Source organism: Lampetra planeri, chromosome 45, assembly GCF_965212315.1.
Source record: "Lampetra planeri chromosome 45, kcLamPlan1.2.h2, whole genome shotgun sequence".
In the NCBI taxonomy this organism is placed as follows: domain Eukaryota; kingdom Metazoa; phylum Chordata; class Hyperoartia; order Petromyzontiformes; family Petromyzontidae; genus Lampetra; species Lampetra planeri.
The window spans coordinates 5,037,938-5,110,026 of NC_136151.1; the positions used below are offsets into that span (position 1 = coordinate 5,037,938).

Here is a 72,089-nt window from a genome sequence, read left to right on the forward strand (position 1 = left end):
TAAAATAATGGCAATGATAGAGACGACATTCTTTTTTTACTTTCTTTAATAAGAATGATTTACAAGTTAGGGTTTGTTGCTGAAACCGACAGAGCCTCACCATAGCCGACAAAATTAGGGCAAGGGATAAACCATCACCATTTGCCTGGCCACTCTGAGTTTTGTATAAATCGCGACCCGTAAACCCCAACACCGTGGTGTGAATGTGTCATCAAAGACTCCGACAGGCGATGCTGGTCTCTGTTTGTCTTTTATTCAGGTTCTTTTCCACACCCCCACTGGCCTCCTCGGACCAGTGTCGTCTCGCGCGCACCCCACACATGCTCTCTCTCTCGCGTACTACGCACGCTCTCTCTCGCGTACTACGCACGCTCTCTCTCGCGTGCCACGCACGCTCCTCCGTTAGCTCCTCTACTCCCACACTCCGCACACCGCTGGCCGACGGCGTGCTGAGGTCCTTCGGCCACGTGGCCGATGGCGCGGATCTCTCTCACCACCCAACGTGGCTCAGACTCTTAACTTCCCCGACTGCCCCGATCTCTTCAGGGCTCCCACTTATATCCATTCCCCCCACGTGACCCTGACTCCCGCCTCCCGGATCGTTAGATCCGGCCTTCCCATACTACCCTGCTGGCTCCGCCCCCATTCACCTCGCCTCCCATTGGAGCCGAGGTGAACGGTGGCCCCTCCCACACGCCATGCAGACCAGGCTCCGCCCCCCAATGCCCCGGGCCGCGTGATTGGACCAGAGGCCAGCAACAACCCCATTTACGCTCGCATTACAAATGCAACGCTCCTGTCTACGTAGGTGAGTCGATTCGTGTCTTAGTTCGTCGCTGCCGTGTGGGCTCCAGGGACAGCGTCTCTCAGCCACAGCGAGCAGCTATCGGTGAGAAGCCACGAGTCATGGCGAGCGCAGCTCCCACTGAGAGCGTAGCGAGTGGATCTGGCTCCCGGCTGGAACTGGTCAAAGCCGACCGTGTAACGTGTCTCACGGTGCGTCTCGACAGCTGCGTGCGATCTTGACCACCTGAGCACATTTCCACCGAGTGTCTCGTGAGGTTTGTAACCTCGTGCTAAGTAATGTTCGCTTTCTTGTTCATTTCCGATGCTGTGAGATCCCAGGATGTTGATGGTTAAAAAAATGTACCTGGAAAGTCCCTCGATTGAACTTCTCATAGAAGAGTGTCCAAGGTATCAAGTGACACATAAAACGTTTTATTATATACTACATTTTTATTATATTGTCTTAGTTAAGGCCCACTGAGCAATGTAACTCTTTAACAGGAACTACCTATCCATAAATGAAAGCTCAACGAAGTGTCTTAACATCATGTGGAAAAATATAGCAGCCAAATACTCTAAACGCGTGATGTTAATTATAAAGGTGGAGGGAAAACCGGTGGACCCGGAGAAAACCCACATGACCACGGGAAGAGAGACACCAAAATCTCCAAATATGCAGCAGGTGTCGGGTTGGGGATAGAATCCACGACCCCCTGCATACCAGACGAGGGAGTTAACATCTAATAACACCAAAATAAAAAAATTTAAAATCTACATCTTACACGGTTTATATACAACGTGAAACACATTGATACAGAGCCAAGAACAGAGGCAAGGCATCGCACCCACGAGTCAAACGCACGAATGCGCGGTGCGCACTGCCATTTCATGTGGTACGTTCACTCGCTGTTAAAATAACTCCACGCGTTCGTCAAATACTGCGTAGAGCTTAAAAGTAACATTAATCGACCTTTCAGGCAACGGCCCTACTTCATAGGACATAATTGAGAGTTAAGCAGGACTGCGATTATGAATGAGTGCGTGCGTGTTTGGATTTGACTGATGATCGTTGCTTGAGTTAATGTAAGGATTTGGAATTGGTTCCCACGCACGCGTTTCTCTCTGTGTGCACGTGGCAGAGTTTAGCGGAGCAACAGCGAATTAATAAATAAATACCAACGCCAGCTTCTGTATCGCCGTAGCATGGCGAGCCGTTCTCAAATCACCAAAATGTTTTGGCGACGCTTCGTTTGGCAGTGGCGCACAAATAACAACAACAACAACAAAACAATCTCAGCACATTCGGAGAGTCGCTCCACAACTTCTCCGGGCTCACGATGTGCTATGAAGAGGGGCCTTTGCTCGACACGCCGCCTGTTGTATACAGTACTGCCTTTTAAGGCCACAGAGTGTCATGAATCAACTGGAGTTTTCATTGTTAAAAATACGAGTGTATTTGCACGTGTATATATTTGTGTGCATTTCAGTTTCTCCGTGTGTCTATGACAGTGTAACTCACATCACTGAGAAGCTATGCCAGTGTGTTTATATTTACTACCCAGACCCAAGCGATGAGGTTGTCTATAACATGACACATCACACTATCTACTACGTACAGCTCAGATACAGTACACGTATGTGTAATGCTGTTACCCTCACCATGTACTATAGCTGAGTTATATACAGTGCATAGTGTGTTGTATAGTGTGTTGTGTAATGTTGTTACATACCCTCACCATGTACTATAGCTGAGTTATAGACAATGCATAGTGTGCTGTAGTGTGATGTGCAATGTTGTTACATACCCTCACCATGTACTATAGATGAGTTACAGACAGTGCATAGTGTGCTGTATAGTGTGATGTGTAATGTTGTTACATACCCTCACCATGTACTATAGCTGAGTTATATACAGTGCATAGTGTGATGTAGAGTGTGATGCGTAATGGTGTTACATACCCTCACCATGCATTATAGCTGAGTTACATACAGTGCATAGTGTGCTGTATAGTGTGATGTGTAATGCTGTTACATACCCTCACCATGTACTTACTATAGCTGAGTTATAGATAGTGCATAGTGTGCTGTATAGTGTGATGTGTAATGTTGTTACATACCCTCACCATGTACTATAGCTGAGTTATAGACAGTGCATAGTGTGCTGAAGTGTGTAATGTGTAATGTTGTTACATACCCTCACCATGTACTAATGTACTATAGCTGAGTTATATAGAGTGCATAGTGTTCTGTATAGTGTGATGTGTAATGATGTTACATACCTCTTCTTGGTTCTTTCGGTAAAGTCACGTAGAAGGGAAGTAATAAAATAATTAAAATAAAACATAATAAAACAATTCTCACGACGTTTCGGCCACAACGCAAGTATCCGTCCTCAGGTGAAAACCAGGTCTGTCGAGGCGACAGCGTCTGAATGAAACAGCACACGTGCTTGGAGCATGTATATAAGCTGGGTTGGAAGGGGGGAAGAAAGGGGGAGCCTTGACAAAAGAATATGCATATCAAGAGGAATTTAGCATATTTATGGGAAATGCAGGTATGTGATTAGTACTACTTATGCCCGTGCATTATGCAGGATTAGTAGCATCAAAGGGAGGGGATATGGGAAATGCAGGTATTTGATATGGGAAATGCAGGTATGTGAATAGTACTATTTATGCCCGTGCATTATGCAGGATTAACAGCATCAAAGGGAGGGGATAGGGGTAGCATTAATGAAGGGAAGGAGTGTTAATAGTATGTAGCCGCAGTAACTAAAACCACTACGCAAATAACTAAAGTATAAACTACATATTATCATCAGTATACTAAATATACTCTACAATAAGCTGAGTTACAATTCTACGTCATAAAAATATATATATAATATGCTTCCATCTAAACTTTATTCTCTTACATCACACGAGTCTACACCGTACTATATACTGCCATAGACAAACCCAACATTAAATTATATACTGTATTGCTATAAACTACCCTATACCTTATACATTGTAATATTACACTATGTATTATTCTACCCACCCTAATGTATATCACACTGCTGTATATTCACTATACAATTACGATACTATATATTACTTTGTACATTGTATTATGCATATAAATGTTATACTATTTGTTATTATACACTGTACCATTGACCGTCGTGTGAAAGATACTAAGAGGAAGCAACGAAATATGTCAATGGGAGAGTAGTGGTAGGAAACTTGCAGCGGAGCAAAGAATCCATTCCCTGCGGAGAATACAATGCTGGTGAGTGGAACGCGGTCTGAAAGTCACCGTAAACGTGAACACAATCAGTTAAGATCTGAAATGGTTAAGTATGTCCATCCAATGATTGCTAAGCCGGAATCCATCTTCTCGGTTGAAATTGTCTGTGTGTTTGTATATGTGGATCGCCTCATGAACGAATCTCTCATGGTAGCCAGATGGCTTGCAGAGAACCTCTGTCTTGGAGAAGTGAATATCATGTGAGCCCACTGAATTGTAACAGTGACCAAATGTAAGGACAACTTGATTTCCAAATTCAACCGCCTTTCAAACAAGAGACCGGACCCACACATTGAATAAGCTAGACGTTAACAAAGTCGTAATTAATCGCAGTAACAGTTTTATTTCTGAAGGTCTGAAATCCGTTTTAGTTAAAGGACTAAACTTTGCAGTCACACCTAGACACATGCCAGTTAATGATATAATTGCTAGAGTAGATGTAGCTCTCAAGGGCCTGAGTCACATCGCTGCAGACGTAGCAAGATCTGAAATCTGTGCAACCCTCAAAAACGCTAAGATGCCAGCCAGCAACATCAGCAAAGATGAGCGTTTTGAATTAGCTCAATTAAAAAAGAGGGATGACATTGTCATCCTCTCAGCTGACAAAGGCAATGCCACTGTTATCATGGATAAAATAGAATACAACAACTAAATTCAAGAACTACTCAACGATGGCAGTTATACAAAAATAAAAGAGACCCCACCAACAGCCTCGTCTCTAAAACCGACAGAATAATTTCTGATTCAACCGCATTAATTGATCAGACCAAACAGTTCTCGTTGAAACCTTCTGCAGCCAGGCCACCAAGATAATACGGCTTGCCAAAGATACATAAAGAAGATACACCTCTTCGTCCCATTGTCTTTACTATCAACTCCCCCACCTACAAACTGGCTCGTTTTTTGTCTGAAATCCTACGGCCTTTCACTGGAAAAACCACCTCTGCGGTACTAAACTCTACTGACCTGGTATCGACAATCAAGGGGTTTTCCCTGTACCCCAGACGACCTGCTTGTCAGTTTTGATGTGGTTTCCTTATTTACCAAAGTTCCTGTACCTGACACCATCGCAATCATTGAAGACTTGGTTCATCAAGGACTGAATGCTGGGGTACCCCCCCTAGTGAGACACTGCTTAACCAATACATACTTCACCTGGAACGGAACTTTTTACAAGCAAAATGAGGGAACCCTAATGGGCTCCCCCTATCTCCGGTTGTAGCCAACGTTTTCATGGAGAAATTTGAGACTGACGCCATCCAGACTACCACTCTACGCCCGACCCTATGGAACAGGTACGTAGATGACACTTTTGTCATCTGGCCACATGGCTGGCCTGCTCTAGACCAATTTCTAGACCACATCAATTCCATACATCCAGCTATCAGATTCACCATGGAAGTCGACAAAGATGGCAAGCTACCCTTTTTGGATGTCCTAATTTAAAGGAGACCTGATGGTTCAATGAGCCACTCTGTCTACAGGAAAGCCACCCATACGGATGCTTACCTAAAACCGGATTCCCACCACCATCCATCCCAGAATAATTCCCTCATCAAGACTCTATGCCATAGAGCCCAATGCATATCCGACCAGGAACACATTGCCAGTGAACTCAAACACGTACGCCAAGCTCTTAAGACTAATGATTACTCCGACTACACACTCCGCAAAGCCATCACTCCAACCATCAAGAAGGATCCTGTTGAGGAGCCTTTCAAGACCATCACCTTACCCTATACTGCTGGGGTCACAAAAAAGATCTCCAAAATCCTGATAAAACACAAGATCCAGGTCCGATTCAACACAGTACATAAAATCCGTGATCTGGTCCCGTCTGTAAAAGATGTGGTTCCAGACATACAATACCCTGGCGTCTAGAAACTAAGTTGCCTCTGTGGTAGCAGTTACATTGGAGAAACCAAACGACATGTCTCGGACCGCATCCGTGAACATAAAGCAGACTTGAAACACGGTAGGACAAACACATCAGCCGTAGCAGATCACTGTTACAATTCAGTGGGCTGACATGATATTCACTTCTCCAAGACAGAGGTTCTCTGCAAGCTATCTGGCTACCATGAGAGATTCGTTCATGAGGCGATCCACATATACAAACACACAGACAATTTCAACCGAGAAGATGGATTCCGGCTTAGCAATCATTGGAAGGACGTAATTAACCATTTCAGATCTTAACTGATTGTGTTCACGTTTACGGTGACTTTCAGACCGCGTTCCACTCACCGGCATTGTATTATCCGCAGGGAATGGATTCTTTGCTCCGCTGCAAGTTTCCTCCCACTACTCTCCCATTGACATTTTGTTGCTTCCTCTTAGTATCTTTCACACGACGGTCAATGGTACAGTGTATCTTCTTGGTTCTTTCGGTAAAGTCACGTAGAAGGGAAGTAATAAAATAATAAAAATAAAACATAATAAAATAATTCTCACGAAGTTTCGGCCACAACACAAGCAGCCATCCTCAGCTGAAGACCAGGTCTGTCGAGGCGACAGCGTCTAAAAGAAAACACCACCACGCTTGGAGCATCTATTTAAGCTGGGTTGGAAGGGGGGGGGGGAATGCTATTAACACTCCTTCCCTTCATTAATGCTACCCCTATCCCCTCCCTTTGATGCTGCTAATCCTGCATATTGCACGGGCATAAATAGTACTATTCACATACCTGCATTTCCCATATCACATACCTGCATTTCCCATATCCCCTCCCTTTGATGCTGCTAATCCTGCATAATGCACGGGCATAAGTAGTACTACTCACATACCTGCATTTCCCATAAATATGCTAAATTTCTCTTGATATGCATATTCTTTTGTCAAGGCTCCCCCTTTCTTCCCTCTTTCCAACCCAGCTTATATACATGGTCCAAGCACGTGTGCTGTTTCATTTCGACGCTGTCGCCTCGACAGACCTGGTTTTCACCTGAGAACGGCTACTTGCGTTGTGGCCGAAACGTCGTGAGAATTGTTTTATTATGTTTCATTTTTATTATTTTATTACTTCCCTTCTACGTGACTTTACCAAAAGAACCAAGAAGATGAATCCCTGCAGTCACGAAAGCTTTAAATCGAAAAAATGTTACATACCCTCATCATGTACTATAGCTGAGTTATAGACAGTGCATAGTGTGCTGTATAGTGTGATGTGTAATGTTGCTATATACCCTCACCATGTACTATAGCTGAGTTATAGACAGTGCATAGTGTGCTGTATAGGGGTAGCATTAATGAAGGGAAGGATTGTTAATAGTATGTAGCCGCAGTAACTAAAACCACCACGTAAACAACTAAAGTATAAACTACATATTATCATCAGTATACTAAATATACTCTACAATAAGCTGTTACTTACAGTAAGTAATACATTACAATTCTACGTCGTAAAAAAATATATAATATGCTTCCATCTAAACTTTATTCTCTTACATCACACGAGTTTACACTGTACTATATACTGCCATAGAAAAACCCAACATTAAATTATATACTGTATTACTATAAACCACCCTTATACATTGTAATGTTTCTGTAAGGCAGAAAATGTCTGGGTGCAGATTTGCCACTTCTAGTTTTAGTTGACTTAATTTAATCACAAGCCCTCTGATGTTGACGTGTAGAACACTAACACCTTTTCTGCCAGAAAAATCTACAGAATACCTCCCAGAAATAAGAAAAGTAGATTTAATAGTTTGCACAAGTATTTTCTGTGAAAGGATGAAGAGCGACGAACCTTGGACGAATAGCAGCTGCTTACGTATGGTGACATTTTAAAGAGCATAATGAAGTTAGAAAGGAGTGCTGGTGAAGTAATAGGACAGAGGTAGGGTTTAAAAGGATACAATGATGCAGTGTAGAAGTGGCTATAAGCTGTTTCACTAGCAGGTGTAGTGGCAAATAGAGCATCAAGTATGGACGAGAAATAACGAGGGCTGCCAGTGGTGGAGTTGTGATTGGCACTAGATATGGCCGGGAGGGACAGCAGTAGAATACACAGCAGAACTGCCATCTATAAAATAACAAAGAACCACAACAGTTAAACACACACGTGAAAACGTACAGGTAGGCCGAGCGCGAGCTGGGGGGCCCGTAACCTTGACCCAATCGATGAGGTTGTCCATAACATTACACATCACACTACCTACTGTGTACAGCTCAGATATAGTACACGTGTGCGTTTCATACTCTCACCGCATACTATAGATTAGTTGTATACAGTGCATAGTGTGTTGTATAGTGTGATGTGTAATGTTGTTTCATACCCATGACTGTCAACCCATACGGTTTACCCGTATTCTTGACTAAAGATATATTTTCGTCTATTTGTTTGTGTTTCTCCCTTGTGATTGGACTTTGTAGGATGAACGTTGAGATTTATAAGGGTGGGGTGACCAATAAGGTCTGAATTGGTCTGTAATAAGGGGTTGACAGCTATGCATATCCACACCATATGCTATATCTGAGCTTTTTTGCAGTATATGGTGAGGGTATTTTGATAAAATAATCAGAAGTGTCTGTCGTCAAAGAAAAGTCACACCGGTGATAAATCGTACATAGTGAAATAAAAGAGACATCGGTGACGTGTCAACCATCAATGTTGTGCAACAAAAGCAGCTGTGTATCAACATTGTGTATATTCGTACGCCGTTTGTCACACCACTGGTAACATGGAGCCATGTAGAATAAATCGCTGGATTCCGAAAAAAAACGGTTTATAAAGCTGGCACTTTCTTGCAATCTCGGAATGTAAACAGACGCACGGAACTACTAACTTTCATTTTTATACTGTAGATGTGTTATGGTGATTTCTTAACTTTCCTTGTACTTGCTACTATCATATTTGTGTACTGTTTGTTGTTGTAACGTTCTTCCCCCGTGCCCCTACTGGACATCTGTTTTATAGAGCGTTACAGGTTATCGCATTTCTCCTACAGTATAAATATTCCGATTTTGATGTACGTCAGTCCAAAGATGCCAAATTAACATCAATGTTCGACGCACGGCGGTCAAAGCACGACTCTACAATGCTCACAGATGGACTTTGGACAAACTCTGTATGCGTTTGTGTTCATGCCTGGCATTGGTAATGGGGCTTAAACCATCAACTCGTTTCACCGGAGAACCGCGTTTAATCACAGGCGACTGATTGGAATCTAAAGCCCGCATCTCAGGATGTGTTATTTTTACGATTGTGATCATGTGCTTACAAAGTCCGTTGTTGGCACTGGTTAAAGCCAACGGCGCGAATCTACAGGTACATCTAGACAGGTTTGTGTGATGCGGGGCTTGTTTTTACATTCCTTAAACATCTGATCACATTTCATGGGGTGCCTCGTGAGGTTTGTAACCCCGTGTAAAGTAATTTAACATCCACGTTTCTTGTCTGTGAGCCTTGATTAAACATATTCATGACTCACTATCTACTCACTACTCACCACCCCATATCCACACTACTCAGCATCTGATATACACACACTACTCACCATCCACACACTACTCACCATCCAATATCTACACACACTACGCACCACCCCATATCCACACACACTACTCACCACTCACCATCCATCTACACACTACTCACCATCTATATGTAGTGGTGATACGCGCTGGTAGTAAGGATCGTGGGGTAGCGCGTGGTGATTGGCTGTGTGTTGGTGACGCGCGCTGACGGTGAGGGATCGTAGGTCAGCGCGGGGTCATGGGTTATGTGATGGTGATTGGCTGTGTGTTGGTGACGCGCGCTGACAGTGATGGATCGTGTGGCAGCGCGTGGGGATTGGTTATGTGCGCTGGCACAAGAAGGGATCGTGTGGCAGCGAGTGATGATTGGTCGGTTAGGGTGGGTGCTCGCATCGCGGTCCGCATAGGCTCCGTCTCCTTGGAGCGGAGGGCTATATAAGGCGGTGCGCGCGGGCGCTCGAGGAGAAGTTGGTGACCAGTGAAGACGGAAGACGGAGGAGGAAGAGATAGGGCCCTGAGACACCTAGTCCCGCTGTCCTTGTAAGGACCGGGGCCCTGTGTGGCTCAGAGGCGGGACCTTGGGACCCGGGGGCCGGACGTCCGTGTGAGGACCGGGCCACGGGACCCAGTGGTCGTGATCCGTACCCAAGCTGGGGTGGGTCTAGAGGTTCCCCCGGATGCTACGGGGCTGGAATGCCCGTGTGTGTGTAGCCGGGTGGAACGTGTAGCGTGAGCAGTAGTTACCACCCGTGTCAGGTGGAACGTGTAGCGTGAGCTGTAGTGACAACACGTGTTATTATGACAACCCAAGTGTGAATAAAGTGTGCTACCCGTCAAGTGGTTTCCCGCCGTAGTTTACTATACTTCATATACACTACTCACCATCCACACACTACTCACCATCCACACACTACTCACCATCCACACAAACACTACCCACCATCCACACACACTACTTACCATCCACACACACCACGCACCTGCTGTCATGCACCAGGTACATCTCCCCCAGGAATAAACCCGTTTCGCAGATTTTCAGAAGGAGAGAATGAGACCAAGAAATAACTGCAAAGTGTAAACACAGATCCTCGCAGAAGGAAGAGGCAATGACACAAACGAGAAAAAGGCAGCGCCAACCGACTCGCCCTCGCATTGAATGGGCTTGCTCCTTCCTACATTCATGACCTCCTTCAGCCACGAATATTCCATCAAGATCGTCAAGATCCTCAGCTTGTACATTCCTCACCGTTCCACGGTGTCTAGGCTACACACGTGGGGGGTGACGGTGCCTTGGCAATCACGGCACCTAAACTCTGGAACTCGTTGCCCATCGAGGTCAAGGGGACTTCCGAGACACTGCTCATCTTCACATCTCCACTAAAGCTGTCTGTTTAAAATGGCTTTCTCTCTTTAGTGATGTTCAAATCTCCTTCTAACTTCTTTTTTTGGGTGATGTTCACTATTTTCTGCATTACCATGCATAGTACCCCGAGAGCGATTGTTTAAGGGCGCTTTGTAAATGTTTATTATTATTATATTACCTTTACTGAATGATTATGTAATCAGTAGAAAATATAATTTAATTATTAAAATACCATTATTAGCGTCAAAGTATTATAGCACAAACAGTAATTTAATTATTATTTAGGTATCAGTATTAAACCGTTATTTAATTATAATTAAGTTAGTAATACGTAAAAAATTGCTCAACCATTATTTTATTTTTATCCATTTCCAATTACATAATAATGAGATTATTATTACTTGACGGTCACGCCAATTGGTTCAGGGCACAGGGTCGGCAACCTGTGGCTCCAGAGCGGCGTCTCTCGTACTCACCACGTTTTTATTTATGAAGGACCACCACCACTGTGTCTAGTACTCACACCACGTTCTTGTTTATCAAGGATCACCACCACCGTCTCTCGTACTCGCACCACGTTGCATTGCGGCTCTTGAAATATTGAGTTGTTTGGTTTCTGTTTTACTTACGGTTTATAGGAATCGTTTTTTTTTTTAAACCTTGAATACGAACTAACAGCTGTGTGGTTTGCTGGGCAAAACGCACAGCGTCACTCATTGGTTGTGTCGGGTGGTGGCGAGTTTAACGACACTTTTATATTCACGCGATCTAACACAAAAACACCTTTAATGAATAATAGTGGTCGCGAAAACCTACTTATAATTTTAAAGCTTAAATAAGAATTTACACGGTGCGGTTTACAGTAAAAACCCCAGCCTCACCCAATCCGGTGTAACCAGTCTGTAAGACAAACCATCACTGTTTTCATGTTTACCGTTGGGTTTTTGCAAAAATATATCAATTGCGACTCTTTAACCTTGACACTGTGTGTGTGAATGTGACGCCACGTATACACAGGTGAGTGCGGGCTACCACGTGCAACATTCCAGGACGCGTCTCATGTTTATACTTTAGCTGCAGGTGAAGTCAGTTCGTTTCCTTGTTCGTTGTCGCTGCTTTGATCTTTAAAATTAATCTTGCCGTGTTGGCTAGGAGATGTTAACTACCTCGCCTGGTATACAGAAGGCCGTGGGTTTGATTCCGACCCTGACGACTGTACATGCACTTGGAGTTTGCATGTCTCTCTCCCCGTGGTCGTGCGAATTTGTCTCCGGGTCCTCCGATGTTTCCCTCCACACTTAGAAACGTGCTTTTATAGTGTTTGGCTGCGAGAACTGCCCACGTAATTAGCCACGTCGCTGAGCTATCATTTATAGCTAGGTCGCTTCTGAAAAGAGCAACATACCTCAGGGGGCATTACCTGGCAAAATAAAAAGGTTTTTTTATAGAATCGGCCAAATTCAGCGAGTCCAGGTGGTAAAATATGAACATTAACAGTAGGTGATGAATATATGTTTGTTAGGTTGCAAATTTTTAAAACCTCTATTTTTTTACGATTAATAGGAAAACGTACAGTGAAAGTCATATCGATAATAAGTTTAAACAAAATATGATGTTTGTTAAGCTAGGGGCTGTTCGCTGTGGTAATGTGTGAGACCATCCACCCGAAAACCCAACCACTCAACCGCACGCCCTCCAGGCCACCCTTTCTCCCTCCCTCACCGCCTGCTCACCCACCCATCAAGCCATCATCCTGCCCATCTGTCTCCCCTCTCACCAAATGACCCCCCCACTCACTCAACCACCACCACCCACTCACTCGCACCTTCGATTAGCACGAGTGGCTACGTACGCTGCGAAATAAGTTCAACATTCATACTCACCCACTCACCCACACACCCACTCGCCCAACCACTCATCCACACATGAACCCACTCACCCATCTACACACTCACCTACTCACCCACACACCTCCGATTAGCACAGTTGACTACGTACGGTGTGAAAGAAGTTCAACATACATACAACCACCGTCCACCCAGAATAAAACGGTGTCGTAGGAATAAAAAACAAAAACATATTGGGCAGATTAACAGAGGACGCATAAAGCCAGTAGTTAAATATTAGCTGGTAAAGGTGGAAGACGATTACAGATTGCGAAGCTTAAACAAACATGCCTTGCAAGAAAAAAATGGATAAAGACACAGATAGAAAAAAGTTAACATTTAAATCTGAATGTTTGTACAGTATGCGGTTCCACTATGGCAATGCACACAACCTGACTCTAGCGGGTCAATGAGCCTGTGGGACAAACCATCATCGCTGTGTCCAAAGCTGCTGCTACTGCTTGTTTTTTTGTACAATATGATTGCACTTGAGACCATTAAAAGCAATGTGTGTTGAACTTCTTCCACACCGTACGTAGCCAACCGTGCTAATCGGAAGTGCAGGGGAAGGACAACAAACTAAACACAAAAATAATTTTAGCTAACACAGTGCGTGACTGTAACCCCATGTCTACACAGGTGAGCCCAGCCGCCGTGTGGAACATTCCAGGGCGTGTCTCGAGGTATTTTTTCCTTACCTGAAGGTGAAGTCAAGTTCATTTCCTTGCTCGTCTCCTCTGTGTGAGCTGCTCACACAGCGTCTCCTGAACAGAACACACTTCGTCAATGGTAATCAACATCTCACGATATTATAAACATAAAGTATTTTTGTTGAAATATATTCTCTGAGGCACAGTGAGGAGCTATTTTGGTTGCATCCTCGGGTCATGGCGAGCACAGCTCCATCTGAGAACGTGGACCGTGAGTTGATCTGCTCCATCTGCCTGGACACGTTTGACTGCCCCTCCACGCTGAGCTGTGGCCACTCGTTCTGCCTCCAGTGCTTGGAGGACGCCTGGAAGGAGACAGACTCCTACTGCTGCCCGCAGTGCCGCAAGACCTTCCCTCGACGACCCCAGCTGACCAGGAACGTGACGATCGCCAACCTCATAGAGCAGCTGCGAGTGACTGAGGCCATGGCTGCTGCTGTTGCTGCTGGTGTTGTTTTCTGTGATCACTGCTCAGAAGGAAATACGCCTGCAGTGAAGACTTGCCTCAAGTGTGACACGTCCTTCTGCACAGAGCACCTCACGCCTCACCTGGAGAAGATGAAGTTTAATGATCACGTCCTGGTTTCACCAGATGTGAAACCTGAAGAACGCAAGTGCAAGAGGCACAAAGAGGAGCTCAAGTTCTACTGCAAGCAAGACGTGAGCCTCGTGTGCACAGTCTGTGCCATCACTGGAGAACACAGAGGACATGATGTCGACACGCTGGAGGACCAGCATCAGACACGGAAGGTAAAGCCCGAATGCCGATAGTGAGAACCACTGAGGTGCACAAAAATACATGCATTGAGATTATTCGGCTGCTATACATTTCCACATGATAAGCTGCTTTGTTGAGTTATCATTTGTGGCCAGGTCGCTTCTGAAAAATAAATTGATACCTCGGTGGGTTTTGCCTGATATGATGGGTTTGGCTTAGTTGTATTTTATTGGGTGATTTGTTTACCTTTCTTGTACTTTGCACTACTATCTGTTTTTTTGTATAGTTTGTTGTTTTAACGTTCTTACCCACCCCTACTGGACATTTGTGAAAAAGAGCTTTATAACTCATCGGATTCCTCCAGTATAAATACATATACTGATTTTGATACCTCTACATGAGCTGATAAAAACTGTCACCTGGGAATAATATAAACATCTCATACAACAAACATCAACGTGGGTTGATTCTCTGTCCACAGGCCCCTTGCCTTTTAGACTTTTTCTCATCAGTCCAGGCTGACTTCCTGACCACGCTTCTGGTGGGAAATTCAGAGTGGTCATTGTGGAGGGCTCCAGATGGAGTGGAGTCTCCTCTGATGACTTTGTCTCTTGCAGAGTGGAGTCAGTGAGGAGATGCGAGCGGTGGAGGAGGGGAGGCTGGAGGCGGAGGCGTCCGTGGGACGGATGGAGGCCGCTCGCAAGGACGTCCAGGTACCACGCGTGAGCTCTGTGACCCTTTGACTTCCACCCTGCGTGGAGTCTTTGACTCTCGCTGTGAAGACAACTCCATATATTCAAGTGAACTTTGCTGGGCTTGAGTCAGTGTGTAATAACTGTTAAAGATATTGCATTATTAAGGTTATGGGTGATTGAAATGTATTTTTTTTTAAATGCAACGTTTTAAGTAAAAAAGTTGATATCTCGTGAGACTGCACATAATTTAGCAGGATAACTCGAATTACTTGCCATGGGTGATATAAAATAACGCAGTAGGGAGCATCGATTGTATTGAATTAGAAACTAGAAATAAAACGAGTGAAGATGACGATAAAATACGACGGGAAACCTGGCTGTTAAATGCTACAATAAACACAAGAGAAGAAACTTCAAGAAAATACACGGAATTCAGAAAACACTTTTGCTCTCATGACATGCACCTACCTCTAAAGCAGACACAAGGTAGAGCCAATTAGTATTAAAAACGTTCTAAATTGAATATGCACGAATCATGATGTATTAGTGTTTAACTCTTTTCATGTAGTACATTTTAATGGTTCAGATAATTAAATAATTGAATCTACTTTTGATATGTCTTCAACGATATTACTATGAGCCAGTTTGCATTGTCGCATGCATGAGTTCGTTCGTTTTTCAATCCACTTGTCCTGGTGAGGGTCGCTGCGGCAGAATGTTGAGTAGCGCGGTCCAGACCTCCCTTTCCCTGGTGACAGACTCTAGCACTTCCTGGGGGAATTCCCAGGTGTTCCCAGGCCAGCCGAGTGACATAGTCCCGCCAGCGTGTCCTGGGTCAGCCCTGGGGTCTTTGCCCAGTGGAACGTTCCCATGACAGTTCCAGGAGCAGTATACCGGTGGGCATTTTTACCAGGTGCCCAAACCACCTTAACTGGCTCCTCTCGATCCGGAGGAGCAGCGGCCCCACTCTGAGGCTTTCCCGGATTACCGAGCTCCTCACCCAATCACGGAACGTGAGCCCGGCAACCCTGCAGAGAAACCACATTTCGGTCACTTGTACCCGGGATCTCATCCTTTCAGTCATTAGGAGGGAACGTATATCGACTTGTAAACCGAGAGCTTTGTTCTAGAACTCACCTACCGCTTCAATACCACGGAACGGTACAGTGCCTGCAACACTGCAAACTCCACACTGATCCGCCGGCAGATCTCCTGCTCCCGCTTACCATCACTTGGGAAAAAAACCCCGAGGTACTTGAACTCTTCCACTAAGGGCATATTTTCCCCCCTCACCGGGAGAGAACAATTCAACATCTCCTAGGAGTGAGCCATGACCTAAGATTTTGTGGCACTGATCCTCATCCCAGCTGCTTGACACTCGGCATCAAAAAGTTAAAGTGAAATCTGGACTGATGAGGAAAAGAGGACAACGTTGTCTGCAAAAAGCAGCGATGCCACCTCCATGCCCCCATACTGGATATTCTCCAGCAATGATGGATCTAATCCCCTCAGCTGTTTTCAGGGTTGCCTTCTGAGAGGAGGGCATGTCAACCGGGTTGAGGAGCTCCTCAAAGTGTTCCTTCCACCTCTCGACTATCTCCTTAGTTAAGTTAAATGTTACTGAGAACAGCCTGAGCTGGTAGTCTTTTCCATGGCCTCTCCAAGTGCCTCCCATGCCCGGGCTTTCGCTTCAGCGATTGCTATCACTGCCACCCTCTTGGCAAGCCGTTACCTCTCAATCGAGTCGGGAGACCTTTTTCTGAGCATAGCTAGGAAAAATCCTCCTTATTCAATTTGACAGCGTCCCTCACCACTGGTGTCCACCAGAGGGACCTAGGTTTGTCACTTTCACAGGCACTAGCTGCCTTCCAACAACAGCTTTTCGTCCACTCAGACTTAAAATCCATCACCTTCTTTGGATCTTTGGAATGCAGGAAATTTTTTCCCAGAGGTGGAAGTTGAAATATTACTGCACTGGGTCTTCCGCCAGACGTTCCCAGAAAAGACTATTAGTTTGGGCCTTACACGTCTTTAGTTGATTGAACTGAGTCGCAGACGCACTTCTTGGAGGCAACACATTTATTTGTACCAACACATTAACACAAGGGGTAACTGCCCCTTTACTAGATACCAACCTATGGTGGTGGACCAGGCTAAACTACACTAAACACACTGGGAGTTAGCTATAACCGACCCAACCCCGGCTTGTGTCCCGGTCCATGCTTTAGTGACTTCTTCTCGGACGTAGAACGTAGATCTTCAGATGACGGTAGCAATGCTGAACTTCGGTCCCTGTGGGGACCCCGGTTTATATGCTCCCGGGTGATGGCTGGCTCCACCCCTGGCCACGACCACCTTCGAGAAACCTCTTGGGGTTTCTCAATCCTTCCCGTAGGATCTTTCCCCCGACACGTGACCACCTCCTCGCCCCCACCCAGGGCCCTGTGTAGACTTTTCTCGTCACGTGTCCTTCGGAGTCAACCAGAGTGCCATGGCCCACAGTAACCTCGTTCCCGTGGCCTGCACTCTCACACCCTACCCTGTAGGGGTCAGCATTACACGCAGAGCGTGGTGCCACTCAGCGCTGTCACTCTAGGGCTGGTACTACACCCACATATATACGGGGTGTCCACGATGGCAATGCATCGCATGCCGTGCTTCACTAGAGCCGGCATTACCCAGTGACATCCATGATGTCGCTACATACGTGATGTCTGTGATGTGAGTATGCCATGCCTCTCTAGAGCCAGCACCACACAGTGACTTGCGCGATGTCACAACATCACCCCTCCCCTTCGTAGCATCCCGCCGTCCCGGCTGACAACTCCCCCGTTAAAACGAACCAAGTGAGTAAGGTGATAAAAAGTGAGTAAACGAGTATAGAAACGCTATGTGTGCCTCAACAATAACAATCACCAATTAAATACCCAAGCCCACCTATACAATATATACACTATTTTACAAATGTACATAACCAGTAGGGGAGAGAAGAAAAGAGGTAAAAAAACGCAAGCACAGAACAACAACACGAGAGAAAAACAGTAACACGCTATCTCTTGGAATCCCCTCCAACACCAACATCTCCCATCGTCAACATGTAAAAACACCCGTAAGCACAATAAAGGCTAGGTTCAGCCAATAGCCGATACGGCCTACTGAATGCGACAACCAAATGACGGTGTGGGAGTGTGTGTGCATGGGGATCACGAAAACCGAGTCTATGATCGAGTCCTTGTGGCCGGGCTCCAGGGGAGGTGGGCTTGCTCACCCTGGAGGTCCCGGGGGGAATATGCAAATGTCCCGTCGAACCCGGCTCCTCAAGGAGAGCAGTAGGCTGGGTTGTCGGGTTCTCCTCTCCTGAATCTAGTGGAGACGGAGCAGGTGGCTGCTCGGGGGACGTCAAGTGCGCGGCACCTGAGGACGGAATCAGATCAATCCGCTGAAGACCAACCTCAGCGGGCACACACCCCAGCTCGCCGGACACATCTGACACTCGGCCCCTGGGGTGTGGAGATGGTACAAACTCGCGCAGAGCAATGAATGGCTTAAGACAAGAGGGATGAACAAACCAACTCCGCCACCCCAAACTGATCTGGACACACTGTGGCCGAACGATCCGAATCACATCAATCGGCCCTCTCCAGGGTTTGAACAATTTGGGCGTCGTACCCACCAATACTTGTGGACAGTGCAACCAGGCCCTGTCCCCCATTACCCACTAATGTGTAGAAGCACGGACACCCCTCAGCTGCTCATTGGCCAATTGGCGAGAATTGGAATTTGCCCTTTAAGCTTCCCGTGCCTTGGAAAGCTTTTGAAGGGTGAATCGCACAGCGTCAGAAATTTTAGATTTAACCTTTTTGGGCGTGGCTTGTAACTGCACATAAATTGAGGGATCGTGTTCACTTCCATATATAACAAAACGGCGAGTAGCCGGTGGATGCATGAGGGGCCATCCCATATGCAGCTAGGACTCCGGGAATGTGCAAGTCCCAATCGAGTTGGGACTGACCTGATGGCTTAACATGGAGGTCAGAGTCCTGTGCAGCCGCTCAACCATGCCATCCGTCTGCGGGTGGTACGGTGACATGCGTACCTTTTTTATTCCCAACAATTGCAGACCTCACGTAACAATTTCGAAGAAAACATTTTGCCCTGATCAGTCAAAAGACGTTCGGGAGCACCCTTGTCCATTACATGACCATTCAGCAATGCCTCATTGATCGTGGCTGCCAACTGGTTGGGGAGCGGCCAGGCCACAGACCATCGTGAAAAATACTCGACTCCCACCAGCAAATACTTTTTCCCACGAGGGGTAGTAGGGAATGGACCAAGGATGTCCAGGGCAACTGTTCATTTACGCGGAAAACCTGGATCGATTGCAACGGTGAACACCAAGGTTTCGCTGGTGGCTTCCGTCGCGCACACTGCACACATTATTTGAGAAAATTAGCGACATCTTCAGCCATGCCAGGTCAGAAGAAGTCTAAATCGAGTGTGGCCAGCATCTGCTGCACACCCAGGTGCAAGAGGCGCTCGTGCACAACCCAAACAATCCTGCCTCGCAGGGCAGAGGGCACAACAATGTTATAACGGCACAACCCTCCGTCCCAATGCATGAGTAAGCTGCCTCTAAGAATGACAGAGGCGACACCCCATCGATCCACTCCCATATCAGTCTGTCTGACATAGCGTCATAATTTAAGCAGGGACGCACCCTTGGCCTGGAGGCGCCCCCATTCCTCGTGGTCCAACCCATTGACAGCATCACGTGCCCCCAGACCACCGGCCGCCTCAGATGTTACAGCCTCGGCCAACGCCACAAGGGGAGGGGGCGAGGGCACGTTGGCTGGTTTACAGCGCCCCGAGCCCGAAAAGCACGCGCACCCATCGCTCGTTGGCAATTGCAACAGGGTGTCAGCGTTCATGTGACGGGAGCCCTTGCGATAAGTAACTCTAAAGGAGTAGTCCTGGAGGACTCCCAACCAGCGTGAAAGTTGGCCCAATGGTTGATCAACACGCAGCACGTACTGTAGCACTGCTTGGTCAGACCACACCTAAAAGTGTCTACCGTACAAATAGGGGCAATACTGTTACATGTGACACAATACCAGTGTTCGGCCAGAGACAACACTCTGCTTCCATATGTGACAACACTCTGGATGCCATTGACAACCTGGGACAAAACAGTTCCAATTCCAGTATTACTAGCATCCGTATCAAGAATGAATGGCAAAGAGAAGTCGGGGTAGCACAGGGGAGGGGCAGTCACAAGCTATCCCGGATCACAATACATGCGGCCTCCTCCTCCTCCCCCCAATGGCAGTTATGACCTTTAGCTGCCAAGGCGTGGAGAGGTTAGCAATGGAAGTGAACCCGGTGACAAAATTACGTTAATAAGATGCAAATCCTATGAAACTGCGTACCTCCCCCACTAACGTGGGGGACGCCAAGTTCGAACACACGCGGTTTTGTCTGGGTCAGTCGCAATACTTGATTCGCTAACTACGTGGCCAAGATACTGAACCAATTCCTGGAGGAAGTGACATTTCTGCAGATAAAATTTTATGTTGGCCGTACACATTTTGAGAAAGACAGCACATAGTTGTTCTAGGTGTTCGTCGAACGTATGGCTAAAAACGATAACATTGTCGAGTCCCACTGGAGGCCAGCCAGAACAAGTTCCATTAATCGCTGGAACGTGGCCAGCGTGGAATGAAGACCCATCGGAAGCCAATTGAATTCGAACAAGCCTTGTGGTGTACAAAAGGCAGTCTTAGGTTTAGAGGCTTTGTCAAGCGGCAACTGCTAGAACCCGGATAGAAGTTCAAGAGTAGAAAAGAACCGCACTCCTGCCAAAGTGTCCAGCGAGTCATCCATCCGAGGTAGAGGGTACGCATCAGCGACAGAGACCTTATTGAGCTTGCAAAAGTCAACACGGAAATGTAAGTTACCATTGTGCTTTTTAACAAGTACAATTCGGGGGGAATTTTCACTGTCCTACGCGCAAGTGCTTGCACGGTAGCATTAGCCGTGCATAAGCCATTTGCGGCGAAGCATGGAGCTTCGACAGTGCATAGGAACCGACATTTATGAGGCAAATGATATTGTTAATAAATTCTGAAATTATGGTCGCTGATGCACCGGTATCAACGAGCATCCTAATTTCCACCCCTTCTATAAAACCCACAAAAGTGGACGAACCTGCGTCCACGGCCACCACTCGATGGGCCAGCTCCAACCACTGACCAGGTCGGAGCGGCCGGTCTTCATGATCATAAACAGAATCCCCCCACACCGACGCGCGACCGGAACGTGATCCGAATGTACTAGATGGGTGAGGTGGATTCAGGGGCCGAGTGTAGAATGTGTCACGACTCGCCTTCGGGTGCATTGAAGCGAAGGACGGTCGGGCGGATGAAGGTGATGGTCCAGGGAGGCCTCATTGTGGTACGCGGCAGCCCAATGAGACATACCTCAGCAGGCCGCAGCTGTAGCACATGACGTGACTGCCCCCCGGACGAGGCGATGTCTTTGGCCATCGCTGGTTGTCCGCTCATCGCACCATGCTGACCTCTCGCGTGCCTCCGCTCTTGGTCGATGTACAAGCTGGAATGGGCTCCACGTCTTCAGGTGCATCCAGCCCTTCACAGGGCGTGGTACATGCAGCCGCCAACCCCTTGTGTCGTTGCAAGAGCTGCTGAGCCTGAATGCATCTTGCAATCTTGATGGACGAAAGAGATCGTCGTCTATGGCTGGCAGAATGTTGTTGAAGTCCTTGGCCAAAGCCAGCAGTCTCTCGAGGACTAACGAGTCAATTTCATCATAGTCCATCTTCTGAAAGGCAGCCTTCACCAGCGCCAAAAGCGTGCTATGGAAGGTAAAGGGCATCTCGGTTTCCCCTTTCCTCCACGTAGCGAACTTGTGGCACACGTTCAGTGGCGGCTCATAAATTGCCGCCATTTGGTCGAAGGCCTGAGTCAGCGTGGCCCTCTCCAACGGCGGGATGATAAGGAAAGCCACCAGGGTGTCATTATCAAGGGCGCGGGCAGCGCTCTCAGCGCCTCCGCTTCCATCCACCCTTCCAAGTCGGCATTCATCAGGAACCACCGTTTGAAGGGCACCCAGTCGCCTCTGGCGGCTGAATAATTATTTCACGAAGGGAAGCCGTCGCCGGAAAGATGAAATGTCCACCGGCGATGTTGACGCCGCTTTGGATTTGGCGGACTCTGCGCCCTGCTCCTTCAAGAAGATAGCGGCCGCGAGCCTGGGCTGCGCCACAGAGGTACCCGCCTGGCGGGAAATGGTGGCGGAAACGTCGTCCCCGCGCAGCTCCACTGCTCCGTCTGCCACCGCCGGCTCTGCTGGGTGGGGCTCCGCAAGGATGGACGCTTGCGGCTTGGAGGAGCTCTGCGAGGCAATCGTGTGCCACCTGAAGCTCCATCCCCATCAGCAGTGAGCTGTTGCGTGCCCGGGTGGTGCTCTGCTAAGCCAGCATCGCCTCGCCTCCATCCTGCGGGGCTGTTTGTGGAATGAGATCTTCCTCCTCGTCATCTGACGTGCTGGTATGTAGTCTGCGGCGTGTAGACATGGTATATAGCTAAATAAAATAGCGTATTGGCCACTTCCGATACAAGTTGTAGTGGATTCAACTGAGTCGCAGATGTACTTCTTGGAAGCAACACATTTATTTGTACCAACACATTAACACAAGGGGTAACTGCCCCTTTACCAGATAACATCCTATGGTGGTGGACCACCAGGTTAAACTACACTAATCACATTATGTTTCTAAGGTTTTTTGGGTTTGCGTCTCCCATCTTCTTGCTGTATTTTCCTCCATGCAGTTTGCCGTTCTCTGTGTGCTCTGTGTGTGATGTTCCTCTGTGTGTTCCCTCGCTATGTGTTTTGAGCAATTTCCACCTGATGATGAGCGCTTGTGTTGCGTTCGAAACGTGTGCAATTTATTTAAATGTCATTTTATTTGTGATTTATTTAAAATCCGATTTTCTTTCTACATACATGACTTTAGCGAAAGAACCAGGGAGTATAGTAATTTCTGCAGTCACGAAAGCTTCAATTATAGATTTATCCACCTCTACGGGGAGGTTGTCCTTAAAATTCTGTCCAAAACATATTTCCCGTGTTGTCTTCTCTGTGTATGTACCTCTGCTTGTTGTAATTTTCTTAGTTTTCGTTTACCGTGGTTGGTGTCTCCGTTTTCGTTTTCCCATGTGCTTTCTCCGTTTTTGTTTCTAGATTATTTCCCACGATTTGTTGCCTGCATTGGTCCTTCTCTCCGCGCCTTCCCTTCCCCCACCTCTACAGCCTATATAAGTCCCTGTACGTTTTTCCTCCGGGCGTCTTTCTGTGTGTGCCTCTCCATGTGTGTATGTCTCTTGGTGTGGTGTTGCTCTGGTTGTCCCTCTGTGCTGCCCAACACATCCGTAATGTGAGGTTACACCTGGATGATAATGATAGGCTCTGCTGGCCTTAGCCCACAACCAATGGGGAGTCGAGCCCGGAGCGTGGCCCTGGAGCCGTACAGTATCTTCGGGAAAGTTCCAGGGGTGTTGCTGAGGATTGGCTGTGTGGTATCACGTGGGCTAGGGATTAAAAGGGGCGAAGGAAGACAGCACGTGGTCAGTGTGTGGAGGAACGAAGGGGGAAGCAACGCTGGTGCCATGGTCCGGAGCCTGCCACGTGGTGGGCCGTGGCAGTCTCTCTCTCTCTCATGCTGTCAGCCAACAGCGTGAAGGAGCAAGGGAACTGAAGGAACGAATGTCGTGGAAGCTGTGAACGAAACCGCATAAAGAATTCCCAAGTCACGACGTCGTCTGAATGGGGTTTATTACATTGGAGTCAGAAGTAAATTTTGAGACCACTTGGACCATCATCCACGATGTCTAAGCACCTAAAAAAGAAGAACCCACCGGACCCGCCGTCGGACGACGATGCCAATGAGGACGAGCTTCTGGGTGCGACGGAACCGCTGCCGCCGACTGCTGCTCTCCCCGATGCCGCGCCAAAACGACATGCCGGCGCGGAGGCGACTCCAGCTACGGACGAAGGGTGGCGACGAGTGGCGGAACAAATTGAGTCTCTCCGCGCGGCGATGCTGAATCTCGTCACGGTGGTCGCGTCGTCTGCCGCCCTGGGTCGGCCTCGTGAGACGCGTCAGAGTGCGGATGACCTTGGCCTCCAACGGGGGGCCATGACCGAGACGGCCGCCATTACACCTGCTGTGGGGGAGGAGGCCACCATCTTGGGTGCGGTCGCTGCCATGCTGCCTGCGGCCGCCATCTTGGCTGAGCTGCGTGCTGCGCGGGTGGCGGGAACGAGCGCGCCCATGGACAACGACCGCAGCCATCGCCTCCCTAATATTAAAAAATTTGTCGCCGGGGGCGACTGGAACGCTTTTACGTGGCGATTTGAATCCGCCTTTCGATCGGTGCGGTGGACGGAGTCCGAGGCACTGGAGGCTCTACCTACGCTGCTGGATGACGTGTCCCTGGCCGTTTTCTGCTCCATCCCGGCGAGTAGAAAGAAGACGCTGAGGGACGCCTTCGCTGAAATGGCGGAGTTTTACGAGCCGCCATCGGCTGCCCACAGGAAATTCATGCAGCGACGTTGGGGGCCTGAAGAAACGCCTCTGGCATACCGTGGTGCGCTATTAGCGCTTGCTATGGTCGCCTACCCCGAGTCCTCCGCCGACCTTCTGGACCCTCTCATTCTTACAAGAATGATCGAGTTGTCACAAGAGTTGGGCATCTCACTGCCGGTGTGTGGCCATAAGCCGTTAATGTCTCGCTGGGCGGCGCGATGTTTGGACGCCAAATTCAATTTGCGCGTTGGGACCAAATGGCAACATGGACGGGGGACCCCAAAAAGGATGGTGAACCTCTGGGATGGGCCCCGCGTCGCGTCGTGCATATTCCGGACGAGTCCAGTGACGACGACTTGGTGGCTGCTGCTCCTCGCTGGACCCTGCAACGCCTGCAGGACACAGTGCGACGGGGCCGGACAGTCCCGAGTGGGGGCCGAGGCGACCGACCGTTGGGCGGCCGCCACACGGAAGCTGGTTCCGACCTCCACAGCTTCCGTCGGCCCTTCCTCCATCTTCTCCACCGAACGCGGATCGACATCCTTCTCGGGCAAGTCAGCACGCATCGGGCACCCGGCAGGTCCCAACACCTCAGGCATCCGCTCACACCCCCGTAGGCTTATTGGATGTTAATTTTCGGCATGCTGATTCGGTACCACACACTATTACTCAGTGGAAGAAATTGGCTCGGAGGGTGGTTGCAGCCACGTCGGGGTCTTCTACGGTGCCGGGCACTATTCAAGGGGTAGACGTGCGTGTTTTCGTAGACACCGGTGCGTCGGCAACCATAATTTCGGATGTAATTTTTCACCTATTATCCATCCCTGCGTCGCGGGTCCAGCCGGCTATCGATGCATGCATTGCCACTAATGGGGGTGGCATGAGTATCATAGGACAGGTAGATGTCCACATTGCCATAGGGAATGTTGCCGCGTAGGGATCGGTTCTCATCTCCCGATCGTTGGCAGTTCCATGTCTGTTGGGCACCGATTTTCTTCGTCAGCTGCCTGTTAAAATCCTTGTGGATCAGGGCTGTTTAGAAAGGCCAGGGGGCTGTAGGATGTCTTTCCTGCCGTCCTTGTGGGGCCGCCAACCTCCGGGAAACGCCATTCATGCACTAGCCGATGTCACTGTGGAGATAGTTCCTGGTCCACAGATGCTCATCCCATTGCATTATCGAAAGCGGTTGGAGGTCGCGGATAGGGTGGTGGGTGTTGCTGTCCCTGTCAAACTCCTTGGCTAAAGCTTTCTCTCTTGTCGTGGCTCAAACTATCATTCGGGCTGTACAAGCCCCGTTCTTACAAGTGTTGAATGGGGGCCCGGAACGAGTAGTCATTCTGGCGGGTGCGGTATTGGCCCATGCCGGGGGCTAATTTTTTCTCTACCCTCGACCTCTCATCGGGTTTTTGGCAACTTTTTTCGGAACTCAGATTGGTTTCGATGTAAGAGATTGTTGTCGGACAGGAAACTGCTAATTTGGTAGTTCAATCATTTTTCAAAAAATTTCATCAACGGGGACAAAATTTAGATAGGTCGGTAGTTATTTGGATCATCTTTAGGGCCCCCTTTGTGAAGTGGACAAACATAGGAATGTTTCCATTCTAGAGGTACTGATGCATCTTTGATGGACAGGTTGAAAATATGGGCTATAGGTTTGTAAATTAGGTGACCAACAGTTAGCAAAGCAAAGACAGGAATGCTATCCGCTCCGGTAGAAGAGGACCCTTTGAGGTAGGAAAGTTGTTTCAGAACATTACTTTCGTGGATAGGCTGGAAACTAAATTCGTTGAATGTTTGGACAGGCGTGTAGGAAATTGCATGAGCAGGGGTTACTTCCAATACATTATTAAAAATGTCACCAGCTTCAGAAAAATGAAGGTTAAAATTGTCGAGTACTTTTTGGGGCTCTGAAAAATAGTCCCCTTTTCGGTTAAGCGCAAGGGGAAGATAATCTGTGTTAGATGCCCTTTCGATACATTTGACTGTTTTGCAGAAGATTCTTGCGTTGCCATGCGATTCCAGGAGAGTGGAGGAAAAGTATGAATTTTTTGCATGCCGTATTTTTTTGACACATCTATTCCTTAAAATCCTGTTTCTAGCCAGTCTTTGACCAAATTACTTTTCTGAGCACATGCCCAAGCCTTGTCCCTAGTTTTCATGAGCTTTGTAATCAAAGGATCAAACCATGGTGGGCAGTTGCCTTTAATTTTCAATCTCACCAACGGAGCATGTTTATTAAGATTTTGGAGAAACGTATACCTGAAGGTTTCCCAAGCCATAGTCAGGTTGGGGATATCACAGACCTTATCAATATCCGAGTGAAGCACATCATTAGTAAATGCCTGTATGCTGAAGTGTCTCATGGAGTGCTTTTCAAACAATTTTGAGGATGCTTTGGGTTTGGCTGACGATCCCACCCCAAATATGATGGAGTGATCACGAAGGTTATTACCCAGAACACCAGTAAGTGGGAAATTGTGAGGGGCATTAGTCAATAGGACGTCAAGCAGAGATGACTGTCCCGGATTTTTTAGGTTGGTTCTTGTGGGGATATTTATTAATCGAAATAGCGCTGACACTCTTTATCTTGGCTGTGCTAGTCAGGCTCTCTCCACAGCTCCGTGTTCTCTCCCTTGGCTGCACCTGTCAGCTTCACGCGGGCACCCTGGGGTGCCTCTCCCGCCCTTCCTCCAGGAGGGCTCAATGTAGAATAAAACTTTCAGCGATACTCTGTCGGTCAGTGCGAAACTCAGCACTTAACAATATATCGCCCCTCTCCTCTGCGAGACAAGACACCCATGGTTGATTCCGAGGCCATACCCTGGAGTCTGCCACTCGCAGTACTTATTTGCGTGTTATGTGTTCTTGCTTATATCTGAAATTCTCCCACCTCTGCGCGACTTCTCACAAAGGACCGGAATTCTTTTAGATTTCGCTCTCAGCCAGTGGGAACAGCTGCTTAGTTACCCCTCAAAGTGTTTGACTAGTTTTACAACTTTCCGGGGGGGGGGAGCGGGGGGGGGTTCCTTGTACCTTTTTGTCCGGCTGTCTTTATTAACGCCATGTTTACATTCCCGTCCTGGGCTGCGATTTCCCCCCTCTTCCCTCACGGTTAGAGGTGTGACATCTTTTTTTTCGCCTCAGACTTGCAGTCTCTCACAAAGAGGGGCGCTGTGGCCTTTGAAGTCTGACCTCTTGTGCACGGGTTGGAAGTAAAAAAATAAATAATTTTACACCTCTTATAGCTTGGTACCGTACCACTTTCCACAGTTTTGACTCTGCAAGCGACTCAAAGTACGTTTTGAGCAGTGTTTACCGCCCTCACGTCGCGGTGTGGAATCCTTGCGTGATATTTGATATATTAAGGGGAGGCACCCCCCTGCATACATACTTTACTGCTACCATGTGCTTTGTTAGCTGCTGGAAAATAAAGGCGGTTGATGAGGCTCTGAGCCTATGGAATACATATTATCTTAGTCGTGTGTGATTGACCTATTTCGCATTGTATCTCTTCTTAATGACCCTAGGTCTAATACTTACACAATTATTATTTGGTTAATGCTTAACCAAGATTTGTGGCATACCATAGTTGTTACCAAAGGTATTTCGAGGGTTTTATTAACCTCCGTTCCCCATCTGTATCGCCAGGGATCCGTGCTTCTTATTCTCGAGTTATATTTTGATATCCTGAGGTTGAAGATATAGCTAAGCTTCGAACTTTTACTGTTGTATTTTTAAAACCACGGCCAGTTCGCAATGCCCAACCGCCCCTGGCTGGCTCTTGCTGTCTGGGCCTTTCCCTAATTACATTAATGACTTCCTCCAGCTGTCGCTTGTGTGGCGAGGCAAGAGGAGTGACGGGTGAGACCCCGCTCCGCACCCCCGTGCTACATCCTGATTAAACTTAAAAAAATATTCAGAATCACTCTTAATATATATCTTTTTTAAAGGCATATATACAACATCCTGCCTTTACTGCCATGCGTGGTGACAGGGCCCTTGTTACACAAAAAATCCCATTTAGCCAGTTACCCAGTTATTTTGCAAGGGAAATCCTTAATGTATCAGCATAGAACAAAAACAACTTGAAGTTGATATTTGGGGAGGGACGGGCAACATCAGAAAAGAATGCTTCAGAGCTACAGGAATAAAAAATATCATAAAGAACAAAATTTTACAATATTAACAAAATAAACACGGGCGTATTGCACCGATAAAGGGTAATTAATGGTTAGATGTGTGCGAGGTGAAGTGAACATGATCGTATGTATGCCAATTGTGCTAATCGGAGGTGCGGTGGAAAGACAACAAACTGAACACAAAAAGCAGTTCTACAGAAATAAGTTTTCAATCGAGATGATGTAAAAGTGCACAGCTCAAGTGGCTTCCTAATATTGGAAGGAATAGCGTTCCAGATGGCCACAGAAGTGCACCTGAAAGTGTGCGATGCCGTGGCCATCTTTATTCGATCGAATGAATAAAAAACCCATCATGGAAATGTAAAAAGTAACATCAAAAAGGTTGGGTCCAGGTGTAAAGACTGTGTCAGTAAGTCTCGAAGGTGAAGACAGGGTGTCAGCGAGGCTGGATGCAAAGACAAGGTGCCAGCAAGTCTGGAGGTTCTTGGTTGGGAAATTCTCCAGTGTCCAAAAGAGACAGCTGGGGAAATTCCCCTGGAGAATCCACGAGGATAAAAGTAGGGCAAGAAGGGATGTTCAGGGTCTGTGGAGAGGGACTCGGGCCATCATCGCTGTCTTCACGTCGTCGCTGTCTTCACGTCATCACTGTCTTCAAGTCATCGCTGTCTGCTCGGTCATACGATTTCTACGTCGCCATTATCTCATGACGACGTGGTCCTAAGCTACGCTACGTGCAAAAAAATAAACCTCTAACGTTCGAGTCCAGAGTCATTATACAGGTGTAATGCGGGCGTAAGCGACCTTCCGGAGGTGACGTCACGGGGGGTGGAGTCATGTGACGTGGGGGGAAGGTTCGGGGCTTTAAGCGGGTAAACCGGAAGGGGAAGGCAGTCGGGGTGTGAGCGGAAAAGAGTGAGGCCACGCGGGCAAGTGTGGAGAGGGGGGGGCGCCGACGGCCATCGGGAGCCAACCCCGAAGATAAGAGGAAGCTGCGGAGTGGTGTGCAGCTGGGGAGGAGACAGCCAGGAGGGCTGCGTGTTAGAGGCAGCGGTGTGGCTGCCAGGAGGAGCTGCGGAGAGAGAGAGAGAGAGCAAGAAGCTGTGAGAGCTGCGGAGGGAAAAGAGCAGCAGAGAGTACAGCCAAGGGGGGCTGAGTGAGAGAAACAGCAGCGGAGCTGCTGTTGTGGATCGGGCCGACATTGGAGTAAAGACAGCCGTGTGGGTGTACAGCACGAACCGAATAATAAAGGACACTGAGACAGACATCGTGGTCCAGTCGTTTATTACACTGGTGTCAGAAGTGAAACGGCTTGTCAAGACGGCTCGGAAGAAAGAATATTCCTGTGCCATCATCTGCTACATCATCCGACTTACGATTGAGACAGATGGCGCAGCTGGAGACCTGGAAAATCGTGCTGGCGAAACCGTGTGAGCTCACCACGCCGACGACGGCAGTGGGGAGAGCCGATGGTGGTCTGCAGGCCGACGCCTTGCCTGCGCTGCCAGCGCCATCTGCCACGCGGCACGAAGACGCCATCTTGGGCGTGGCAGGGGAGAAACGGCGGGAAGCCGCCATCTTGTCTTCACCGCGGCGGGGAGACGCCGCCATCTTCAACATCGCGGCGGAGAGGCAGCCTTGCGCTGCCATCTGGAGGTGCCGCGGGGAGAGCAGCCTGCTGTGAGCTGCTATTTTGCGAGGGGGAGCTGCGAGGAGAGGACGACGACGCTACAGCTGCTGGGGTGGGAGCTTTCCCGTCCTGGCTCGGGTGCGTGACAACGGAGCAGTCAAGTCGCCGAACGAGTTCTGCGAGACGACTCAAGTTGCCGCCCTGCCGTCCTCTTCTTGCTGCAGCCCCGGGAGGGTCGTAACGATACGCAACCGGCCTTTACACACACCTCACCCATCTTTCGAGGGCCGGGTGGGGGCGATTTTGTTTTCTCTCATGACTCGATTGTGCGGAGCGCGGTTCGGACTGTGGGTATGTGTGTGTAATAACGATGAACGCGCTATCTGCTTGTTGCTCGGTGTCAATTAAAGTGTGTACGTGTGTTGAGAATGGACGGAGAGTATGCTGTGCTTGCTGAGTGTTAAATTGTGTGTGTGCGCTGCAGTGTGGAGTTGTTATATTGATGGCGAAGTTAATTATTAACTCGGGAGCGTCGGGTATCTTGCGCTGTATCATCTCGTGGGTTACCTTGTGCGATGGGCTTAATTGGAAAAAATATATTTTTTTTTTGGTGTATTGTGCTGCGAGGTGCTATGTGCGATGTGGTTGTTGCAAGAGAGAGAATATTTGTGTTGTTGCTGCAATGTTACGACTGGATTAATGGTGTGTTGGTTACCTGCAGATCGGCTTGCTATTGTGCTTAAATGTGCGCGTGTGATCGCGATATGCTGACTGTATGTGCTGTTACACCGTTCTGTACGGTTATGGGGTGCGATGCATTGATTGACTATTGGGGTTGGGATGTTATTAATTGTGCGTACCTGTTTGGAAATTGGTAACAAATTCGAGGGGGACCCTATTATTTGGTCGTATGGATGTTATGTACACGCGATTTTGTGTATATTATGGGTAACGGCGCTTTGTGAGAGAAAGAGCGCGCTTTGGGGGTGCGTGATGACGCCGTTGTGGGTGTCTCAAAGGTTAATGCTAAGGGGACCGTAAATTGGCGCCAAGTTGCGGCGCGTATTCGGTTGGTCGCATGCAGCCACGAGTTGCTTTGCGAGTTGGGTTGTGTAACCAATGTGGTTGGTAAAATATTGGTTAAAAATTCCCCGATATGACTGCTGCGCGCAGCAGGCTGGGGCTGTGCGTCTATCGTTGTTGGGATTGTTACAATAAGACGGGGGAAGCAATTTGTGACCCCCAGCAAAGGGAAGCTGGGGTGCACGAATGGAGAAAACTGGCCACGTGTTCGCACGTTGGGCCGCCATTTTGCGCACACGCGGGGTATGGCGACGATGCGCTTTGCGGAAAGGGCCGCCATTTTGAGTGCGCGCGAGATATTGCGCGAACGCGCTGGGCGAAGGGGGCCGCCATTTTGAGCGCGCGGGAAAAACCTCGGTGGGGCAAATATTCCATCTGTTATGCCTGCCATTGTTGATTGGGTGATGCACGAGTGGTGGTCACGTCGGCCTATGGCTGATGGCTGACCTGACAGCCGGGAGGCGAAACCTCCGTGGTATGTCTTAAACTAATGGGCCGTGTGCTCATATGGCTCGGGGAGTCATGGTTCAGTTGTGCGGTGGCAGACTGAACCTGGTGTGCCGGGGGCTCACGGGATTTGGGTTAGGGCGTTATTGTCTCTATAAGAGAACATTACCCCATGGGGGGGGTCGTTGATATCTGGCCTTGCCGAGGGATTGATCTTCCCTTGGCTATAAAGCGTCAGACTATAAGAGGCTGGTGTGTGTCCATCGCTGATGGGATAGTAAGGGAGGAGCATGGCCGAGTGCTGCTCATCCCCGAAATGGCACTAGCCGAGAGTATGGTAAATGGATGTTGCTGTGGGTTGACGACCACGGTGAGGGTTACGGCGAGTTTAACGTTACCGCTGGGGAGCGTGGCTCTCCACGCGAGGGTGTGCGATTAGGGGTTGTTGGTTTGTTGAGAGTGACTGTGGGTACATGCTGTGTACGTCTGGGGTCTGTGCTGGTCCTCAAGGGAGGACTGCTGGTGGGTAAGAGCAGAAATTTTTTTGTTGTTGTTGTTTCACGTGTAAATAATATTGTTGTTAAAATGTAAATACTGGGGCGTCCATCGCGGTTATTTGGGTAATTATTGGGGTTTTCTTAAGCGGCCCGGAATTACATCATCTCCACTATCCTGGGGCCGGGTGGCTGTCGTGTACGACATGCGGATGTACGTTCGTTGATGTTAATTGCGTTGTTGTTGTTTTTGTTGTTACATTATATGCTTAGTGTCCTTTAGGGGGGGAAGCTCGGTTCGCCGCATTACGATTTGCTATTAGTCAGCCGAGGTCGGCTGGGATTTTTCTACGGGGGAGGGTGGTGTAATGCGGGCGTAAGCGACCTTCCGGAGGTGACGTCACGGGGGGTGGAGTCATGTGACGTGGGGGGAAGGTTCGGGGCTTTAAGCGGGTAAACCGGAAGGGGAAGGCAGTCGGGGTGTGAGCGGAAAAGAGTGAGGCCACGCGGGCAAGTGTGGAGAGGGGGGGGCGCCGACGGCCATCGGGAGCCAACCCCGAAGATAAGAGGAAGCTGCGGAGTAGTGTGCAGCTGGGGAGGAGACAGCCAGGAGGGCTGCGTGTTAGAGGCAGCGGTGTGGCTGCCAGGAGGAGCTGCGGAGAGAGAGAGAGAGAGCAAGAAGCTGTGAGAGCTGCGGAGGGAAAAGAGCAGCAGAGAGTACAGCCAAGGGGGGCTGAGTGAGAGAAACAGCAGCGGAGCTGCTGTTGTGGATCGGGCCGACATTGGAGTAAAGACAGCCGTGTGGGTGTACAGCACGAACCGAATAATAAAGGACACTGAGACAGACATCGTGGTCCAGTCGTTTATTACACAGGTACAGCAGCTGAAGTGTGAAATCTGAGCGAGGAGTGCATTGAAACGGTGGAGGGAGGGGAGAGAGCCCAGCCTATACTGAGAGGCATGAACATTCCAGTAACAAGAGATAGTTTTAATAACAGGTGATTTTAGTAAGTTATTAGTCGTTATTTTTCTCCACATTTGTGCATAAAATATATCAGTTGTATAGAACGATTTTTTTTGTATGTTTTGGGTCAGTACATTTGTTTTAGCAATGTATCTTGGGTCATATAATGGTACCGTATAGAAAATTATGTTTCGATTAACAATTTTATCGTTTCACTTTATGTTGTATTTATTTCCGCAGAGGAATCCAATTTTACTTTTTATCTTACTAACCATGTAATGGACGTAAAATATCTACATATTTAAAAGTTTTGGACCCGGTCAATGAGATGTGAGTGCAGAGACATAATATGGAGGCAGGGAAAACTAGGTTTGGAGTAGCCAGAAAACAATGTGACTGGTATTAATAGCATTGAATATGAATTGATAGCATCCATCGCACACCCTTGCAGGATTGCATGGTCCAGGCCAAGGCTCGCATCTCAGGCGAGTTCACCCGGATGAGGGCGACGCTGGATGAGGACGAGAGGGCAACTCTGGATCGCGTGGACGTGAAGGGGCGTGAGTTGCTATCTCAGATCGAGGAGAACATCGCTCATTACGAGCGCGAGATCAGCAACCTCCAGGCAGCAGCCACGCGCCTGCGCGCTCTGCAGGAGGAGAGGGACTCGCTCACGTTCCTGCAGGTAGGGCGCTCGTGGGGCCAGGGGAGTACTCTACTTACGAACACAACTCGTTCCCAGGCCTGTTCGTAAGTCGACCCGTTCATAAGTCGGAACACAACAATGCACTCAATTTAAATGCCCATACAGTCGGTGTCACGGAATGTGTTATGGTTCATCAAAAATTGGAAGCATTGTTAAACTCATGAATAAGAATAAATACTTAGCATTCAGTTACACTGTAAAATAATTGTATAGTAAAAAAAAATACCATAACATAAATAGAAAGAAAGAAAAAAATCACTAACCTTGAGTCCTAAATCTGTCTTGCTTGTTGAAAGAGGCCCAATCAATCACTACAATTGAACACACACACGGGGCAAAGACCAAGATCCCACGTATAGCCTGAACAGACTGTTGGGGCAAGTGCTGTTAACGAGTACCTATGAAGGCCGGACCAGCACATGATGGGGTGAGTGGCCAACACCACGCCCGGCCGCCTTTGTTTCCACAGTAGATATTTACACACCAAACGAGGTAATACGTTGAAGCTAAGTCGACCTAGGGGAGGCCCACGACGAATTTAGATAATCGTCACTGGTTTGGTCGTGAGCGAGAATCTAACTCGGGTCGCCATTGCACTACCACTCCCTACACATGAACTTATACATGCACGCACATACACTGACTGCCAGCACGAGGCTGACTCATTACACCTTGCGGAGGATCGCTCCGATTAACAAAATTGTTACGTGATTAAGTTCGCGTTTTCCGTCGATGTAAAAAAATATGTAATTCATGGAAGCTAGTTTGTAAGTATGGTGTTCGTAAGTCGAGAACTGCCTGTACATTTATGCAGATGGCACATGCGAGGCATCGCACAGAACAGAATAACGCACCTTGCATTGTCAATACAATCTATGGCCCATGTGTCCTGAAATTAAAGGTAGAAACAAGTCCACCAACGTGTATTTGTATATTCTAGTAATAATATGAATTACCACTAAATTTCCAAATAATAAATAAACGATTAACGCACAAATCCTTCGAGTTAATAATCGGTTGGTAATTTATATAGACGTTGGCACTACAACATCTAACAACATTTAAGCTACTTACTGCTAGATTTTGTTAATTCTAGTAGTCAAATGTCGACCAACCAAAAGTAATGCTAAAAACACAAGTTTTTTTTAACATTAGGAAAGAAAACCTAAGAGTATTAGGAAAGCCACAGGAATTAGTTTTTTGATCAGTCTTGAAAAGTTTTTACCAACACTGTGATTGTCTGCTTCAACAAGTGGTCACCCTGAATAGAGTTTTTTTTTGTTAGATCGTGTAAATATGAATGTGTCATTGAACCCGCCACCACCCGACACAGCCTATTAGGTTTGTCACGTAGTGATAGCATGCCAATTAGTTACTAGTTCAGCACGCCGGTGTGTTAGAGAGTAAACCCATAATATTTACAATTGGAGTACGACGTAATCACAACCAGCCTCATCAGGTGACAGTCAGAATTGTCGAGAAATTCTCCTGTTTTGGTCTTAGAGAAATAAATGTGATCTCATCACTGAGAGCCAATCAGGTGCGAAGCCCAGAGTGGGACAGGTGGATTAATATATGCATATAAATGACAATATTATTTGTTGGGTTATTCACAGTTAATCAAGATACATAATGTACGTGCGTTATGTATGTACATTACCGACTTTTGAGCCAAAATATCGTATCAAAGGTGGGCTTCTCTGCCATTTTTGGGCCCAAAAATCGTATAAAAAATTCTAAACTACTGACAAAGGTAACGCGATGCTCTGAGTGTAATTCGCAGTGGATAATTATTTCCAATGTTGGTTCACAATCACTGCCACTCGATGTCGAGTGCCACGTACGCCTATTGCCCGTGGCAACAGTTTGAGAGGCCACACCTTGCTGATAAGAACCATCGAGTCCAAACGAGTCCACGGCTTTGTCTTGATTACAACCAACAACACTGGGGTAGGCGAATGGTTGAGTGCAGCCTCATCGCGTCTACCAATCACCGTGTGGTTAATGTGGCTCGAGGTGAACTGACTCGTGCCCCCTGTGTCTGACTCCTGCAGGTTCACCTGAAGGAGACAGATTGGTATGGACTCGTGAATTTGCACAGATTCACACACTGGGTGATGCTGTGTTTGAGACGTGTGCTGCGTGATTATACTGTGTGTAATGATGCTGCGTGTGATGATGATGCTATGTGTAATGATGCTGTGTGTGATGCTGCTTTGTGTGATGATGCTCTGTACCACGATGAAGTATGATGATTCTGTGTGTGATAATGCTGTGTACCACGTTGATGTGTGATGATGTTGTGTGATGATGCTGTGTGTAATGATGCTGTGTAAGACACGGGCTGTCTGAGTCACTACTGGTTCTGGTGTCATAGGAGAGACGCTCAGAAGGAAGCTCCACACTCATCTCCCAGCAAAGAAGATATTGCCACGATCAGCGCACAGCAGGGAGCTCTGATCAAACTGATGTTGTTCATGTGTGAGTAACACGGACTCTTGGCACGTATGCATGCATGTTATTGCGTATGTAATCGCGTCTGTGTGTATGTATCAATGAAATGGGGTGTGTGGAAAATGGTAGTCTAGCAGTTGGCATGCTGCACTACAAATCCAGTCACCGGAATTCGATTTCTGCTCACGGCCAACACCAGTAACGATGATATGAACAGGTCCTGGGCCCCCCTAGATAGACTCAGCCGTAAATACACGGTTCGATATGTGCGGTGCGAAAGCGGTTCAACATAAATACAAGTATCTTGTGCAGTATGTAAACATAGACACGAGGGAGGCAAAAGCGGCCGGGTGTGGTGCTGGTCACCAACCCACTCGTGTGCCGTGCCAGTCTTCATAGGTGCTCGCTAACAACACTTGCCCCACAGTCTGTTAAGGATATACAGAGGTATATTTGCCTTTGTAATAGTGTCTGTATGCATGTGTAATGTAGCTTTCAGAGACACCGTCTTGTTCTTTGATATATATTTATTATGAATAAAGTCCTCTGACAACTTAATGAGTAACCGCGAGCGACTATTAACACTTGGATCATTCAGACGACTCTATTCCGAGATAACGTAACTCCAGCCCTTCAAGAATACACAGCGCCTACTCCAGGATGATGAGGACGGCCCGTTCCTAGGTGATGATGGCGACGACGATTCCCCACAACAACAGCCACAAGGTCCAGTTCGCGCCAGCCCTTATCCCTCTCCCAGCCTAGTCACGCCCCTATTCCTGAACTCTCGCTCACCACACCTGGCCCTGTCAATCTCTGCCCTTATTACAATTTACGATCGTTGGGTCACCGTGCTTCCCCTCACGCGACCCTGTCAACGCTTGTCCCATCAATCATCATTTGCAACCACTTAGGTCCCACATTACCCTAACATGACCCTGTCTGTTCCCATTATGTTAATTAGTAACTATGATCCCGGGGAGCCATACTGTCCCTACATCACCCGGTACTTTCCTTACATCACCCCCCTCCCCTCTCTTAAAAATATAGCCATATAACCTATAACAGGTCAAACCCATACACTTAACACAATGCAACACATAACCAATGTTTTAGGACCAAAGAGCTGGAAAAGGAGACATCTTATTCCTCAGCAGAACAATGCGGACAACCATAACAACAAGAACAATGCCAAAATCCGGAACAATGCATGCAACGCAACCTGCGCGATCGTCATGACAAGCAACGGACATTTTGAACATGCCATTGCCCATCAACACACAACTCAAAAACACAATTTCACAGGCGATCCATCACCGAAATGTCAATACTCTTGACCGAGTCCTCGATGCCGGCCTGTCTCCTCGGGCGGATTTTTGCCCTTCCTCAGCCAATGATGGCTTGGCCACCAGCCGAGGGGGGTCGAGGTTCTTGGAGGCCATCATGGGTAAGGCTAACAGGTCATCTGTAGATGGCCCCTTGTGTGTGGCGGGCCTTCGGGTTTCCCCGACGTCAAGGGCTCGATAACTGCGGGTGGCACAACATATTTTCCTCGGCTTCCGATTACTTGGCCAACCGCCCCAGCCAGTCCAACACACCAGACCCCAACCGCAAAGACACTTTGGATGAATCATCTATTCGGGGACGCACACACAGCTTTAAGCACGATGAGTGGATAACTCAGCGGTGACATCTTACTTGCTCATGCCCACACCACGGCCGTCGAATTTCAACGACATCCACCGGCCATTTCCCTGGCCAGTTTAATTTCGGGGACTAATGCAATAGCACTTCTCAACCAATCTTAGCCATGCTCTATCCCTTACTACCCCTCAGCTGCCTTGCATACTTCTGATACATCATTCAGCATGACCCACACGTTTTACTAGCAAGTAAGGTCTCTCCCGTCCTGAGGTCAGACCCCATCAAACATCCATAGGGGTGAACTTCCACAGCCATACTTCACTCAACAGGAATCACACTCAACCCCATGCACCCCGGACAACTTAGGTTTCACTTCGCAAAAAGTTTCCTTCCATGCTTCGTAAGAATATACAGCATGCATCACCTCTTACACCTCTGTCTCCACAGTGGGTCTGAACACGTCGCTCCCTGCTAACAGCGCATAGGCAATACCGTTACCACCTGAACCCGGATAATTCCATATCCCCAAATAGGACTTGCAGGAACGGTTCCCAATCTCCCCTTAACTTTTTTAGCACCCCGAGCGGTGTGAGCCCACGGCCCTTCTGCTCTAGAGGGGCCAAGGAGGACCCCCGCTTCTGGCCCGCCAGGTCAAACTGTCCGCAACAATGCAACAGGACCACATCCCACGAGCAATGTGAGCCCCAGCCCATTGCTCCAGATGTGCCAAGGAAGGTCTCAACCTCCGGGCCATCAGGTCAAGCCGTCTACTACAACACGACGGGACCACTACTCTTGTGTCAGGCGGGATCTCTAGAGATTCCCTGAATATTACGTGAACCAAAACTTCTGCTCGCCAATGTGGGGAACCCACGTAACATTCGTGGCTATGATGGCATCTGACCACAACCCCGGTCGTCAACAAATTGCAGGGGCATCCAGCTCAAGATCTGTGCCCCAGAGATAGGCTACAGCCAGCGTCTCAAATCCAATACTGGCTCCATATCTCAACCTCGCCTGAATCTGAAACAGGCTACAAAATACGAACTTCCTCCATTCGCTGCTACATGCACAATCATCATTAATGAACCACAATGATCCCTCAATTTAAAGGGCCTCATAACAAAATACAACTCGAGAATCACAAGTAGCCAAGGCACGCATCCCTTAACACGCAAAACTCCACACCTTACACACAATCTGACTATTCCCAATGAACCAGCCGCCACTACTACTAGTCGGCCCACCAGCTTTCGTCACTGCATGTCCCGGTGTTTGGTCTCTACGACATCCGATGACCCTGATGCATGAAGTGGTTTTTAGCTCTAGGGTGTCTGGTGCATCGCGACTCGCCTGGGCCACATCGTGGCTGTCCATGAGGCAGTAGATGCAACGGCTCCACGATGTCCCCATGACTCTTGGCATCCCCGCACAAAGTGTCGAAGCTGGACCGGGATCGCCACTTCCGGTGCCGTCCCGGCATCCCTCCTCACCGCCGGTGCCCTCCATGATCCGCTGCCATCACCTCCCCCATAGACTCCGTTTTTTTTTCCAACAGCTCCAAGACAATCTTTGATGATTGGCCAGTCCACTCATCCCCAATTCCAGACTTTCCGATCCATGCAGCCACCCAAGCCAGTTTTTGTAAGGTTTCGTAGGCTTGCAGGCGCCACGCGGGGCCGGCGGTGGGTCATATACTGCAGACATCTCATTGTGGGCATCCTGAAGCATAGCCCTCTTCTCCTCAGGGATGGCCCAGAACGTTGCGAGGCCATCATCGTCAAGAGCCATAGGTAAAACTCTCAACGCCTCCTCCTCCTTCCAGTTGACGGACCGGTACGCTGCTCCAAACCAGCGTGTGAAGGCACTCGAATCTCCCGCCCACCACCATAAATTCTCTAATCAAAGGCAATCTTCGTGGTCGCTCGGTGGTCCCTCGCCACCCGAGTTGACACCGCCACTGCTGCTTCATGCGCAGGACCCCAAATAACGGCCATCAGTCGCGTCGCCTTCAGCGAAATTGCAGCCCCCGACTGCGTGGTCTCCAGCGCGGGAACCCCGACCACAGGTGGCCGCTCCACCATCCCTGCGCAACTTTTCAGCTTGTCCCCAGCTGCGCCAGCCCTCAAAGTTGCCGCTCCCTTCGTCGCCACCAACTCAGCGACGGTCGAGCGGAGCCGATCTGCTTCTACCTCCCGGTCTTACCACTCTTCTGTCACTGGCGCTGTTTTCTCTGCACCTACGGGTTTTGTCACTGGGACCCAGGCTCCTGGGGCTGCAAGGGGGACTCCGTGGTCGTCTTCCTTCTCCTTCTCTGAAGATGCTACAGGTGGGTTCTTACTCTTTCCTTTCCTAGGCATTTTACAAGCCACTTCTGACACCACTGTAATGGAGTTCTCAGAGACACCATCTTCTTCTTTGATATATATTTATTATGAATAAAGTCTGCTGATCATTACTTTAATGCGGCTGGTTCACATGAAATTGATTTCTATAAAAAGATGGTACTTTGCAAGCTGACTGGGTATCAACAAAGTTTCGTTCATGAAGCAATCCATATGTACAGACACAGACACTTTCAACCGAGACGACGGTTTGAAACTCAGCAATCATTGGAAGGATGTCATCAACCACTTTGGGTCATGACTTGATTTGTGTTTTCTTGTCAACCTCTACCATCAACAGTCTGGATGTGTGTAACGAGGTGTAATGCCCCCCCCCATCTCTACCCCCCTCCCCCTCATCTTTAACCCCCCCCTCTCTCTCCCCTTATCTCTACCCCTTCCTCCCCCCATTGTCTCCTCCGACATTAGCACTGGCTGACCTATGCCGCACATCTCTCCTCTTCTCAACTCCCCCATTGTCTACTCCTACATTGGCACTGGCTGACGAGCTGCCCCGCCCATGCTGTTTTCCCTGCACAGCCTTCCTTCTCCCAAATCTCACCCCCCGCCCACTCACTTTGAAAACCCTTACAAGCAGTTGCATTTGGAGGCTTGCCCCCTCTTTTCTCTTTGCCTGATGAAGACCACTGTGTTGCAATCGAAACGTCGTGGGTTTTTGCTCTTTTTTCTATCTACGTGACTTTACCGACAGAACCAAGAATATGAAGTCCGCTGACAACTTAACGAGTAACCACGAGTAACTATATACACTTGGGTAATTTAGACCAGGGGTCCCCAACCCCCGGGCCACGGACCGGTACCAGTCCGTGGCCTGTTAGGAGCCGGGCCGCACAGCAGGAGGTCAGCGGTGAGTCCGCGCGTGGCCCACCCATTATTTTACTTGGCACTTCCATCCTTGCCTATTTCCCGCACTGCGCACTTGTCTGTCACAGTTTTTGTAAGCCCACAAGCTAACCCCTGGCCAAAATGAATAAAAATACAAGCGTAGCTGGAGAGCGTCTTTGAAAAGGGGGAAAGACCCAATGAGGAACCCCCCACCCCGGTCCGTGAAAAAATTGTCTTCCACGAAACCAGTCACTGGTGCCAAAAAGGTTGGGGACTGCTGAATTAGACAACCCTATTCTGAGATAACGTAACTCCAGCCCTTCAAGACTACACGGCGCCTACTCCAGGATGATGAGGCCGACCCATTCCAAGGTGACGATGGCGACGATGATTCCCCACAACAACAGCCGCGAGGTCCGATTCACGCCAGCCCTTATCCCTTTCCCAGCCCGGCCACGCCCCTATTCCTGAACTCTCGCTCACCGCACCTGGCCATGTCAATCTCTGCCCTTATTACAATTTACGACCGTTGGGTCCCGTGCTTCCCCCCACGTGACCCTGTCAACGCGTATCCCATCAATCATTATTAGCAACCACTTAGGTCCCACATTACCCTAACATGACCTGTCTGTTCCCTTTACGTTAATTAGTAACCATGGTCCCGGGGAGCCATACTGTCCCTACATCACCCCATACTGTCCTTACACATGTATTTTGAACTTCTTTCACACCGTACGTAGCCAACCATGCTAATTGGAGGTGTATGGGTGTATGGATGAGCGAGAGTGAATGTTCAATGAACATGGGATGGTTTGTGCACTGAGCTACAAACATGGTCACCTACACGTGATTCATGGCCATGGCTGGATTCCAAGGCTGGATTATGGATTGGGCCAGTGGGGCTAGTGTCCCGGGGCCTCGGACTGCAGGGGGCCTCCTAGCCTCAGGCCACACGCGGTGCATGGCCCAATACTTTTAAAGGAAGTTGAACGCCAGGGCCTAAGCGCACACAGCGCAAGCTGACCACTAGGCCCCTGGTTGCTTATAGCGTGAGCTAACCACTAGGACCCCCCAGACCCCTCAGCGCTTACAATGCGAGGGCCCCCCAGACCCCTTGGTGTTTAAAACGTAAGCTGACCGCTAGGGCCCCTGGGCCCCTCAGCGCTTACAGCGTGAAGGACCTCAGGCCTCTTGGCGTTTAAAGAGTGAGCTGACCACAAGGACCACTAAGTTCCTGGGGCTTAAAGCGAGATCTGACCACTAGGGGCCCTGGGCCTCTCGGCACCTACAGTGTGAGGGTCCCTAGGCCCCCCCACTAGGGCGTAACACCTGGGCTCCTTGATACATAGAGAGCATGCTTAAGACGATAGCCTCTCGGAGAGTATGGTGCTTCTGTACAACTGAGCCACTGGTTGATACGCTACAATATGCTGTGACATAAAACATTATTCACCAACAAGTCACTTCACTCTGCATAACAGGACAGTTTTAAGGGCGGCATATCATGACAAGCCGTTTGTTATTTGACTTACCGTAACTAGCTATCCCTTTATTTTAGCTAGCTGCCTATTTTCCATAGCAAGCTGCCCATATGATTCAGCTTGTAAACATAAATTAGTTAGCTAGCTGACATTTTTCCAGCTAGCTGCCTTTACAACCACATTAGCTGCACTAAAAAAACAGCTAGTGAAATTGAGGGTTCGTCATTTGTTGAGAACTTAGTTAGCCATTGACAAATCGATTATTAAAAATACACCGCTAAAAGCTATACTTTTTCATACACTAACGCATATATGAGAACCAATACATACTTAAAGATTAAGGAAACGCCATTCATTTTTTCCAAAGACAGTCTGTTTTTAGATCAACGGAAGTACATAATGCTCACGTTGACATGCAAATTCTCGATAGCTCTTACGAGGCCTTTTATCCCCTCCCCATCGATGGGGTGTGGCCTATGTGCATCGTCTCCACCCAGTCACTTCACTGACTTATCAGAAACCTTAGTTGGTTGTTCAGTCAATGAAAAAAGTTATCTTTTGAATTTCAAGCAAACATAATGCTCTCTGAGTCATATAATTTTTCATCTTTTTCTAAAACAACAGCCTTTTTAAAGGCTATTTTAACAATCCCTTCTAAGGGCTATCTTTAACAGCCTTTTTACAGGGTAAAGGTTATTTTCTTTTATGTGCTTTTCCACTTTATTCATTTTATCTACTCAAAGCTGCCTTTCGGTACAAGTAGACTATAAAATACCACAATTTTATCTTATTTTCCAACAGGAACGAAACATATTCTTTGTTCTTTTGGTAAAGTGACATAGAAGGGTAATAATAAAATAATACAAATCTAAAACAATAAAATTCTCACGACGTTTCGACTGCAACACACGCAATCATCATCAGGTGTGAAATCCACAGCAATAAAATTTTGAAAAAATGTGGCGTTTTTTTTTTAACGTCAGCACGACGGACAGCGATTTGGCAGTTGGTCAGAGGGACGAGTCCATCTGTTCGGAAAAGAGGAGGGGGGAGAAGAAAATAGAATGCGGTCTGAAAGTCACCGTAAGCGTGAACACAATCAATTAAGACCCGAAATGGTTTATCAAATCCTTCCAATGATTGCTAAGCCAGAATCCATCTTATCGGTTGAAATTGTCTCTGTGTTTGTATATGTGAATAGCCTCATGAACGAATCTCTCATGGTAGCCAGATGGCTTGTAGAGAACCTCTGTCTTGGATAAACCATTTCGGGTCTTCATTGATTGTGTTCACGCTTATGGTGACTTTCAGACCGCATTCCATTTTCTTCTCCCCCTCCTCTTTTCCGAACATAGATGGACTCGTCCATCTGATCAACTGCCAAATCGCTGTCTGTGGTGCTGAAGTTAAGAAAAAACTGCTACTTTTTTAAAAATTTTATTGCTGTCGATTTCACACCTGATGATGATTGCTTGTGTAATGTAGTAACTCGGCGGGAGACGACTTCACGGGTAACACACTCTTTATTTTATCAAACTCGTTCACAGGTGACTAACACCTACTTTGTATCTCGGGTGACAAACACCCACTTAGTATCTCGGGTGACAAACACCCACTTAGTATCTCGGGTGACAAACACCCACTTAGCTACTTGGCGACTAACGCCCACTGAGCTACTCGGATGACCAACATCCACTTAGTATCTCGGGTGACAAACACCCACTTAGCTACTCGGCGACTAACGCCACTGAGCTACTCGGATGACCAACATCCACTTAGCTACTCGGCGACTAACGCCACTGAGCTACTCGGGACACTCCCTGCCCGGGGTATCCGTCTCGACTGTGGGTCCCCAGCCCGACCCACGGGGGCGTCGGACCCCGGGTCCCACAGCCTCGCCTCCGAGCCACACAGGGCCCCGGTCCCCACAAGGACGGCGGGACTAGGGGTCTCGGGGCACTAGGTCTTCAGCTCCGTCTTCGGGTCTTCAACTGGGTAACTCTCCCCGAGTGCTCTCGCGCGTCCCCCTTTATACCCCACCTGCGGACGTCGCTGCGAGCACCCACTTATTCGACCAATCGCTGGGCGCTGGCTACGATCCTATTTTCCCACATCTCATCGTGCCTCACCACCCACGCCGCGCCGCCCCGTCATCTGTCACTCCCGGCGCGCGCGTCCACACCACGCCCACAACGCGTGCCCAACCCCGCACCCCGCGCCGCCCCGTGATCCATCACTGTCACAGTCGGCGCACGTCAATACCACCACTACATCACCCCCTACCACATAGCTCGCAGCCGACCCGGCTGCTATAAAAATATACAAACCGCCCTGTGTGCCCCGTAACACAACACAACAACTAACGTAACAACACAACACGACGCGAACACTACCATCCGCAACCATCAACCAATGCCACCGCGACAATAGAACAATATATACAAACCGGCGAGTGACAATAGCAATGTGTATGCAGAAAGGAAAATAAATGGAATTTTTTTTTTTTTCTTTCGACTCGTGCAGTGTCCCATTCTTTCCGAGCGTCCCTACAACGGGACATTACCCCGGCAGAGGGGAACACCGGGCGAGCTCGGTGTTGAGAAAAAAACGTCTTCATGAAAATTGTTGTGCCCTAGCCCGAGTCCGCCTTGCCGGTCCGTCGTACGGCACCAGACGCGGTTGAACGTCCGGTGGTGCCGGCGGTTCAGAAAGACATCGGCCAGGCACCGAGGACCCGTGCGTGCCCCGGGGTTCAGGCTCCCGACGGTCAGCAGCCGTCAAGCCCGAGGCACCTGGGGGTGGGTCAGGTGGAAACACGTGAGGAGCAGCCTGCGACACCTCCCTCCCCGAGTCGACGGTCACATCACACGCCCGGTCGTTACGGCACAGAACGGGGTCACACGGTGCCGTATAGGGCTTCAGTCGGGAGGGGTGCACGTACCAACGGCGTTTTTCCCATTTAATCTGTATACTCTGGGGTCGTGCAACCCGCACAATTTCCACCGGTCCCCTCCAAGGTCTCAACAACTTGGGGGACGTAGCCAACGGTGCATGTGGACAATGCAGCCAGGCCTTATCGCCTGGTTTCCAATCATGCGTATGCACCCTCCGCTCATGCAATCTCTCGTTCGCAATTTGCCGCGACCGCGAATTCAACCTCGCCGCCTCCCGTGCTTCAGTCAATTTGGCGATATTAAATTTGATGTGGTCTGCCAATTTTGATTTTGCACGTGGCTGGGAAATCCCCAGTTGGACGTCCATGGCCGGATCGGCCTCCCGCCCATACATAAGAAAAAATGGGGAAAACCCCGTCGCCGCATGAGGGGCCATTCGATAGGCCGCGAGTACCCCCGGCACCTGTAAGTCCCAATCAACCTGATCGTCGCAGACCTGTTGGCACAACATAGACGTAATCGTCCTGTTCAGACGCTCAACCATCCCGTCAGTCTGCGGGTGGTAGGGGGAAGTACGCACTTTCATTGTACCCAACAGGTCGCACACCTCGCGCAACAAACCGCTCGAAAAATTATTTCCTTGATCCGTCAGCAAGCGTTCGGGGGCGCCCTTGTCCAAAACATAACCCTGGACAAAGGCGTCCGCCACCCCTGCAGCCGACTGGTTGGCGAGTGGCCATGCCATGGGCCATCGGGTGAAGTATTCTACGCCAACCAGCAGGAACCTATTTCCCCTCGGTGTAGCAGGAAAGGGCCCCAAGATGTCCAACGCAACCAATTCGTTCGTGCGCGAAACTTGAATGGATTGCAGCGGTGGATTAGCTGCCAATGGTGGCGGTTTTCTTTCGGCGCACCCTTCGCATCCCTTAAGAATGTTCGCCACGTCGTTACCCATCCCCGGCCAATAATAGTCTCGCTGGATTAGGGCGAGCGTTTTGTGAAAACCCAGATGCATGAGCCGTTCATGAGCTGCCAGAACGACCTTACCCCGCATAGCAACAGGCACAACGAGCACGTGACCCCGGGACATGTTGTCCCACTTCATCAAAAGGCCCTGTCTGCACACCCAGGAACCGACCCGCGCATCCCCTACCTCGGGAGCGCCAACTTTTCGACGTAGCGTAAGTAGGGAGCTGTCGGACATTTGGAGACGGCCCCACTCAATGAGGGGCAATGACAACAGCGAATCCCTCCCCGTGGGAGCGTCGACTCCCAATTGCACTTTGGACAAGTTAGCAGAACCGGCACACAACGAGTCCAACCACTCTGTCCCCTCATCACTTGGAGGATGCGACTCGACAGTGAAATCCGCTTGAGACACGAGCCGTTCCTCAACGGGTAGCGGCGCGGCGTGAGCCAGCACCGTTCCCTGCGCAATTTCGGCCGGCCGCGACCCCGTATTCAGGACCCTTACGAACGGCTCACTGTCCCCTCTCACCATGGTTTGAGCAACCGCTAAGTCGAGGCCCCTTCTGGCCCTGTTAGACGGCCCCAACGGCACCCCCTGTGCCACCGCGCCCACCTCGAGTGGCTTCCTCAACCGACGGGGTACCAACATTTTCGATCCCGGGGGCACCCTTACAGTCTGAGTTGCCAGCGCCTGCACCGTCGCACAAACCGTGCGTATTTTGGTAGGGCTCGTCAAGAACGCAAGCCGCCGACCTGACGGAAGCTCAATGCAGGCCTGATCTATGAGAATTTTGATGGGCATTTTGGACAAAAAGTTCGTACCTAGCAAACAGGGAACGGCCAGCGATGATGATACAAAAATAGGGCCCGCCAATTTGATGTCACCAATGCAAATAGTCGCCCGAATCTGGCCGATGATCCCCAGGGATCCCCCATTCGCCGCATTAAATGGCACGTCTACTGGCAGAAGGGGTCTACTTTGGACGGGAAGAATGTTATAAATAAGGTCCGAGATGATGGTGGCCGACGCACCCGTGTCCACAAGCACCCGGACCTCAACCCCGTCAATAAACCCCGTTACCACGGACGACCCGGCCGACGCAGCCACGATCCTGTGGGCCAATTCGGACCACTCGACTGCTTGCGGGCCGCGTACGGACCCCCCTCGCCGAAATGAACCCCCGGCACCCAGCCGCGAACCCCCCACCGCCAAGCGGCGACCCGAATGTGCCGTGTTTGTGGACCGAACGTGTGAGGTGCCGCGACTTGCCGGGTTTTGTTGGGATGACTTGTGGGCCTGGTCGTCGTCCCGACGTGGTCCTGTGGCGCGCTGACGCGGGGCCCGGCACCCGGCTGCGACGTGACCCCGAAGGCTGCAGTTGTAGCAGACGACGGACGTCGTTGGTTTCGGTTGCTCCAGCTTGCGGGGTGAACGTGTGGGCGAACGACCTCCCGTTCTCCACTCCCCCGGACGCGATGCAGCGAAGGCCTGCTCCTGATCCGCAGCTGGCTGAGGTTCGGCGATCGTGGCTGCCAGTACCGCGTTCCCCGCCAAATTGCAGACGACCCCCGGCCTGCGTTTGAGGACCTCGTACGCGTGAATGCTCGTGGCGATCGCCAGGGAGCAGATATCCATCTCGTCCGCCACATTGATGGGGACCCCCAACTCGTGGGCCAACGCCAGCAGCTGCTCCGTCACCATGGCGTCCTTCCCCTCCTTATCCATGCGGGGAAAAGCTGCGTCCGCCAAGGCGAGTAGTGCCGTGCGATAGGCGAGCATCGTTTCTCCAGCCACCTTCCGCCGATCGTAGAACTGGTGGCGACACGTGGAGGGCGGCCCGAACACCTTCGCCATCAGGTGTAGTGCGGCCTGGAGCGTAGAGCGGGACGACCTTGCAGCAGATGTGAAAGCTGCACGCGCGTCGTCGTCGAGCATCGCTGGCAACGCACGCAGGGCAGTGGTGTCGGACCACCCCGACATCTCCTGATGAGCGAGGAACCTTCGTTGGAAGGCTCCCCAGTCGCCCCCATCCGCCTTGAACGCCGACAGCGCGGGCAATCTTTGCTGGAGGACCCGATCGTCGTCGACGTCGGAGAGATTTTCCCGCGCTCCGCTGTAGTTGTGTAAAATGTCGGCTCGGTTGTCAGGCGCAAAATGGAGAGCTCCGGCGCGCGCTGATGACGTGGGCTGCGCTGAGCGGAGGTCTCCGGTCACGTGGTGTCCGTGTTTCCCGCCAATCGATGGCGGCCCCTCGAAAACGGCGGCAACTTCCAGACTTTTGGCGCGAAGCGCCTTTTGGCGGGATCCCGCCAGCCTCGCTCCTTCCTCCAACCCCGCAGCCGTTTTCTCGCCCGCTGGAACGGAGATCTCCGCCAAGATTGCAGCGGCGGCGAGCAGCAACTCCGCCAACCGGGAGTGTGCATCCTGCAGGCTGGTGTCGGAGGCGAGCGGAGCGCCGGCCATCTCCGCGAAGGGCTGCATCGGCGGCAACTCCTCGTCCTCTCTTCCTGAGGTTGGTGTCCCCGGTACGCCGTCGTCTTCCCGACCTCGCTCGTGGGTACGGGTAGTCTTCCTCGTGTCCATTCTTCTTGAAGACAGGTTCACTTCTGACGCCAGTTGTAATGTAGTAACTCGGCGGGAGACGACTTCACGGGTAACACACTCTTTATTTTATCAAACTCGTTCACAGGTGACTAACACCTACTTTGTATCTCGGGTGACAAACACCCACTTAGTATCTCGGGTGACAAACACCCACTTAGTATCTCGGGTGACAAACACCCACTTAGCTACTTGGCGACTAACGCCCACTGAGCTACTCGGATGACCAACATCCACTTAGTATCTCGGGTGACAAACACCCACTTAGCTACTCGGCGACTAACGCCACTGAGCTACTCGGATGACCAACATCCACTTAGCTACTCGGCGACTAACGCCACTGAGCTACTCGGGACACTCCCTGCCCGGGGTATCCGTCTCGACTGTGGGTCCCCAGCCCGACCCACGGGGGCGTCGGACCCCGGGTCCCACAGCCTCGCCTCCGAGCCACACAGGGCCCCGGTCTCCACAAGGACGGCGGGACTAGGGGTCTCGGGGCACTAGGTCTTCAGCTCCGTCTTCGGGTCTTCAACTGGGTAACTCTCCCCGAGTGCTCTCGCGCGTCCCCCTTTATACCCCACCTGCGGACGTCGCTGCGAGCACCCACTTATTCGACCAATCGCTGGGCGCTGGCTACGATCCTATTTTCCCACATCTCATCGTGCCTCACCACCCACGCCGCGCCGCCCCGTCATCTGTCACTCCCGGCGCGCGCGTCCACACCACGCCCACAACGCGTGCCCAACCCCGCACCCCGCGCCGCCCCGTGATCCATCACTGTCACAGTCGGCGCACGTCAATACCACCACTACACTTGTGTTGCAGTCGGAACGTCGTGATAATTTTCGTTTTATATTTTTATTAATTTATTATTAAAACATAATAAAATACAATTCTCACGACGTTTCGGCCACAACGCAAGCAGCCGTCCTCAGGTGAAGAACAGGTCTGTCGGGAAGACAGCGTCTGAATAGACAGACCTGTTCTTCACCTGAGGACGGCTGCTTGCGTTGTGGCCGAAACGTCGTGAGAATTATTTTATAATGTTTTATTTTTATTATTTTATTATTTCCCTTCTACGTGACTTTACCGAAAGAACCAAGAATATGAATCCCTGCAGTCACGAAAGCTTTAAATCAAAATTTAAGGAACGAAACAGTAAGACTTCTCTCAAATCTGGCTTTCGCTTGATGAGGCGAGTTGTAATTACTGGCGAAACGTCGTACTCAGATTGTAAATGTTGCGGCTTGTCTCTCCAACACGCCAGTGTGCTGCACTAGTGACGAATTGGCATGTTCTGTTTACGTGACAACCCTTACTAGTTGGCTGTGTCGGGTGGTGGCAGGTTTTAACAACACATGAATACATTTATGCGATCTAACCCAATAATTATATTATGGGCTGTTGTTATAGTGGTGCTGTTGTTATAGTGGTGCTGTTGTTATACAGCTACTGTGATTATCGTTACTGCAGACGGATGCTCACCGACTCTGGACCCAAACTCGGCCTACAACAAACTCCAGATTTCCTCGGACCTCAGGACGGTGACGCTGACCGCTGTCTCCCAGGGTCGCCCCGATCACCCGCACCGGTTTGATGCCTGGTCACAAACCCTGTGCTCCGAGAGCTTCTCGTCGGGTCAGCACTACTGGGAGGTGGACGTGGGGGATGCGGCGGGGAGCTGTAAGGTTGGAGTCGCGTACAGGGCGATCGCACGGAAAGGGTGTGGTGAAGAGTGCAGTCTGGGAGAGAACGACTCATCCTGGGTTTTACATAAAAATAACAACAGCTGCTACGTGATTCATGATGGTGTCTGGACCTCATTGCCGGTGAGGGATCCTCCCCGGAGAGTCGGGTGTCACCTGCACTGGGAGGCGGGGCTGCTGTCGTTTTACCGCGCCGACTCAATGGAGCTGTTGCACTCCATTCACCACCCGTTTAGTCAACCGCTCTACCCCGCACTGTATGTATATGGTGCCGGTGGCTCAGTGACGATTCTGGATCTGAGTCGTGCGTACTGAGAGCACGGAGTGTAAGCGGCGAAGAGAAACGGGCACAACGCACATACTCATGCACACAAAGACGCAGATCCCCCGTGTAGCCTTAACAGACTAATGGGGCAAGTGCAATCAGTGAGCGCCTTTGAAGTCCGGCACGGCACTCGAGATGGTGGCTGGTCAACACAACGTCCGGCCGCCTTTGTCTCCCCAATGGTGACATTTACACACCGTACCAATAACTCATTTGAGGCTGAGTCGACCGAGGGGAGGCCCATGACCGGTTCACCAACACCAGTGACGATTATCCGATTCAGTCCTGGATCTCTCCTAGATCGACTGAGCCTCAAATGAGTACCTGCTGCGGTGTGTAAACATCGCCACTGGGGAGACGAAGGCGGGACAGTCGTGGTATTGGCTACCCACCTCCTTGTGTGCCGTGCCGACCTTCCTAGGTGGTCGATAACAGCACTTGCCCCAACATTCTGTAAAGGCTATACAGGGGATCTTTGTCTTTGGGTGAGTGGGTTGGTGTGTGTATGCCTTTATGTGTGTATTTGTTATTGTGTCTGTGTCTTCGTGTCTGCGTGTATCTTTGTTTTTGTGTCCGTGTCTTCGTGTCTGTGTGTAACGTAGTTATTGTGTCTGAGTCTTTGTGTCTGTGTGTATCTTTGTTATTGTGTCTGAGTCTTCGTGTCTGCGTGTATCTTTGTTATTGTGTCTGAGTCTTCGTGTCTGTGTATATATTTGTTATTTTGTCCGTGTCTTTGTGTCTGTGTGTAACGTTGTTATTGCGTCTGAGTCGTCGTGTCTGTGTGTACCTTCTTCTTGGTTCTTTCGGTAAAGTCACGTGGAAGGGAAGTAATAAAATAATAAAAATAAAACATAATAAAATAATTCTCACGACGTTTTGGCCACAACGCAAGCAGCCGTCCTCAGGTGAAAACCAGGTCTGTCGAGGCGACAGCGTCTGAATGAAACAGCACACGTGCTTGGATATGGAAAATGCAGGTATGTGATTAGTACTACTTATGCCCGTGCATTATGCAGGATTAGCAGCATCAAAGGGAGGGAATAGGGGTAGCATTAATAAAGGGAAGAAGTGTTAATAGTATGTAGCTGCAGTAACTAAAACCACCACGTAAATAACTAAAGTATAAACTACATAGTATCATCAGTATAATAAATATACTCTACAATAAGCTGAGTTACTAACAGTAAGTAATACATTACAATTCTACGTCGTAAAAAAGTATAATATGCTTCCATCTAAACTTTATTCTCTTACATCACACTAGTCTACACCGTACTATATACTGCCATAGACAAACCCAACATTAAATTATATACTGTATTGCTATAAACCACCTTATACATTGTAATATTACACTATGTATTATGCTATCCACCCTAATGTATATCACACTGCTGTATATTCACTATACAATTACGATACTATATATTACTTTGTACATTGTATTAAGCATATAAATTATTATACTATTTGTTTTTATCCACTGTACCGTTGACCGTCGTGTGAAAGATACTAAGAGGACGCAACGAAATATGTCAATGGGAGAGTATGGAGGGGAAACTTGCACCGGAGCAAAGAATCCATTCCCTGCGGAGAATACAATGCCAGTGAGTGGAACGCTGTCTGAAAGTCACTGTAAACGTGAACACAATCAGTTAAGATCCGAAATGGTTTATTACGTCCTTCCAATGATTGCTAAGCCAGAATCCATCTTCTCGGTTGAAATTGTCTCTGTGTTTGTATATGTGGATCGCCTCATGAACGAATCTCTCATGGTAGCCAGATGGCTTGCAGAGAACCTCTGTCTTGGAGAAGTCAATATCATGTGAGCCCACTGAATTGTAACAGTGATCTGCTACGGCTGAGGTGTTTGTCCTACCGTGTTTCAAGTCTGCTTTATGTTCATGGATGCGGTCCGAGACATGTCGTTTGGTTTCTCCAATGTAACTGCTACCACAGAGGCAACTTAGTTTGTAGACGCCAGGGTACTGTATGTCTGGAACCACATCTTTTACAGACGGGACCAGATCACGGATTTTATGTACTGTGTTGAATCGGACCTGGATCTTGTGTTTTATCAGGATTTTGGAGATCTTTTTTGTGACCCCAGCAATGTAGGGTAAGGTGGTGGTCTTGAAAGGCTCCTCAACACAGTACATAAAATCCGTGATCTGGTCCCGTTTGTAAAAGATGTGGTTCCAGACATTCAGTACCCTGGCGTCTACAAACTAAGTTGCCTCTGTGGTAGCAGTTACATTGGAGAAACCAAACGACATGTCTCGGACCGCATCCGTGAACATAAAGCAGACTTGAAACACGGTAGGACAAACACCTCAGCCGTGGCAGATCACGGTTACAATTCAGTGGGCTCACATGATATTGACTTCTCCAAGACAGAGGTTCTCTGCAAGCCATCTTGATACCATGAGAGATTCGCTCATGAGGCGATCCACATATACAAACAGAGAGACAATTTAAACCGAGAAGATGGATTCTGGCTTAGAAATCATTGGAAGGACGTAATAAACCATTTCAGATCTTAACTGATTGTGTTCACGTTTACGGTGACTTTCAGACTGCGTTCCACTCACTGGCATTGCATTCTCCGCAGGGAATGGATTCTTTGCTCCGCTGCAAGTTTCCACCACTACTCTCCCATTGACATATTTTGTTGCGTCCTCTTAGTATCTTTCACACGACGGTCAACGGTACAGTGGATAATAACAAATAGTATAAACATTTATATGCTTAATACAATGTACAACGTAATATATAGTATCGTAATTGTATAGTGAATATACAGCAGTGTGATATACATTAGGGTGGGTAGAATAATACATAGTGTAATATTACAATGTATAAGGGTGGTTTATAGCAATACAGTATATAATGTAATGTTGGGTTTGTCTATGGCAGTATATAGTACGGTGTAGACTCGTGTGATGTAATAGAATACAGTTTAGATGGAAGCATATTATATATTTTTTTACGACGTAGAATTGTAATGTATTACTTACTGTTAGTAACTCAGCTCATTGTAGAGTATATTTATTATACTGATGATACTATGTAGTTTATACTTTAGTTGTTTACGTGGTGGTTTTAGTTACTGCAGCTACATACTATTAACACTTCTTCCCTTTATTAATGCTACCCCTATCCCCTCCCTTTGATGCTGCTAATCCTGCATAATGCACGGGCATAAGTAGTACTAATCACATACCTGCATTTCCCATATCCAAGCACGTGTGCTGTTTCATTCAGACGCTGTCGCCTCGACAGACCTTGTTTTCACATGAGGACGGCTGCTTGCGTTGTGGCCGAAACGTCGTGAGAATTATTTTGTTATGTTTTATTTTTTATTATTTTATTACTTCTCTTCTACGTGACTTTACCGAAAGAACAAGAAGATGAATCCCTGCTGTCACAAAAGCTTTAAATCGAAATGTGTGTATCTTTGTTATTGTGTCTGATCCTTCATGTCTGTGTGTATCTTTGTTATTGTGTCCGTGTCCTCGTGTCTGTGTGTGTGTCTGGGTATGGTCCAGGCCACCCCCCCCCGCCTCGTGTGCCACAGTGCCAGCCTTCATAGTTGCTACTCGCTATTTACAGCACTTACCCCAACAGACTTTTAAGGCTTTTCGGCATATCTTTATCTTTAGTGTATAGAGAGCCATGTGTGTAGTGTGGGGTGGATCAGTGGTGCAGTAGTTAGTGCACTGGTGGGGGAGGGCGGGGGGAGCCAAGGTTCTCTCTGACGCCATCGTCCCTCGCGCCGCACGCCGCGTGGTGCTCAACGCCGAGAATGCGGCGCTTCACCGCGGGCGTGCTGGGAACACGCGTCACGTGACGCTACGGGATGACGCGCGGTCACTCGCTCGTTGGGCGATAAACCCGGGGTGGGAATGGGATGGCATCACTAGGCGGGAACTACTTGTGGTGTGTGCCGAGCATCGCTGTGCTAAAACGTGTTTGTTAAAACCAGCGGTCGAGTGACCCCTCCACCCACCAAAAGTAGTTTATTTTACAGGGCATAGATAGAGAGCAGCCACTTTAACACCTTGTAGGAGTAGCAGGTCTTTCGCCACCAATAGTGTTAATAATAAAGATTGGTTTTGATTCATATTTTATATCTGCTCTCAGACTTAGACTTGGACCAGCAGCCACAACCTTCGAATCATGGGATAACGCCTCCCTCTGCTGACAAAAATTGGACTGTCTTTTGACTTTGAAGTCTGTTATTTAACTAAGCACCTGAGATATATATCTACAGTGAAGATTTACCCTACACTACAACACGAATAATATTGTCTCAACACGCATTAATAACAAACAGACATTTCCCCGTTGTTCGCTCCTTCACAGTCATCGATGTTCATGTGGCACCGGGTGTTAGGTAAGAGTCAAAGAAAAGTTTAATACATAGTCCACTTTCGCGACCAATATTATACATAAGAAGGGTTGTTTTGGGTTATATCGCATAAACATAAATGTGTTGTTAAACTTTAAACGTTAAACTTAAACACAGTTGATCAGTAAGGTTTGTCACGTTTAAAAAACGTGGCAATTAATTACTAGTTCAGCACACCGGTTGTGTGTTGGAGAGTAAACGCGCAACATTTACAACTTGAGTACTGAGACGTTTCGCTGGTGATTACCGCCTGGCTTCATCAGGCGATTTGTAAGAATTGTGAAGAAGTCTTCCTGTTTCTGTGGTTTCTCCTCACGCATTTGAGTCGTCCCCTCCTCCTCTCTCTCTTCGTCGAGAGTGAATCGTGTGTGGTGGTGAAGCGTTACAAGTCGAGTTATTATTATTACTACTAAACTATTAAACAAAACTACTCCTAAACTATTTTTATTTTACCAAGTGTCAAGACCCACTGAGCTGTGTAGCTCTATTTCAGAAGCGACCTGGTCATTGCAAATTATATTTTCAACAAAGTGAAATATCATGATCATCGTGTGGAAATTTATAGTTGCATCCAACAACTCTAAATGCATAGATATATATAGTGACTCCTAGACACCTATAAAGATACATAGATACCCATATAGATAGATGGAGACCCACAGATTAAAATAAAATTAAACTATTTTATTTTACCAGCTCAGTGTCCACTGAGATGTGTAGTTCTTTTTCAGAAGCAACCTTGCTATCGCAAATGATAACTAAACTAAGTGGTTTATCATCATGTGGAAAGTTATATGAGCCAAATACTCGAAACGCGTGATGTTGATTCTAAGTGCGGAAGAAAAACCGAAGGGCCCGGAAAAAAACCCACGTGAACACCACAGCAAGAGAGACGCCACAAACTTCAAATATACAGCAGGTGCCAGGGTCAGGATCGAACCCACAACCTCCTGCATACCAGGCGAGGGAGTTAACATCTCCTAGCCACCACGGCGCTCCTCATTGACGTAAGACACCTATCCGATGTGAACCCAACCTCGATTCTCAAGCTGTTTAGCAACTCGTTGATAATTTGAGATGCATTGATGACATCGTACCAGTTGTGTAATTGTGTGATCGCTAATCGTATTGTGGTCTCGGCTACGTGACATTTCTATTTGTTTCATTGGTGAAATGTGTTTGACTTCTTCATTTTTCATTTTTATGGCCCAGGTCACTTTTGTCATGAGACTCATTCTGGTCTCGTGAGTTCTCACCTCGTTAAACTCAAATTCAACTCGACTCGATCATCAGCAGCAGCATCAGCAAAAGTATCTTCAGCAGCAGAATTAGTAACAACAGCAGCAGTAGCTCCATCATTATTATCACAATCAGCATCAGGAGTAGGACCAGCATCTTCAATAATAATATAATTATTATCACCAGGAACAAAATCATCATCAGTAGCAGCAGAAGCAGCATCATCATCACTCTTGCAACCGAGACTCATCCTGGTCTCTTGCGTTCATACCTGGTTAAATAATCGGACTTGATTGTATAAAAATATACTTCATTTTGTTCTGGGTTTTCCTGAGAATTAGAATCACAATGTATTCTGGGTCAAGGGTCAATGTATTCTGGGTGATTAAAAAAATAAATCTGAAAACACATTGACTGTGCTGGGGTGTGTGGGCTCAACTGTGGGTGTGTGGGCTCAAATGTGAGTGAGCTTCCTTGTAACTAGGCGGCTGGGTGGTGGAAGTTTGACATCTTAATTTTAGTGGTAGCTATCCACTTGGCTTGGTATCCCGGACTGTGGAGGCGAGGTTGGTTGATTGTTCAAATATTGGGAAAGTCCATTTCCGTGTGAGTCGATGAGGTACAATACCCTGCTTTCTACATCAAAGTGCGGACTGAAATAATGTCCCCTTCTGTATGGGTGAGAGTGTAGCCCCATAGCAGGCATGGGTTTTTCCACGGGTAATCCGGTTTCCTCCCGCGTGCGTACACACTCCTTCATATATATGGTGGCACCTTGCCTGATGTTCGTTCACGGGATCGTGGAGAGGGCTGCAGCCACGGGTGGTGGTGCAGAGTGAAGTGTGCCAAGTGCAAGTCTCAGAGCGCCCTTGGGTTTGGTTATGACAAAACCTCGTGGTACAAGGCTGATCGCACAAGGGTAGTTTACACGTTTTATTGTGAACGAAAACCACCGACCACATCAAGACCTCAACAATGTTACTTGCCACAAACTCGAGTCCTGACCCCCTTTCTAGGATTGCGCTGTCACCATCCTAGTATCTCACCCAGATCTGGTAGAAGGCTGCTAAAGAGTAAAACAGCGAGGACGTCCAGAATAAACACCTCGAGACCCACACCTCCTGGCTTTGATATTCATTCTCAAACACACTCACGGAACCATCAACCGCATCACAACATCAACAGGTCGATGCGCACTTCTTCTGTGAATGGAAAATTAAAAACACAAGCCACACTATTGTAATTGTCGCCATGCAACCCAACTATAGAACCATAAAATAAACCACAGTGCTCTGCACTCAAACAGAGGAATAGCAAATCTACACAAACCTCTCCTGAAGCCCTCTCATCGTGGCTTGCAGAATTCGACGTTGCATTTAGCTTCTGAAGATTTTTTAACTATTCACATTTTTTTACCAGGTAAGGCCCACTGGACTATATCGCTCTTTCTCAGAAGTGACCTGACCACAAATGATAGCTCAACGAAGTGGCTTGTCACGTGGATGTTTATAGCAGCCAATCAATCTTAAAACATGTTTCTAAATTAGGGAACAACTGGAGGACCCAGAGAAAAATCCACACGATCACGGGGATAACATGAAAACTCCAAATATACAGGCGTCAGAGTTGGCATCGAACCCACGACCTCCTGTATAGCAGGCGAGGTAGTTAACATCTCCTAGCTACCGTGGCGCCATATGTGAATGTAGCGCTGTAACAGCATAAAATGACTCTGCCACGGAGTGAATGATAAAATGTGTTTATGCTTTAGGCCCAAATATGGAGAAATGGGGTGTCGCTTTGCCCATATAAGGAATACTGGAACCGGAATCGACATGTTTACGATGTAATGTTTGATTAAACGGGATTCGAACTGAATCAAGCATGTTGTTTCCTGCCGCATAATTTCTGGACCGAAACTGACGATTTATGGATCGCACGATTTCTGAAATTAAAAAGACGATTTGTGGATCTAAAAAGCCCACATTAGGCCGCTCCTTAACAACACATTTGTCATTCATTCTGTCCTGGGTTCATTTCGTCCTGTTACAGTGCTTTCAAACTGTAGCGCTTTTGTCCAGTTCAGTGACTGCGTATTTAAGTGTTTTAAATATGGTCTGCAAGTGGGACCGGGGTGTCGGCACGATGGACGTGAAGACTTCTGCAAATCCCTACTCAGACACATGTATATTTGGAGTTTGCATGTCTTTCTCCCCGTGGTCACGTGTATTTTTCTCCAGGTCCTCCACTTTATCTCTCCATATTTAGAAACTTGCGTTGAGAGTATTTGGCTGCTATAAACTTCCACAAGCCACTTCGTTGAGCTATCATTTGTGGCAAGGTTGCTTCTGAAAAAGAGCTTCATATCTCGGTAAGCCTTTACTGGTAAAATATATATTTTTAAATGCTTAGTTTATGTTCGGTTTAGTTGCTGCATATTTAATTGTTCTAAAGATGGTCTGCAAGTAGACCAGGGTGTCGGTACAACGGACCTGGAGACTGCTACAAGGTCGGTTCCGTTTTAATCTCAACTCCAAACCCGTGACACAAGAAGCACAACACGAAGCCTCTGAGTCCACGCCACCCACGATGCCCGGGGCCCCTTGTCAGCCAGCCACGCGGGGAGACCATCGTTTATCACAGCATAACAACTAAATTAGACAATATTGTTAGCAACATTAACCAGCACCGTATTAAAGTATTTCACATATTTACCCTTAAAACAATAACTCGCAATCATTAGATTTGTAATAAAGGACTCGATCCTGGGTCTGTCTCCGTTGTCCTTTATTTGGGTTCTTACACTTGTCCCACACGGCCCTCGCTCAGAGTCTCCCCCGCTTGGCAGCTCGACCTCTGCCTTCGCTCCCGTAGCCTTTCGCGCTCCTGAAGCTCCGCTGCAGGTCCCCCTTGTGCAGCCCTCCGGCTGCTCTCACAGCAGCTCCACCGCTGCTCCCCGTTCCTCCGTGCTCGGTCACCGCTGGCTGGCGGTGCCGAGTCTTACCGTGTGTGGCGATCTCGCCACCCTCCAACCTCAGCCCTGCGTGGCCTCTGTGGCGATCTCGCCACTCTCCAACGTCCGCCCTGCGTGGCCTCTGTGGCGATCTCGCCACTCTCTGTCTCTATCCCCAACTCTCTCTTCCACCCCGCTGGCTGGCGCCGTCATGAGCCCCTCAGCCACCAGGCTGAGGCACGGCGACCACCCAACGTGGCCTCCACTCTTCACTCCCCCGACTGACCCAGATGTCTTCCTGTCTCCCCGCTATAAGATCTCCCCCCACGTGACCCTGACTCCTCCCTCTCGGATCGTCACATCCGACCCGCCCATTTACGCCCGCATTACAGATTTAAACTCTAAAATTAACTGTTAATTTATCACACCTCTAATTTGCACCGTTGGCTACATATGGTGCGAAAGAAGATCAACATACACACATAAACGATCTGAATCAAATGCAGTAGCATGACTCATTATATAGCAAGACATTATGTGCTCTACTGTTCTTGAGTCGTAAATATTGTAAATATTATACAAATCACTCTAAACAGAAAAAAAATATGCAAGATGATTCATGTTGGTGCTTAATAAGCGTTTCCAGTATTTAAATACATTATTTCTAAATACATCTACTGACATTAATTAATAAATAACAATTATACGATGGAATTAGTAACATTAGATGAAAGACCATGGCATTAGTAACATATGAAACACGATGGCATTAGTGACATTACATGAAAATCAATGGCATTAGTGACATATGAAACACAATGGCATTAGTGACATTATATGTGTAATAAACCCACTCCGGACGATATTGTATTTTCTTGTCTTGTCTTTATTCGTACTTTCTTGTTCACAGCTCTCTCTCTCTCTCTCTCACACACCACTGGGTTCATTTTTCCCGTTACTCCCTCTCGAGCGTGGTGTTCGCTCGCTTTCCTCGCTACCTCACACCGCTGGCTAACGGCGTCGGGAGACAGCCTCTGGCCTGCCACGTGGCCGCTGGCGTGCCGGAGGCACCAGACGTGGTCTCTCCTCCAAGCTCTTCACATTGACCACGAACTGTCTATTTCCACCCCTTATATCACCTGGCTCACGTGATGCCACGCAGCCAATCATAAGCCTCTTTCCTGGAACATTCTAGATGTTGCTATACAGCCCCGGGCTATGCCCTTGGCTCGACGTCCCATTTCCTGCGGGCTGAGGCCGGCAGAGCGTATATCACAATCGCCCAGTTTCCCCCGGGTGCATCCTCATATAACATCACCCCCCCCACCCCGGTGTGAAAAGCCAGCCGTCTCGGCTGGGAAAAGGGCGATGCACAGTAATGAACCACAGAGATGTATAAAACACTAATGAACATTAGGGTGCCGAACAATGCGTGACTTAAGAGAAGATAAGGAACACCCATGCAGAATTGTAAAGGAAGGCACAACATGACAATCAACATTAACAGGACGGAAGTGATTTAGAGCACGTGCGCGACACCGGTCCATATCCCACGGCAGAATGGAGTCGTCTTGATGACTGCACAGCAGGAGGGGGCAGTGGTGCTGGGGCAGGCTCAGCGTCCTTCGTGGAAGGAACAGGTCCGGCTGGAGGGCGCTCGTCAGGGGGTAAGGTGTCCTTCAAGACCTGTGTGTCTGTGGGAGGCAGAACAGGTCCCCCCAGGGTATCAACCAGCAAGCCAGGTAGCACGTCGGGAACATCAGACCCCGGCAGGTCAGCAAGTGGGGATGAAGGGCCAGTGCGTGGTGCAATATAAGGTTTCAACCGCGATGAGTGTACATACCAGCGACGCGACCCCGACTGGATGCGACAGCATTGGGGATTACAAACCTCTATCAATTTCACGGGCCCTTGCCAAGGCCTGTGCAGTTTAGGAGATGTACCCACAGGTACCTGCGGACAATGGAGCCAAGCCGCATCGCCCACAGCCCATGGCATGTCGCGTCGCGACCGACGAGCATATCGCTCATTCCGTGCCTGCGTCCGGGCCGTAGTGAGCCTGGCGGCCTCCCGTGCCTCCGTAACACGGCGAAGCAACTCGCGGACATGTTCAGGCAAGGACAGGGGGGGTTTCTTCGCGGCCGTAGCCAGTTGTACTTCAATGGGAGGCACGTTCTCCCGACCGTACATAAGAAAGAATAGTGAGTATCCCGTAGAAGCGTGCAGGACCATGCGGTAGGGAGACAGAACGCCAGGGATATGCAAGTCCCTGTCGGTCTGCTTTTCACTCACCGTGTGACAAAGCATGGCCGACAAAGTATAGTTAAACCGTTCCACCATTCCATCCGTCTGCGGGTGGTAAGGGGAAGTGCGTATATTCTTTGTGCCCAGAGCTGCGCACGTATCCCGGAGCAATTTAGAGGAGAAGTTACAGCCCTGGTCCCTGAGTAATCTCTCCGGAGCACCTTTGTCCATCACGTAGCCATTGAGGAATGCTTCGGTTATGGACGAAGCCGATTGGTCGGGCAGAGGCCAGGCCATCGGCCAGCGAGAAAAATATTCAACTCCAACCAAGAGGAATTTGTTACCCCTAGCGGAAGAAGGGAACGGCCCAAGGATATCCAGAGCAACTAGCTCATTAATCCGCGAAACTTCAATCGACTTCAAGGGCAGAATATATTTCTCACGCTACGGTTTCCGCCTCGCACATTCCTGGCATGCCTGGATATCCTTGACGACATCCGCCATCATGCCAGGCCAAAAGAAATCCCTCTGCAACGTGAGCAAGGTTTTCTGCACACCAAGATGCATCAACTTGTCGGCATCAGCACGCGGATAAGATCATGACAGCGTGATGTCGGCACGACAAGCTGCGATCGGCCTAACAAGCCTTCTCTGCACATAAGCAACCCATCCCGGGTGGTAATCTGCTGTGAGGTCCCACAGGGCGAGTCAGACTGCGACCCCTGTGCCCGATCGCGTAAAGGAGCCAACGAGGCGTCGGCCATCTGTTCACCATGCCACACCATACGTGACAGGTGCAACATGCTGTCAGTCACAACCGGCACGGCCTGTCCGTCAACCTCCGGCACCGCACTCATAATAGGGCGGGGTGGGGAAGGTGGTGTTGTGCAGCAATGTGTGCCCGACGAACAAGCACAGGGAGGGCCATGAGGCAACCTGGAAAGTGCGTCTGCATTCCCATGGCGGGTACCCTTACGGTAGGTTATATTAAAAGAAAATTCCTGCAACATCTCCAACCATCGTGACAGCTGTCCAGACGGTTCTTCCAATTTCAATGAGTATTGCAGGGCTGCATGGTCAGTGCGCACGAGAAATTTTCTACCATAGAGATATGGCCGGTACTGGCGAATGAAATGAACGATCACCAGCAACTCCCGGCGAGTGACACAATAACGAGTTTCAGCGGGGGATAAAACCCTGCTGCCGTACGCCACGACTTGTTCAATGCCGTTTTTACATTGAGACAGAACAGCACCGATGCCGGTATCGCTAGCGTCCGTGTCAAGGATGAAAGGCTGCGAAAAATCCGGGTAGTCAAGCATCGGTGCAGTAGCCAATCGATCCTGGAGGGACTCGAAGGTCAGTTCCTCTTCCGATCCCCATTTGAACCTCTGATTCTTGCCCATCAAGACATGCAGAGGCCTTGCCAGCGTGGCAAATTTTTTAACGAACCGACAATAATAAGACGCAAAGCCGATGAACCGGCGCACGTCACCTACGGAAGTGGGCGTCGGCCACTCATGGACACAAGAAGTCTTGTCCGGGTCAGTGGAGACACCGCCAGAGCTGACAATATGGCCAAGGTAACAGATGGAATGCTGGAATAAATTACACTTCTTGGGCTTAAATTTGAGGTCGGCGGAACGCATTCTTTGGAAAACAGCCTTCAACCATTGAAGTTGTTCTTCGAAAGTGCGACTAAAGATGATAACGTCGTCCAAGTATATGAGGCACGCATCCCACTGCAGACCTGCCAATACCAACTCCATCAAGCGTTGGAACATTGCGGGCGCGGCATTCAGGCCCATGGGGAGGCGGTTAAATTCGAACAAGCTTTGAGGCGTACAAAACGACGTTTTTAGCTTCGACCCATCATCGAGGGGAAGCTGCCAAAGTCCCGACGTGAGATCCAGGGTAGAGAAGAATTTAGCCCCTGACAAGGCGTCTAGAGAATCGTCCATCCGCGGCAGAGGGTAAGCATCTGCTATGGATATTTTGTTCAACCGGCGAAAGTCAACGCAGAACCAAAGTCCGCCATCCTTCTTTTTAACCAACACAACCGGGGCGCCCCAAGGGCTGTTGGATGGCGAGATAATGTCAGCAGCTAGCATGTCATCCACCGCGCCATGCACATGCTCCCTTTCTGCAGAACTCATGCGGTGTGGGTTCATACGTATCGGGCTTGCCGCACCCAGTATCAATGTGGTGTGACAAAAGCGGGGTATGACCCAAATCAAAATCATCTTTGCTGAAGACGTCCGAGTACTGAGACAGCAGCGAACACAGTGCGTCACGCTGCTGAAAGGACAAGGACAAATTCTCCCGGCACAATTCAGCGATCCATCTATCGTTCGAATCAGCGTTACAAGATATGCCAGCAACCAACCCATGCAGGCGGTCCCCATCGAGGCCAGTAAAGGCGGTAGTGGCATGGGCCAAAACTGCACCTGCCGGAACGACTACCCATTCCGGGCCCCCATTCACTTGCAAGAATGGGGCATGTCCGGCCCGAATAATGGTTTGAGCCACGACAAGAGAGAAAGCCTTAGCCAAGGAGTTTGACGGGGATAGCAAAACACCTGCCGCCGCATCAGCAACCTCCAACCGTTTACGGTAACGCAATGGGATGAGCATCTGCGTACCAGGAGGGATCTCTACCGCGACATTGTCAAGCGCGTGAACAGTGTGTTCTGGAGGTGGGCGGTCCAACAGGGACGGTAGGAAAAACATTTTACGTCCTTAAGGCATTTCCAAACAGTCCTGATCCTCAAGGATCTTAACAGGCATCCGACGAAGAAAGTCGGTGCTCAACAGACAGGGAACCGCCAATGACCGCGAGATAAGGACTGATCCTGACACAGCTACGTTCCCAATGGCAATATGGACCTCCACCCGTCCGATGATACCCATCCTACCCCCATTAGCGGCTATACATGCATGAAAAGCTGACTGAACACGCGAAGCAGGGATGGACAGTAGGTGGAATATAACATCGGAAATGATGGTGGCCGACGCTCCGGTATCCACCAAAATACGGATGTTCACCCCTTGAATGGTGCATGGCACCGTAGAAGACCCCGACGCAGCCGCAAACACCCACCGAGCCAATTTTTTCAACTGAGTAATAGTGCGTGGTAGCGAATCTACGTGTCCACAATTGTCATCAGATGGGCCTCCCAGGGTGTGAAAGGATGCATGAGGTGTCGGAATATGCCGGGTGTCTGATGCATGCTGACTTGCCCGAGCAGAATGGCGATCCGTCTCCGGGGGAGAGGATAGAGGGAGAGTCGACGGAGGCGGCGGAGGACGGGGACGGCGCCAACAATCTCGAGAAAAGTGGCCCAAGCGGCCACACTTGAAGCACGTCGCGGCCGCCCGATGGCCGGCCGCATCAGCACTGGCCCGCGGCATTACGGCACCGTTGCGTCGCATCTCCGGCCGGCGCTGCGGCACCCAGTGAGGAGCGGCGGCCGCCAAGTCATCGTCACTGGACCCGTCCAAAGTGTACACAACACGAGACGGGGCCCACCCCAGCGGTTCGCCGTCCTTGTCCACGCAGCCATCTGCTCCCAACGGCGTAAGTTGAATTTGGCGTCCAGGCACCGAACTGCCCAGCGGGACGTCAGCAGCCCATGGCCGCACACGGGCAGCGAGATGCCCATTTCCTTGGACAGTTCGACCATCCTCGTAAGGATGAGAGGATCGAGAAGGTCGGAGGAGGAATCTGGGTAGGCGGCCATCGCGAGCGCCAACAGCGCGCCGCGATACGCCAGAGGCCTTTCGTCGGGGCCCCGATGACGCTGCATGAATTTCCTGTGAGCTCGTAAACCTCCACCATCTCAGCAAACGCGTCCGTTAGCATCTTCTATTTGTCAGCAGGGATGGAGCGGAACACTGCCAACGACACGTCGTCCAGCAGTGTAGGAAAAGCGTCCAACGCCTCGGCCTCTGTCTACCATACGGATCGAAAAGCGGACTCAAACCGCCAAGTAAAGGCACTCCAGTCACCTCCGGCGACAAATTTCTTGATGTTGGGGAGGCAATGGCTGCGGCCGCCGTTGTCGTCTTTGGGCGTGGTTGCTCCCGACAACTGCGCAGCACGCGGCTCCACCAAAATGGCGGCCACAGGCGGCGCGGCCGCGACCGTGCCCAAGATCGCGAGTTCGCTCCACGCGGCGGGTGTAATGGCGGCCGTTTCCTCTGAGACCCCCCGAAGGAGGCCCTGGTCGTCCACATTCGGCATCGCACCCTGAGGCCGTCCCGGGGCTGCAGACGACACGACCAACGTGATGAGGCTCAGCAGCACTGCGCGGAGAGATTCAATCTGCTCCGCCACCCGCCGCCAACCCTCGTTCGCAGCCGGAGTCGCATCCGCGCTGGAATCTCTGCGCAGCACGGTGCCCGGTGCAGCAGCGGTCATCGCAAGTGGGGCTGTCACCCCCTGGTGCAGCCAGCTCTGGTCGAGGGAGTCGTCGTCGTCCGAAGGCGGGTCCGGTGGGTTCTTTTGCTTGAGGTGCCTGGATATCGTTGTTCTCGGCCCAAGCGGTCTCAAAAGTCACTTCTGACACCAATGTAATAAACCCACTCCGGACGATATCGTATTTTCTTGTCTTGCCGTTATTTGTTCTTTTTTGTTCACAACTCTCTCTCTCTCACACACCGCTGGGTTCCTTTTTCCCATTACTCCCGTTACTCCCTCTCGAGCGTGGCGTTCGCTCGCTTTCCTTGCTCCCTCACACCGCTGGCTAACGGCGTCGAGAGACAGTCACCGGACTGCTACGTGGCCGCTGGCGTGCCGGAGGCACCAGACGTGGTCTCTCCTCCAAGCTCTTCACACTGACCACGAACTGTCTCTCTCCGCCCCTTATATCACCTGGCTCACGTGATGCCATGCAGCCAATCATAAGCCTCTCCCCTGGAACCTTCTAGATGTTGCTATACAGCTCCGGACTATGCCATTGGCTCGACGTCCCATTGGCTGCGGGCTGAGGCCGGTAGAGCCTATCACCATCGCCTAGTTACCCCCGGGTGCATCCTCATATTACATATGGAATACGATGGCATTACTGACATATGAAACACGATGGCATTAGTGACATTACATGAAACATAATGGCATTAGTAACATATCAAACACGATGGCATTAGTAACATTAAACACGATGGCATTAGTAACATATGAAACACGAGCGCATTAGTGACATATCACACTTAGCCTCTCAGTCCACGTCATCTAAACACGCTCCCACGTGCCCAGCGTCCATCAGCCACGTGGGGAAAGCACGGAACGAGCATGCGTGCAGGGTGGGCGGAGCCTCAATGTTACACTGCTGCCGTGTACAACGCACCCAGTCCTGGCGCCATCCACATTGGCTAAGGATGTTGTTCATTACACGCAGACGTGGACTTTCCACCCCCACACCTCCGATTCGCGCGATTGGATACTTATGGTGCAAAAAAAGTTCAACCTACATACAAAGAGACCCTCAGACACCCAGACTCATAGAGACCCACAGAGACCCACAGATTAGCACAGTTGGCGATGTACGGAGCCAATGAAGTTCAACATACGTACTGTACATACATTTTTTATGAGGGACGGCGGGGGAGGGGACTATTCTTCGACTTTATGTTGTAAATGTTGTGGGTTTATGCTCCTACACACCAGTTAGTAGTGTACTATTTACTAATTTGCATGCTTTGTTTACCTAAAAACTTTACTAATTGGCTGTGTTGGATGGTGGTGCTTTTAACGACACATTTATACTTACACGATTTAAACGTTTCTACCTAAGACTCTGTGCCACATTAAGATTATGACGATGAAGGAGTGAACAACAGTTCAAGTGTTTCTGTGTGTAATAATGTGTTTTGAGGCAATATTGGCCAAGTTGTAGTGTACCCTCCATCGTTACTCTAGGTATACAGTATATCAGGCACCTAATTGAATGCTGACTTCAAAGTCAAAAAGAGTTGAAATTTAAGTCAGAGGTTGTGACTGGAGGTGCACATCTAAGTCTGAGAGAAGATGATTTAAATATTTTAAACAATTACCCCTAAATGGCTTAATGTGTGTTCACACGATTGTTTGCTTGTGTGTCGAGGTGTTTATATACACGTGTGTTTATGTGTGTGGTTACATGTGTGTTTGTGTGTGTTAACAAGTGTGTTTGTATTTTGAAGAGTATGTCTGCAAGTTTAGGCTCATAACAACAGTCTGGACCACTGGACGGGTTCTGCAGAATTGGAAGGATGTCCTGGTGGTCCCCCTCTTTAGGAAGAGAGACCACACAAACTGTAACAACTACAGGGGCATCTCACTCCTCAGTCTGCCCAGAAAGATCCTGGCAAGGATTATTCAACATCGTCTTTCTAAGCACGCTGAGGAGAGGCTTTCGGAGCCCCAATGCGGTTTCAGGAAAGAGCGGTCCTGCACAGATGCCATATTTTCTGTCCATCTGCTACAGCAGAGGTGTAGGGAATTCCAACAAGACCTACATCTCTGCTTTATTGACCTGGTCAAGGCCTATGAGAGCATCAGTAGGCCTGGGCTCTGGGTTGTTCTTCGTGCTTTTGCAGTACCTGACCCTCTACTCACGATCATTAATGACCTTCATGATGGTGAGCGGGCCCGGGTAAAACTACGTGGCCGGGAGTCGGAGCCATTCCGTGTACACCTTGGGGTGCGACAGGGTTGTCCTCTGGCTCCCAGATTATTTAACATCTATTTCGACCACGTAGTTCATGAAGCCTTCAATAGCTGTACCGGAGGAATTTCCATCTGGTACAGATACAATGGGAGGCTGATCGTTGCCCGGGTGCGGTCAAGGGATGGCTCCCTATTGCTCAACAAAGTTACGTATGCCGATGATCTGGTAATTGCTGCACCTGCCTGGGTATTTTGTACCATCGAACACTCGACCCCCACAAATTGGTGATAGGGCAGTTGTAAAGAGAGTGGAGAGTTTCCCATACCTAGGCAGTGTGCCTAGGTATGGTGCCTTAACGCGGCGAGAAAGTTTGTGTACGTCTGAGAAGCTGATCGCTATACCATCGAGAGCCTAGTGCTCTCAGAAGGGTCACCCAAGGCGAGAAGACTTCAGTGGAGACGTCAGACAAAACCCGTTTCGAAAGGTCCCCACATGACCTTTTCAAATAAATGGTGATCCAAGAAAGCAACGGGAAACTACTTGGATTATTGCTCCCTTGAAAACTTCAATGATGACAAGCAAAATCAACAAAGGCCCTGAGTATCGGCGTCCTTTAAATAGGACAGGGGTGCTAAGAATCTCCGAGCTTGTGTCAAAGAACCCTTTCAAAGTAGCAACTTGGAACGTTAGAAGTTTACTTCAAGCAGGAAAACTAGCCAATGTCATACAAGAAATGGATCGACTTAAAATCAACATAATCGGTCTAAGCGAAACTAAATGGCCTGGAACAAAAAAGTTTATATCGAGCGAACACCACATCTTCTGCTCCGGAGGAGAAGAAAACACCAAACAAACATACGGTGTCGCCTTTATAGTACACAAGAAATTAGCGAATAAAGTCAACAACTTTACCCCAATATCAGAACGAATAGCACTACTACAATTAGCAGGCAACAAAGTCAACGTGAACATTCTACAGGTTTATGCTCCAACAGCAGATAAACAAGATCATGAAATCGAATCGTTCTATGAGCAACTAACCAACACGCTGAAGCCGCTGAAGAAGCAAGACATCACTATAATCCTCGGCGATTTCAATGCCAAGGTTGGCCACGGTCGAATGCAGAACATTGTCGGAGAACACGGACTAGGAACAAGGAATGAACGAGGCGACAGACTGGTTCAATTCTGCCAAGAAGAACGTTTCAGTATTGCTAACACGTGGTTCCAATTACCACCTCGACGACTGTACACGTGGACCTCGCCGCAAGACTCCGACAACAACATCGTCAGGAACCAAATCGATTATATCCTAATTAACATCAGGTTTAAGTCCAGTGTGATTACAGCAAAAACCTACCCTGGAGCCGATATATCGTCAGATCATAACCCAGTAACAGCTACAATAAGACTCAAATTGCGATCAATACAATGTACAAAGACGAGACGAGCAGACCTGGAGAAACTGAAGAACAGCGCCGATAAAAGACAAGTACAGCAACATCTCAACGATAGCATCCGCTCAATAACAACAGAAACAGCAGATGTTCAGGAGTACTGGCGCTCGTTCAAACAATGCATCACAGAAACAACAGAAGTCATGCTGGGACATCAGCCACCGAAAAAGAAACAACGATGGATGACACATTGTATTCTCGATCTAATGAGCCAACGAAGAATGTACAAAAACAACAACTTGGAGAAGTACAAACAAATGCAACAGAAGATCAGAGAAGCAATCCGACAGGCAAAAGAAAAGTGGATGGAAGAACAATGCGCCGAGATTGAAGAACTAATTAAAAAACATGACAATTTTACTCTGCACAAGAAGCTCAAAGAAGCTGGTAACATCTACAGACCAGCCCCAACAGCTACCTTGTATGCGGACAACAACCAACCAATCCTAAATAAACAAGAAAAAATGGACACCTGGACAAACTATATACACAAGCTCTATGGCGCCATGAGAACACCTGCAGAAAAAGACCAACAGATGTCGAAAGACGCTCTACACATTTTAACATCAGAAGTAGAACATGCAATCAAAACAGCTAAGTCAGGCAAAGCGTGCGGGCCCGACACAATCCATGTAGAATTGCTCAAACTATTAGACAGTAACAACATACAACAACTGACTAATTGGTACAATCAAATATACAATGGCAATAAAATTCCATCCGACTGGCTACAATCCATCTTTGTGGCCATACCAAAGAAAGCAACAAGCCAGAAATGCGAGGACTACAGACTGATAAGCTTGATGAGCCACGTGCTGAAAGTCTTCCTGAAGGTGATCCAACAGCGCATACGCTCCACATGCGAAAATGCATTGAAGAACACACAGTTTGGCTTCTGCAAAGGACTAGGCACAAGAGAAGCAATCTTCTGTCTACAGATACTACTACAGCGATGCTACGAACATCAGAAAGAAGTGTACATCTGCTTCATAGATTACGAGAAAGCCTTTGACTCAGTCGACCACGACCGACTAGCAGCTCTATTAAAACAACTGGGACTAGATAAAAACGACATCAACTTCATCATTGCTCTTTATTGGAAGCAAACAGCCCAACTCCGATATGACAACGAATTGACAGACCCAACACCAATACAAAAAGGTGTACGACAAGGCTGCCCACTTTCACCCAGTCTTTTCAACATCTACTCGGAGCAGATTTTTGATCGAACACTAGCAGATAAAAACATTGGTATTAAAGTCAATGGACAATACATCAACAACATCAGGTATGCCGACGACACTGCACTGCTGGCCGATTCGGAACAAGACCTACAACAAATCTTGGACGAGGTTGCCACAGAGAGTCAAATATGGGGCTTACGAATTAATAAAAAGAAAACAAAGGTTATGAAGGTCAGCCGAACTACAAGCGAAATAACAATCAAGCTTGGTAGCGAAAAATTGGAACAAGTACACCGATTTAAATACCTTGGTGTAATCATTGACGATCAGTTGAACCATGAAGTCGAAATCAAGAGCAGAATTGAACAAGCAAGGCAAGCATTTATTAAATGGAAAACACTCCTTGCAGACCGCAACTTGAGTACATCACTGAAACTGCGCACACTGAAATGCTACATCTGGTCAATTTTCCTGTACGGAGTTGAGACGTGGACACTGACAATAACAGCAACAAAAAGGCTCGAAGCTTTCGAGATGTGGCTGTATCGAAGAATGCTGAAAATCCCATGGACAGCCAAAACCACCAATACACAAGTTCTGCAAGATATGGGCACTGACAGGCAACTGCTGAAGACCATCATTAGCGGGAAG

The 72,089-nt window shown here is 48.8% G+C and overlaps 1 protein-coding gene across 2 annotated transcripts; it reads left to right on the forward strand.

The window, feature by feature from the left end:
* The first annotated feature begins 13,482 nt into the window (after window positions 1–13,482).
* On the forward strand, window positions 13,483–52,068 carry LOC144733048 (E3 ubiquitin-protein ligase TRIM11-like). 2 transcript variants are annotated; one of them, XM_078614784.1, is made up of 7 exons: window positions 13,483–13,597; window positions 13,810–14,268; window positions 14,854–14,949; window positions 33,741–33,974; window positions 36,050–36,072; window positions 36,373–36,476; window positions 50,743–52,068. In XM_078614784.1, the coding sequence occupies exons 1-7, from the start codon at window positions 13,595–13,597 to the stop codon at window positions 51,288–51,290; spliced, it is 1,467 nt and encodes a 488-aa protein (XP_078470910.1). In that variant the 5' UTR covers window positions 13,483–13,594; the 3' UTR covers window positions 51,291–52,068. The 2 variants fall into 2 exon arrangements, with proteins under 2 accessions (XP_078470910.1, XP_078470908.1); XM_078614782.1 differs by having other exon boundaries at window positions 13,484–14,268.
* Window positions 52,069–72,089: the final 20,021 nt, after the last annotated feature.

What these genes read in the sequence shown, in the direction of transcription:
- LOC144733048 (XM_078614782.1), top strand. Translation starts at nt 13,696, where the DNA reads ATGGCGAGCACAGCTCCATCTGAGAACGTGGACCGTGAGTTGATCTGC. An exon ending in ACCAGCATCAGACACGGAAG is followed by an intron (nt 14,269 to 14,853) that starts GTAAAGCCCGAA and finishes TGTCTCTTGCAG; the next exon opens with AGTGGAGTCAGTGAGGAGAT. An exon ending in CAAACTGATGTTGTTCATGT is followed by an intron (nt 36,477 to 50,742) that starts GTGAGTAACACG and finishes TCGTTACTGCAG; the next exon opens with ACGGATGCTCACCGACTCTG.